Source organism: Ixodes scapularis, unplaced genomic scaffold (assembly GCF_016920785.2).
Source record: "Ixodes scapularis isolate PalLabHiFi unplaced genomic scaffold, ASM1692078v2 PGA_scaffold4__175_contigs__length_147842914, whole genome shotgun sequence".
In the NCBI taxonomy this organism is placed as follows: domain Eukaryota; kingdom Metazoa; phylum Arthropoda; class Arachnida; order Ixodida; family Ixodidae; genus Ixodes; species Ixodes scapularis.
The window spans coordinates 30,570,143-30,642,231 of NW_024609879.1; the positions used below are offsets into that span (position 1 = coordinate 30,570,143).

A 72,089-nucleotide genomic window follows, 5' to 3' on the forward strand; every position below is an offset into this window, starting at 1 on the left:
CTCCGAACTTCTGAGATAAGGTGCTTGTTTCCGGGAGGGTTATAAGCCCCACGGATTATCGCCGAGGAACAAAATGGCTGCTGGTTTGTCGGCGAGTGGTATTACAAAGGTTGGCATCACCCTAGCAAAGCGCACATGAAGGCTCCCGAAAATGCTCAATCCGAAACTAACTTGACCGGAACCGGAACCAGATTGTGTTTAATACCACCCGCTCAGAGCGCTAGCTGTCACTGCTCTATCTGGGCCGCTGGGGCCTATGTCAGTGTCCGCTCTTTACCTTCTGTATATTACTCTATGGCGCGTCCGCTGGGGAGACGGGGGTGCCTTCCCTGTACCTTTTTCCACTGTATCTGTTTTGGCTGCGAAATGGCCGATTGAAACCAAAACGGTTGTTACGTGCAGTTCCGCGAGTGACCGCTGCAGGATGAATGGCGGCGTTGTGATCGTCTTTAGGCGCTTCAGCTGGGCTCTATAAAACGCATAGTTATGAAACGAAAATATAGATGGCGCCTCGAACGACGCTTGGCGGATTGAAGTGAGTGAGGGGGGGGAGGGGGGGGTACACCCCTCCGCGGGAGTTCCACAACCGAGGTAATCTAATAACGTTGCCTTCTAGAAAGGGAGCGAAGGTCAGCCGGGCGGCGGTAGCGTAGTACAATAAAGAAAAAAAAAAAGCGGCGGAAGCGTAGTTTGTTGACGCTCTGGTTTCCTGAGCATGAGCCTGGTCGTTGGTTCGAATCTCGGAAAACGTAATTCGTTTTCTTACATTTTTTTTCAGTCTATATATTTTTCTCAACTTTTTGGATTAGTTTTTATTGTTTTAAATATTTTTCTCATCTTTTTGTATTACTTTTTATAATTTTAAATATTTTTCTCACCTTTTTGTATTCGTTTTTATTTTTAAATTTTTTCTCACCTTTTTGTATTATTTTTTGTATTATTATTTTAAATATTTTTCTCACCTCTTTGTATTAGTCTTTATTTGAAATATGTTTTCTCGTTTTTTTGTATTACTTTTTAATATTTTAATTATTTTTCTCTCACCTTTGTGAATTCGCTTTTATTATTTTAAAAATTTTCTGACCTTTTTGTATTAGTTGTTATTATTTTAAATAGTTTCTATGTTTATGCAGTCGTCGGCACCGTTCTTCAGGGTAAAAATCACGAAGAAGGTGAAAATAAAAAAGTGCGAACCCACATTTAAAATGACGCAATTCAGAAACCCTGGCCCTCTTGTTTCGCCGGGATGATTCGCTCCCTCCGTGCTAATAGCTGGGTCAGTGTAGTAGGCAAACAGCGCAAGTCCTTTCAACGAAGAAATAAAATTATTAATAATGGGTACATTTAGAGCAAAATGGGAAAATGTGAGTGGTAAAACTGCCACAGTGATGAAGCCAAAGTTTGTCATGAAAGCGGTCCCATCTTCACCCAGTATTGAAACAAAAATACCGCCATTTTAAGGCAGTAATTTAGTTGAGCTCATAGCGCACTACGTGTTAAGCACATCTCTTAATTTTCTGACTTCCGGAAAGTAGTATTTAATTTGTTCTGGTAGATCAGCGCTATCCCTCGCGTGCCGCCGGGTCTTACTTATACAGGTTGCGCTCCGCAGTTTTACTTATTGTTAGGCGTAAACACTTTTTTATTCCTGAGATTCAAGTACAGCGCGGATAATTAAACTAGCTTTCAGAAATTCTATCGTTCGGGATTGTAGCATTTATTTTTCTTAGTGTCAAGGGGTCACAATCACAAACCCAGCAGTGTGAACATCCACAACGCCTTGGTGTTTCTCGCTTTTTTGACTAAAGGAAAAAACTTTTTTATATTCGCGTTCCTCTAGTACGGCATGTCGTATTACATAAGCTATTAAAGAGAGAGATATCGTTTGGTTATGTGAAAATTTAAAATATTTCTCTTAGATGATCGTAACTATTACATTAAACTGTCGATTCCTGCCTGAAATATCAAATTTTCACACTAGATTAAAATCACCAATAAAATTATCTCTCAGGAGAGTTATATACCTCTCGTAGCGTCATAAGCAATAAACACATCTCTCACTGTTCTAGTTTCTGGAAAGTAATGTTTATTATTGGGGTTTTTGTAACTCAAAGCGTGTGCTCAATCATGCCACGTCTTTTTTCTTTTTTAATTCGATGCTCCGCTATACCGTTTTTATTTTTTATCAGAGCCAAACACGTGCGTGTAACGCCGGACCTTAAGTCTAGTACATGAAATTAAACTAACTTCCTGAAACAAGTATCGTTCGGCGTTGTAAAAGTTAATGTTCGTGGCGTAGGGGTTCATATTCTCAAATCCGGGACTGCAAATTTTCCTCACTGCATTTCTTTTTTCGCGTTTTCGCGATAAAACACGTCAGCCTTGCCATGGTGGAATCAAATACGCGAGCGTCGGCAGTTATTTACGAAGGATTGATCAACGCAAACATTTTCACTCACTATTCATAAATTGCTGCAGTTCGTCGGAATCTCAATGAATTGACTGCATAGTGAAAAAGGCAAAAAAAAATAAAACGATGCCGGTCAGTAAACGTAAGTTCCCGGGGCTCGCCAGCCTGCGAAAAGCAAAGCGGCGATGTCGGCAAGTCACTGAACTTCCATGTAAATACTGCCCATCAAAGACAGCAAAATACCGATGCCGGCCAGTCACTGAACTTCCATGTAAATACTGCCCATCAAAGACAGTAAAGTGCCGATGCCGGCCAGTTACTGAACTTCCATGTAAATACTGCCCATCAAAGACAGCAAAATACCGATGCCGGCCAGTCACTGAACTTCCATGTAAATACTGCCCATCAAAGACAGTAAAGTGCCGATGCCGGCCAGTTACTAAACTTCCATGTAAATACTGCCCATCAAAGACAGCAAAATACCGATGCCGGCCTGTTACTTAACTTCCATGTAAATACTGCCCATCAAAGACAGTAAAGTGCCGATGCCGGCCAGTTACTGAACTTCCATGTAAATACTGCCCATCAAAGACAGCAAAATACCGATGCCGGCCAGTCACTGAACTTTCATGTAAATACTGCTCATCAAAGACAGTAAAGTGCCGATGCCGGCCAGTTACTGAACTTCCATGTAAATACTGGCCATCAAAGACAGCAAAATACCGATGCCGGCCAGTCACTGAACTTCCATGTAAATACTGCCCATCAAAGACAGAAAAATACCGATGCCGGCCAGTTACTGAACTTCCATGTAAATACTGCCCATCAAAGACATCAAAATACCGATGCCGGCCAGTTACTGAACTTCCATGTAAATACTGGCCATCAAAGAGAGCAAAATACCGATGCCGGCCAGTTACTGGAACATCCATGGAAAGACTAGCCAGCATCTAAGACAGCAAAAACCCGATGCCGGCCAGTCACTGTAACTTCTACGGCTGGACTGGCCAGTGAGCAAGACGAAACCCCGACGCCGGCCGGGGACGGTAGCTCCCCGGTGCCCATGGCCGGGCGCTGCCATCCTGTTACCATGGGCGGGCCGGCGTAGTCCCGATACCGGCCGACGCGGAGTGCTACCTGCATCTACATGCTGACTGGCACCATATAGTACCATATACAGAAGTATCAGACATCCTATACTGTTATATATGACAGCCACTGGCACCATATATGACTTTATCGGGCAATATATTTCGTCATATATGGTGTCACCTAAACATATCTGCCCTGATTTCAGCCCTTGTATGGCAATATATGACCTTATATGTCTACTTATATGCCCATATACGGCCCTATATCAAATATATCTGGGTCATATATGACATTTCTGTAAGGGCAGCCAAAGCTACGTGTGGCCGGAGCCAATCACACGCCGGCAATCGGTCACGCGATCTCGCCTGCACATTTGTATCCCTCCGCTGCGTCGCTGGTCGTCCGCGCCGCCCGCGCTCGCCGAGTATTTCATCTGCTACGGGTGTATCAACGATATCGCCTGCTACAAATTTAAAAAGTGCCCTTTCACGTTCTGGAATTTAGTCACAGGGGATACCAGTACGTAGGCTGGCCGCTGGCGCGGGTGTCCCAGCTTTCCACCATTTCCGCACAGTGTCGAGATGTAAGTACCAGTGTTGCGGAGTTGCCACACCGGAGTTGGAATGATTCCGGAATCATTCCGCATTTTCGCGACCCCGGAATGGAATGGGAATGGAATGGCGGTAACGATGAGGGGAATGGAATGGGAATGGAATTAGATACCTTTTGCCCGGAATTGAATGGGAATGGAATGGGCCCGGTTCTTTATTATTATTATTATTATGTTTTCTTTTTTTAGGGGGGGGGGGGGTCAGTTGCTCAGAAAAAAATGTGCGGGAAACTGCTAGCAATACAAAAAACAAGCGTCAGAGCAAAGAACAAAGGGGGGAGGGGGGGGGGGTGGCGGTGGTGCCTTTCACGGACGCGCAGACGGCGGGCTTTACTGGTGTTACACGAGAGCGAAACAAGAAACCAAGCACCAAGCGAAGAAAGCGGCAAAGAAAGAAGCCGCCATGCGCGGCTCCTCATCGTGCTTCTTGTATTAATTTTTTTTTTTGCGACGGCATGAAGAATGCACGCGCGCGCACAGACTGAGATCTGGGAGCGGGGGGCGACTCATAACTCGCAGAGCTTTGATAACTCGTTGACTCGCACGCCGCCGCAGAAAGATGATCAGTTATTGTTTTCTTGTAGTTCGAGGCGCGTTGTTTAGCAGGTGGCCAACCTTGGTGCCTTCCACGTTCATTCGCGCGCACTCCTTTGAAGTGCGAAAAAAGCGAGAATCACTTCTCACTTCTCCTCTTGCGCTTTGCTCTGACGCTTGTTTTTTATACTGCATATTTACGTGAAGTCTACCTTTTACTTGGTGTTTGTTCCAGTGCTTGTTTTTTGTTTTATATGTTTTACATTCAAGTAGGTTGGGGTTACAAACAAGCTAGAGCTAGCGGATGCCCGCTCATTTCCTTTGACTTTAGTCTCTGCATGCTTTGTTTCACCTGCGATTGACCGCTGCGGACGCTTCGCTCCAGGCTATCCAGCACCGTGAGCTTAGTAAAATTAGTTCTTTTTAGGCATTTAGCGTTTTTCTTTTTGTTTTTTTTGCAATTGTCTATGCGTTTGACATTGTCAGCTTTATGCTGCTTATGCTGAAACATTGCGAAACGTAACTGTCAAAAAGTCTCAATTTTTACGTTTAGGAATTAGAGGAATGGAATGGAACGATTCAGCCATTCCAGGAGTGGGAATGGGCCCAGTGTCCCCAATCCTAGGAGTTGAAAGGAATTGAATTATCGAAGTCTCTAATTCCCGGAATGGAATTGGAATGGAATGGGGGTGCCCATTCCGTAACACTGGTAAGTACACATTGCAAGGTGCCCGATGACCCGGCCGTTGATGTTTCGTTGTATTTTCTGGATATACCAGGGCTCGAGACGCGGTCCTTTCCACCAGCTTCTCGGCGTGCAATGTGATAGGCAGGTAAAGGGGTGCTTTGATTTCGCCGCGTATCAGTGAATTGTAGTGGGCCGGACGTTGTTCTTGTTTACAACGCATTCGCGGTACGACGCGAACGGAGTCTCCTGCCGAATTTGAAGTAGGGATTCATCACGACCTCTCGCGCCTGACGCCCAAACGTACCTTGGCGAAAGGACGTTTTGAAGCGACTCGGTGAGGAAAGCAGCGAAGCACGTGATTCGATCACCACGGTAACGAAATCACGCAGAAAAACAACCGAGCGCTGCAGCCGTGTTGCCAGCGGAGGTACGTGTTTTCACCAAATCACATGCATTTACCTATATTAAGAAAATCATAAACTTCAGTCATTTGATTCCTTTAGTTGCAAATCATTTTCAGCAGTACACATCTGGAATATTGTGCAACGTCTACGCACAAAACAGTTATGTAAAAAAAAAAAAAACTTTGTCGGGCTACTTTGTTGTGCGTAGGAATGCTCTTCTCGAAGTTTCGAACCGTCGCGCAGCCTTTGGCTGCGCTCGGACGGAAGCTGAAACGAAGTATAGTGATCGTGTTAGTGTGCCGTTGCATTGATGTTTGTATGTGCCATGTGTTTGCATGCGCTCAATGTATGTTCAGCTGATGCTTGTAGTATGTGTGTTTACATGTATGATAATAGAGGTTTTCGAAGATCCCGAAACGCTATGGTAGCGTGAGAAAATAAAATTAATTTTTTTCTAGAACATGAATTGAGCAGTACTTAGCGCCACCTAGCCTAGCTACTTGCGATGACTCTCTTGACCCTGCTATCTGGCGGCAAGCGATTTAACCTCATTTTACGCTACGCGGCTACGCCATAATTTCTTGTTACCGTGCAGAAATGAGCCAAGAGGCTGCTTCGGATTTGCTGTTCTTGGGAGTGGCTTTTGGTTTTGCGGGCGAATGGTTTACCACTCATCCGTGACGTGCGGCTGTCGAAGGCATTGTGGCTCGACGACTAGCAAAGGTAAGACAAAGTTCGCGAAGTATCTGGGTGCCGGTTGTCTCCGTTTAACATCGCAGTGCTGACGATGAGAAGACTAAGTGACTGCATGCTTTCCAAACGTAAATCTCGTTCCCTGCAGGGAGAAGCCAACTTCGGAAATATATAGAGTTCGCGGAAAGCTCGTGTTACGTTTTAGGGGCGAAGCTCCTTAGGGTCTTGCCTTGTCCACCCATCCGTCCGGCGTCCGTGCTCACATCGATTGCACTGCCTCCGGCATCGGCCCACATAAAAAGAAAGAAAAAAAAAACAAAAAAACGTACGCCCGCACGGCGGTTCGATTTGGGGACCGCTTCCTTACGAGCCAGACGTCTTAACCACTACGCTACACTCCAACGTTGCATTTAGCCGCTCAACGTCCATGCAGGAGAGGGTGCTGCGGTCAAATGCTCAACTACGTATATAACCACGATATATAGTCTGAAACACGCTTTGTTAAATTGTGGTAATCAAAATTTGTGAATGTTGTTTTTTTGTGTGCTTTTTTTCGTTGCTGCCACTGTGCCTTGTAGGCGGTCAAGGACTTGTCAAGCTGTGCCATACAGCGTTTTTCCTTGATCGCCACCATCAACGTTCGATGGAAATAAAGTCATTATTACTATTATTATTATTATACCGCACACTCTCTTCTGCAATAGACGGTTCACTTAAGAGGTAAAGATGCGTTCCCACGGCTTCTAGCGGATCCAAGCTGATCCGCTAGAAGAACCTCTGGCTCTGCATTTTACCGACCATAAAGCAGTAATAATGATGTCCAAATGCAACCCGGAACTCAGCACTACCTATGAGCAATAAAAGAGAAATCAGCAGCATCAGCACTACCTATGAACAATGAAATCAGTACCATCAGCACCACCAGAACTTCTCCCCAATCAACATCATTCACCACGTGGAGATCCGGCCTCTTTCTATTTGCTGCTCCTCTCGCCTCGATCAATAGACTTAGTGTTCTCGTTAAGCCATTTTGAGCTCGATTTGGTCTATTTGTGGCCGCCATAATGAGAAGCAGGCGGCGGAGGAACTTTGCTACCCTTCTTTCAGGGACGAAAGTTTCTCCCTTTCTGAAGGAAGATATGTGTCAAGAGCGTTTCTCCCTTTAGGGAGGACTATACTGACCCCTTTTTCTAAGAGTGCACTTACCTCCATCGACGCACAAGTCGCACCCAGGTAGCGCGGCACTCCGCCTCGTACGTCTTCGAAGGGAAGGCGTAGAACTTCGTGCCGTGCGCGCAGCCGACCACGCATCGATTGTTGTGGCTTTCTTGATCCGGAATATATATCTTGGAAATTACAGCGCTAACCCGCTACAACGCACAACCAATGCAGCGACTGGCAGAAGTTCCCAGTTACAAAGGACCCCTTTGCCGCTAGGGGCGCCCTGGTCGGGGCTTGAATTGGATCCGCACGGTTCCTATAATTGTTTTCTATTCATGCAATTCAAGGCAGATCAGCTCTAGCATATTCAATGGCTTGCACTATGATTAGTTTATTATAATTAATGTGGCACGGAACATTTAAGAGGAACATATAAAAAATCCCAGGTAACAGCTTTACTACAAAAGATTAGAAAATATATTTTTTTTTTTATCTTCAAGTTTCAAGTTATCCAATGTGAATCCGTCACAACCAAAATCGATCGGGAGAGAGATCTCTGGGCGGGACGCTGTTAACGGGTGGACCACTGACCGAGTGATAGATCCAGGCTTTGGCAGAGTGTCTGGCCAATGAAGAGAGACAGAGACGTATGACAAAAACACAAAGAAAAAATTATTTGGCTGCAGTCAGAAAGCTAGTGGCGACACATGTACTTTCCACAAATCGCTTTTGTAATATTGTGTATAACTACTGCACAAACATGGTTCAAAAATTGGTTCACGGATGCTGATATTACCACTTATAAATTTACTACGATTAACCGAATCGAAATATGCTAATTCAAAACAAAAAACGAAAGCTAGACGTTTACAATTCTGTGTAAGGCCGAATTAAAGCGCAGCTTTTGAAGAGGAGGAGGGAAGGGTACGGATGGGAGGGTAGGGAGGGGAATTTACCGGGAAATTGTGGGAAATTTTCCCCTATAGATCCTCTCGCTAAAGTTAGTGAAGAAATTGCCCCCCCCCCCCCCCCCAAAATTTGTCGGAAAAATTTCTCCGTTAAGTTTTGCGGGAAAATTTCTCCTCAAAATTTGGCGGAAAATTTCCCGGCTAAATTTAGCAAAACCATTGTCTGCTATATTTGGCGGAAAAATTTCCCCATTAAATCTGGCGGGAAAATTTCCCCACAAAATTTGGCGAAAAACTTCCCCACTTATTAAGCGGAAAAATTCCCAGCTAATTTACCGGAAACATTTTCCCGTTCTATTTAGCGGAAAAATTCTTCGCTAGATTTGGCGGGAACATTTCGACGCTATATTGGCGGGGACATTTTTCCGCTAAATTCAGCAGAAAAAAATCCCCGCTATAGTTAGTGAATAAATTTCCCCGTTAAATTTGGCAAAAAAAATTTTAAATTTGGCGGGAAAATTGTTTTGCTAAATTTGGTGGGATAATTTTATCTCTAAATTTAGCGGTATAATTTTCTCGCTATATTTAGGCGCCGTGTGACATCACGAGGGTGACGTCACACGTGACGTCACCTGTGACATCATTATGGGAAACGTCCCATAGTGCTACGTGCGGTTACGCCGATGGCGACGCCGACGCCGCTCAAGCCGGAAACTTGCGCCTAAGGCCTGGTTCACACTTACAGCTAATCCGCTGCCGCCGAAGCGGAATCGGCCGTGGCAATGCACACTGGCAGCTACGCCCGGCGGCCGAATTCTTGCAGATTCGCCCGCCGATTCGCAAGTGTGAACCAGGCCTAAGAGCTGCGCTCTAAAATTACGCCGAGCGCGAAAAGTCTCGTCTGGCGAAGCGAGTCGATGGTTGACGACGTCTCCCTGCGCGGTCCGTTCAAGGGGTATAAGTTCCGGCGGTAGGCTGGCTCACTGTGGGCGGGGCCCCCTGGTATAACCCCTACTTCTTGAGATGGCACGCACACACACGGTAGAACTCCGTCGTGTAATTGGGGTGGGGCAGTCAATAGTGGTCTCGTTGCCCCGCTCGACGACGCGATGCGTCCGTTGGCCTCTGAGTCTCTTCTCGCACCGCCCTTTGTTCTTCACACTCTAAGCCAGGCTCGCACACCAAACGTAATTATCCCCCCCCAGACGGTCATTGCCCTGCGGGTCTGTCCTTGCCGTTTTATGTGGCACAACCCTGTAAGGTTTAAAAACCTCTTCGCAAATAGTTTGTGCCTTTTTTGTCTTTGGGCAGGGTCAAACGATAACATGCCTCGCAGTATTTGCGACTGTGGATGTCCAGGACACGGCCGTCTGGCGTCTATGATTTCGGATGTAACCCGAGCCTCGGTCAGGGGAGTTCAGAACCGAGGGATATACTCGTACCCTCACCGAGCCTGGACGGGCGAGGTGGGGGGTAGGGGACCACCGGGCGAGGTGCCGAAAGACACCTCCCGCACGCGTCGGGGAATTCGAAGACGGTGGAAAACTCAGGGAAACTAGACGGCAGCTCACGTCGTTAGACACGCCTTCCCTGACCTTCGTGCACTACCCTTGCCGTTTTACGTGACAGTATCATGACATCAATTCGAGTGACTACATACATCTTCCTGGAAGAAGGCCCCAGAACTACCAATCGGTATGAAGTCAAGCCCTACAAACTTAATCATAATGTTCCTAAGAGCAACCGAGTAGTAGAAAAGCTCGAATGACCACTTTTGGTGAGATTTATAACACAGAGAAGATCGAAATTTTTTTTTATCGATTTTATTTAAAGAGGTGCCAATTCGTTTTAGATGGTATGAGTGGTATGATCTTGTGGACGCTCATGTTCAAACTGAAACGCACTCAAATAATACCTTTAATCTGCTGAAGATTACACGTTGGAGAGCGGCAATACGAAAAGGAAATCTTATGTGATATATATGGGCACGCCCATGCCCCTTGTTTTACTCAGAATTCGTTCTGTGAAGTGAAAACCCTTCTACAAAACTGAAACTTTTTGATGCCATTTTTGTGTACAGCGACGGTTGTTATCAAATTGAGAGCACGATTTTCTAAGATTGCTGTATTTATTACTTAATTCAATCATTTCATCCTTGAAGGCGTCATTTTCGGCCCGCGTGCGGCCAAAATGGCCACCAGTTTCTTGGAGTGCCGCGTGTCCTCCGTGTCCTGGCTGTTGTTGTCGTGGACCGTGTTGTAGGCCACGCTGGTCTAGATGGCTGATGCGTCGGTTTCTTAACGCATTGGTGTTTGACGCAGTGCTGCAACATCAAAACATGTAGTCTTGAAATCGTAACTCGAGCGAATTTATTTTGACTTGCTTCGCGTTCCCCTGAACTCTCGCTGCTGTTAAACTCAACACAGGTGGGATATTATTTAGGCTGATGACTAATGTCACGGAAGTAAGGTTGCAGCTTGGGAATGAGATCACCAATTGTTACCGGCACCCACCGAGTCACCTAAGGTGAGGCACAAAAGACGCCATTGTCTTTTATGAAGCGGACGGCGAGAGAGCCGGCATCGTTGTACTCCGATTCACTTAGGGACGACCGCAGCCGATGCTACATTTCTACGGAACCAACCAAAAAGCGACAAAAGTGCTTCGTAATGGCGATCGCCGTCTTAAGGCCGATTCACATAGGGCGTATTCACGCCGTATTTACGCGCGCTTCAGCGGTCGTAATTCCGACGTCGAGAGGGCGTAAAGGCCGGACGATGTATGGTGTAGTTTCGACACATTTACGGACGTATTGCCCGACGGAATCCCGACGTATAGCGGGAAGAGCGCGTCCTTGTCGCCTCCTGAAGGTTGGCGTAAATATGCCCGTATTCGGTGATCCGACCGAGACAGATCTCGGCTTATCGGATGCGTATAATGATCCCTGCAACTCTGGTAGTTCAGCGTTCTAGTAAATAATGTGTTTGCTTATACGGTGATCTCTCCCATATATAGCTATTGAGTAAGAAAATGTCGAGAAGTTTTTCAAAAGCTAATGCAGTACCTTGGCTTTAATAATGGCCACCTGACTTATCTGTATGAATTTCTGGAGAAGCATCGACCGATAAAAGAAAATGACGTTTGTTTGTTTGATTGCGTAAGGAAAGCGAAGATACTACAAACTTTTTTCTTAAAGGGATGCTGAACCGAAATCTGGATTCCACAAAACACGGCGGCAAAACTTGCAATGGGATGCTACAAACACCAAAACATCACTCTACAGCAATATCTCCAAGGAATGACTGTATTTTTTTTTAAAGGAGGCGCCTTTACAGATATGTTCACGTCTTGTTTTTCCGAGAAGAAAAGGGAACGACCTCGCGCCTTCTCTGCCTCAATGCCTTGAAGGGGAGAAACGAAGAGAGGAGGAAACGAGATATCTTAACGTCACGCGCCTCGTCGGCCTCGTTCAATTTTGATCTTTTTTTTTTTCCAAAAATGCGGCCGTCGATTCGAGATATCACCTTAGGAGTAGTGGTGTAGGAATTGTAGCGTCCCGCCTACATATCCTGCATTGTTTTTTTGAAATCCAAATTTCGGTTCACCATCCCTTTAACGTAATTTCTCGTCTACATTCTAGTTACTTCATACGAGCAGCTTACAAGGCTTGGAATAAACAAGTACTTCTCCGAAAGTCATACAGTGGCTTACCCTGATTAATTCAGACTGCAATAATTTGCGTAAAGTCTTTCCTTTCGTATAAATGACGGATATTATTTTAAGTGAGTTAGTAATATATCAATAAACCTAACAGTTACGATGGATCATACGATATGAAGAGAGAGTTATAATATACTCACCACGTGGCTAACTGATTTTGTTTCATCCCGGCAAGACTACCCTAACTAAAACCTGGAAAGCTTCTCGTATATTTTCTTTAAAGTTGACTTTTGGTATAGAGCAGAGGACAAAATATCAGTGCTATATTCATATTTAGCGAGTGACCTACACTGAATAGAACTGTTATTATATGAAATGACTTTTGTGCGAATGCTGCACAATACAAACTACAGAAAAAGTAAGCCTTACATGTCCCTTTGCACACTCCATTCCATCCGTAAGAGAGGCATACAGGCACTGCCCATTGTAATCCGCAGGGCAACACCACACGCTGCACTCGGCGGAATTCTCAGATTGCTGCGGACAAATGAAGTTGTCAGTTAATCAAGGGCGTACCAACCGGAGGGGGGGGGGGGAGGGGGCAAGGGGGGAGGGTTGCTTGCCCGCCCCAGTTCTCAGAGAGGGGGGGGGGGGCGAGGCATGTGTTTTGCCCCCCCCCCCCCTGAAACAGCCGCACTGGGCAGGGCAAACACTGTCCGTTGGCGCCCAAGAGATACCACGGGCACCACTTCCGACCGGGGGGGGGGGGCGGGGGGGCGGGGGGGGGGGGGGAGGGTGTGGTTTGCCCCCCCTACTCAAAGACAAGTCGGTACGCCACTGCAGTTATTTATGGAAAAGCGTTACGATTGTGCCGTCTGGTAGTTTTATTGGGCACCAATCGCGACACAACGCGAAATAATCAATAAATAAAATTATGTAACTTTGTTTCTGCGAAAATGTAGAAAAAGGTTGAGCTTCTGAATACTGATGCAGCGGTTGACGTCCCGTGCAAAGCCTGCTGCATTGACTAGGTTGGTTTCCTATGCTAGCAATACCGTCATGCAATTTTCTCACAGGGTGTGCCTTAAGCCATGTGAAATCCCAATTTTAAGAGTGTCAATTTTGTTAGTGTTGAAGCGGTTAGGGGTATCCGGAATTGAAAAAACATAATTCTTATGCTGCCCCTGAAGTACAAGGAGAGCCAGTGTCATCGCGAACACGTTGTTGGCAGGCTTCTAATCGCATCTGCTCATCCAGTCAAGCACAGAGAATGCAGCTTCCTGAACTCCTTCTTTATAACACCTTGTGCCAGTTGTGGTCAACATCTAGCCTAGATTCTTTCAACTGCTCCTTTATTTATTGAAAAAAAAAACAATAACAACATAACATGTTCCAATTGCTGTGGAAGAGATAGACTTAGCTGGCTGAGACATGTTTCGTTCGCTTTTTCGGACGCCAAAGGGTGCAGTTGTAACCATGACGTAGCTGCACTACAAAACTTCGCATCCCCTTAAGCCAAGGAACAATATCTATAACTTATCAAAGGCTGGAAAAATAAAAGCTCACATGATTGTTCCCATTTTCCAAGGTCACTCAAAAGTTTTACAAGTCTTTTGGCTTCACAAGGAGAAAAAAAACAAAAAAACGAAGCATCTTTTGTTTTAAACTATTCATTCTAAATGTTCTTCGTTGCATGCTTGGTCGTGAATATTAAACGCAATATAATGATTGAGTTAATTCCTAGTTTTAAAATTGTATTGGTTAAAATATTTCAGTGCTTGTACGGAATTATGGCAGGGGCTAAACATTACTGAGAATAACTTTTCGAGACTCGAACCAAGAACCGTCATTCAGTTTCGTTCAGCCTTAAGAGCGTTACGAACGATTCCAAGCCAAGGGGGAGTTCAAGGACTGCAGACGTGCAGCGCCACGGCGTTCGCCGTGTTTCTCTACTTTCTTATTCGCCGGCTTATCCAATAAACCGCGAAAAGTGCGCCATGACGTGGCGCTTTTAGTCTATGTGTAAGCCGTCCGTCTTCTAAATTTCTCTCCGACTTAAAGTGGAACGAAATATAGATTTAATTCTGCCATCCTCAGTGTACAAAAATTGCACTCGGCTGTTCCGAATGTCACTTCTTAGTGGATTAACCAGTCTCAGGGACGACCCAACAACATCATCATCCGGTAACAAAAGCTAATCTCCAGCGCAATTTCAAACGTCGTGCGCTTAGTAGTTTATGACATGTTTTGTATTGTATCTGTCAATACAGTGTGCCTATCCAGATTTAGCACGAGAAGATTTTATAGTCTCGGGACATTTGGTGAGTTCTCCCGTAGTATACTATTCTTACGTAAAAACATTTATGTTTCGTACACAACATAGATTTCGTTCAGTTGTACCACACGATGAAGAATTAGTTCCACTAATAACATCGGTGGACATCGTCGTCTTCCGGTATGCGTGGACACTCTCGGTTGCACTTGTGCCACTAAATTCTAACCAAGAGTGCCATCCGTATCCTAGAGTTATGATGACTGATGTAAGCAGTGGGAACTTACGGAATAGATTCTCATTCCAGTGAAGCCTGGGTAGGTTAATTCACACAATTTTAGCTTCGTGAGTTTTGCACCGGGAAGTTCTGTCATGTTTATCGTGTAGCGCTTCGGTGACAACAGAGCAAAGCAGGCCTCACGTAGAGTCCTGAAAACAGAAAGAGTAAATATTATTGCCCTTAGATGTGCATGCACAAAATTCCTCCGCTGTCGAGAAATACTGCGTTGCCTGCTCCAGGCTCGAGCGGAGGATCTAAGAATAGCTGCTTATAAATCAAGACATTATCTCGAAGGCGCACCAAAGGATAATGTGCGACTTCGCAAAGTGCATAAAAGGAAACCGGAAGACTTCCCCTCCGTGTCGTCATGGGAGACGCCAGGATGATTCTGCAGTTTGTCTCCCGGTCACGTGGGTCACTGGAAGGATCATCGCTTACCTGGCTTAGCATGCGACGTTTTTCAACAACGAGACTTAACAAGGGTATAACGTTTGAAAGAAGAAATTAATAGCATCGAAGGCACACTTTTAGCGGGCATATTTCAAGTATTAAATCTATACTTCGTTTCAGCTTAAGCCGAAACGCAATCGACGCTACAAGGTAATGGGATGAATAAATCGGGGTGAAAAACGCAAGTCACTATGTCTTCTGTGTTTGTGGTAGTTTCGGCGGTGATAGGACACGTACAGAATCATTACGAACACCATAGTACTGCACTTATGACGCCGTTTCATTGACTCGAACGCTTATAGCGTCGGTTGTATTTAAAATGCAGTATCTTGAGTAGAGTATTTGAGATAGGCACAAGTCTGGTTTACAGTTGAGTGCAGTCCAGCGCGGCACGGCGAACTACCCCATTTTTGCGGATGCTCGTCTACGGGGCAACCGCGTCGTCTCGAGCAGCGTATTATTGCGAGAGCATTCACTGCCCCATGGAGCGAAGCCTGCGGCGTCTTTAGCCGTTGTCTGTCGCAGCGAAAAACGGCACCTAAATGCCGATTAACTACGCGAACCGGCATTTAAAGTGCCGTTTCCTGGTTGGTACCAACCATGCAATCGGTCGGTGTGGGCAGTCCGTGTCGTGTGGCGATGCTTTGAAGCCGCGATTTGGGGCAGTGGTTATAAGTTCGAAAGGAAGCGAATGATGGAGATACCGAGCGCAAACCTGCATTTGTCTCCTCCAAAATATCAAACAAATGTTGACAAAAAAAAATCACAAAGCGTCCGCCGAGGCTAGCCACTTGACAGGTTCGCCAGAGTCGTGCCAAGGGAATTCAATGAATCCAACGGGTTACTTCGATAGAAGCGAGGTACTTGATATTCTACAGCTGCCTCTTTATGACTGACGGCCGGTGTGCTATCATCATAGATAGCCTTTCACGTTGACTCAAGAAACTGACACCAAAGGCAACGTACGATGACTATAAATTACGCAATGTGCAGGTTTGCAATTGTAGGTAGCTTTACGGAGCCCTGGCATACAGACATTACAGGGTACAGTTCCAATTTTATCGCGTACCGCTACTGTCGTTTACAAGCAAAGACAACCCAGTTGAACAGTTCTAAGTAGCAAAATAGTTTTGAAGTGAGCCTGGGGATGAAAGAAGACGACAACGATTAGAACTGGGGGGGAAGAAAGAAGAAGTAAGATAGAATAAACAAGTCTGATAAGCTTCCCCAGTGTGGTAATAATTTGTAGACCCCTACAAATTTGGCGCAGCCGACAGGATCAGCAAAATGTGGGTAACCTTCAACATAGATCCAGGCTCTACAAAAAGCACAAAAGAAGAGTCTGTGGCAAGGATTTCCCAACTGGTTAAGCCGTATGACGTACACTCTCTCCGAGTGTTCCTCGGTCTGGCCGGGCACTTCAGAGCATTTATTAAAAACTACGCTCTGAAGACAAAATGCCTCACTAGGCTCACGCAGAAGGATGTGATCTTTGATTGGACGGAAGAGTGTGAGAGAGCGTACCGAGATATGGTTCAAGCTATCTCCTCGGACCCTATCCTATTATTACCAGATTTCACACTCCAATTCGAACTAAACACGGACGCCTCTCATTATGGGACAGGGGCCGTGCTTTATCGACGAGACGCAAAGCAGCCCGCTCACAAGCAGCTTCGGGTTGTGGGCTACCAGAGCTATACGTTCAACAAATCAGAGTTGAATTACACGACCACAGAAAAAGAGGCAATGGCAGTTCTGAAGGCTGTCCATTATTTTCGGTCGTACCTGGAAGGGGCTCCGTTTAAGTTGTTCACAGACCACCAAGCCCTGACTCACCTTCTTAAAATGACACAGCCAAAAGGCCGACTTGCGAGGTGGGTCAATGAGCTCCAGCAGTTCCAGTTTGACATTATACACCGCCCTGGTCTACTGCTGACGGACGCCGATGCTCTTTCACGCCTTCTTATTCCTCTAAGTGGCGGAAGTCAGGGAACTGTAAACCGAGCAAAGCTGTGGGAGGGAACCGAACATATATTCTTTGAAGAGGGAAAGTTCCAAGTACCTCCTTCAATGATTCCTACAGTTCTACAAGAGTATCATGATAGCCCAGAATCCGGTGGACACGATGGCTTTTGGCGAACCTACAAAAAACTCACCAAGAGATTCACCTGGCCAAACATGAAGCAGGACACAAACAAATACATTCAGTCTCGTCACGAATGTCAACTTCACAAGGCAAAGTTCAAGCAAGCTACTGACGTAATGACAACTCCGGAGTACTCCAAGGAACCATTTGGGGTTGTCCACTTGGACTTCGCAGAGTTGAAAAAGAAAAGCGAAGGAGTAAAACAGACGCAAGCGTTTCTTATTTGTATTGATGAATGCACAAGCATGGTAGCCACTCGAGCTGGAAGAGAAGATGCGAACAGCGTCATAGCTTTGCTCAACCGAGAAATGTTCAAGAACGTCAAGGTAATAAAATCCGATAATGGACCAGCCTTCAGAAGCAAGAAGCTCGAACATTGGGCAAGACGGCGAGGTATTTGACTGAAGTTTTCTGCACCGTATCATCCTGCAGCCAACGGCCTTGCGGAACGAGCGATTCGGGACATTAAGCAATACATGAAAATGTACCCAGATTTTCCAGGAGGCTGGAAGTGCTGTCTCGAAGCAGCTGTGTCTCACCACAACAGATCGTACACGAAGGGCGTGGGATGTAGCCCGATCTTTGCGGCCACTGGGAAAGTTCCCTTTCTATCGGCCGATCATAAGCTGGGGTTAACAGAGAAATTGCGACTCACAGAAATACCCAAAACAGACGCCGCAAAACAGAAGTACAGGGGCACCATGAAACAAAACTTTGATAAAAGACACAACGCCGCAATACCAAACCTAAAGGTTGATGACCTTGTTCTCGTCAGAAAAGGAATCCCGGGGTCAAGCGCCAGTTTTTCGGGGCCTTACCGCGTTGTGAAAACGGCTGCCCAGCAGGGCATACTGAAGACGATTTGGTACTTGGACCCTAACGAGACGACGGAGACTGCCTCAATAGGAAATGTTTTTCAGTATTATCCCAGGAGGGATAACTTCTGAAGCACGGGGAAGTGAAGTGAGCCTGGGGAGGAAAGAAGACGACAACGATTAGAACTGGGGGGAGAAGAAAGAAGAAGTAAGATAGAATAAACAAGTCTGATAAGCTTCCCCAGTGAGGTAATAATTTGTAGACCCCTACAAGTTTATGTTTTTCGCCGGGTTTGCCGTTTCCGTATAATCCACGGCGCTTGTTGTTTTGATCGGGATGGCTGCCGCGGCGCACGACTAGAACACAATTTTATATAGCGGACACATTACGTCAGCCTTCATTCTATTTAAATGTTCCTTTGGAGAGTCATGGAGCTTCCGGTTTTTGCCAGCACCCTGTGCATATACGTCCGGCTCGTTAGGCCTACGAGGCTTCTAGGGATAGCGTATCCTCGGAGCAATCCACGTCCACAAACACACTCGCACAGTGGAGCGCACGAACCTTAAATATGCACACCAACAAAGGAAGGAACACGAGAACAGCACACGACAGGCGGCAGGAACGGCAGGTTCACATCGCAGAATGGAGCGTCTCACACTTTCTGTGTGAGGGGATAGCCAGCGTCGTAGGTCTGCGCTAGTCGACGACGCGAATAGAGCAGGCTCTAATTCATCGTGAGCTACGCCGACGCGTGCTGGACGACAGAGAACGCACAGAGAAACTGAACGCTCTGTTATAATGCGACGTCGAGCGTCTAGCGAACGCGGCGTAGCTCAGCGCACACGGGTGCTGATTGGTCGCAGATATTGAGTTCCTGCTTGCCGGCCAATGAACGGCGCACGTTCTGCCTCGTTCGCTGTTGTAAGCGTTGGAGTATAACAGAGCCTTGATGGAGAGGAGGAGACGAGAGCACCCGGGGACGCCATAATGCCGAGCTCTGCTGACAATGATTCGAAGTAGACATAGAGCTAGTTGCCTTCGTCCGCACTCCACTCGTCGAACGCGTTCGAATGTGAGAGGAAAGCACTAGACTCCGGCGTTCCGCGTTGTAACGCGTTCGAATGCCTAAGCCGGACGCCGGACGCCGGCGTTCCGCGCTCTAACGCGTTCGGCAAACGCATTGTAGACAAACGCAGCTAGCTTTAGGTGTATTCGCTAATCATTCCGACCAGAGATTGTCGTTCTGACGTCTCCACGCGCTCTCGGCTCTTCCTATTTCTGAATTTCTCGCGCATAGACCCCCAATCCCAACTATCGTCGGTCAACGCTATAGGCCTCCTGTGTTGCCTAGGGGGCGCTGCGAACAGGGGCTCGTTAGGACTTGTTTCGGGTAGTGCAAACTTCAACGTCTCAAACTGTCACACATGTAGAAGCGTGCCTGGTCTTGTGCAAAACGCACGATCACGAGGAGAATACAAAGAAGCAACAAGAATTCGAACGCGGTCGGAGCATAGGTCAAAGCTACGACGCTAAGAGCATGAGCCAAAAGACGCCGTTTCACGCGTTCAAAAGTAAAACAAAAGGAAAAAAAAGTAAAAGAATAGCGTCGGGACGTCAGATGTTCTGACGTCATCACCCACAGATTAGAGACGCGTTCCCTAGCTGTGGTGGCGTGAATCTGACGCTTTCGACTGTCTTGCGGCGTTGGATCTAGCCGATATCGGACGTCCAAAGGTGAGATTTTGCTCTTCAGTACTCGACAAAAAAGAAGAACAAAAAAAAAAAAACAGCAGGTTACCTTTTACCACGGTGTAAGATACACTCTTTAGGTGAGGACACGGCGGGGCTGAACGCGCGGCGCGACGAATCAGATAGTGTTCGTTCGACGGGCATCCGAAACGCTGCATTATTCCGCGCCCACCGTGCCTGCAACTGACAGTGTCGCCGGCGGCCAAACGGCGAAACTGCTGCGCGTGTGGAGCATGAGGCGGCACGAGTCGTTTTTGTCGTGCCCAGGGGTCGACAAGTCATCTGCCGGCGCCACTTGAAACCATAGTGAGAGAGAGAAAGAGAGAGAGTGAAAACCGAACTTTATCTGCACTGCGCGAGGAGCGCGGTGTTTTTACCTGGAGGGTATTATTTTACACCGTGCCCTTTACTATCCAAAATGAGGACGCCACAGTTTGTTCAAAGCTTCAGAGCAGGAGGCCTATAGGCCTGCTTTTCTCGTACTAGGGCTGCTCTAGCTTTCACGAGACACGACGACAAAAGAAGCCCCTTCTCTAGCGTCCGCGAGACGCGAACATTTACTGCTAACGTTAAGGGCCTCCTAGCGTTCCATGAGGCCTAATCGTTTCATGAGGCACAGTCCATAAACAAAAACAAGCGTATGTCATCGTCGCTCGCGTCTACCCACAGGCACTTACAGAGCGTTTGAAGGGACGCAACGCGAAAGCACGACAGCAACGCGACCTACAAACATCCGACTCTGCTCGCCAGGAGCGCTTCTCAAAACTTGAAAGCTACGCGCCTATCGGGTGCGTACGCTCGTCGACGTTACGGCAGGGAACACGGCCCTTAAAGCTTGCGGCGTTGCGTACGAATGGAGCACGCGCTGTTCGAGGCACGCAACACTAACGCAAATGCGCAGCACTTGCGTTTGCTCCATACGTAGTACTAAAACTCAATATTGGTGTCCACTGCATTCGCTCAAAGCCCAACAGAAACCACTGAGAAAAAAACGTCAATATCGCCACGATTTTGGAACGCAACTTGAGTTAGAAGCGAGCACCAAATTCATAAGGACAAGCCATCGGTGCCGAAGACATGTGTCTTCAAAGCTCGTTGGTCGCCAAGCCCCTTCGATCGATCAAGCGCAGACATTGAACACTTCGACGGCGGCAGGACCACGAGAATCTTACGTCGTCACACATAAAAGCTCCAAATAAATCTCGTGCGAGAGGCATACGAATAGACCTACAGCTTGGCAACAGCAGAGCTCATAAACTTCGCCAAGTTGTACCAGAATCTTCAAAGGCCAAGTAGTTAAATTCCTGCCTAATTATACTCGGAAAATTATACGACTGTAAGTTAAATAACAATCTTAAAATTGCTATAGTCCTGCAGGCTTGGCAACCTTCATACCAATTATTAGAAACATGTTAGAGGTGTCAGCTTAGTGCAAACGAGCAGGATTACGCCACAGTTAAAGAGTGAAGATGGACGCCCCACTTGAGTTAAAAACCGGATAAGAGAAGGAGCACCCTTCTCTTATCCGGTTTTTAGGTAGTGACGGAATGAAACTTTTTAAACTCATTGTATAACGAAGTTGCAGTATGGTGATGCCTGCATGTCAATTCGACGAGATTACGAATGGGCTTCACTTTGTTTCAGCTAATGTCCAGACCCCTTCAACGCTAGGCGCTAATCGGACCAACGAAGCACAGTGACGGGCGCGAGTCACTAAGCCATTTATGTTTATGATTGGTTCAGCATTGATAGAACACGTATAGAAGCATGACGAATACTATGATGGTGTCTTTTTGACGCTGCCCGATTGGTCGCATTCGCTCGTAGCGTCTGCTGCGTCCAGACTTAAAAGGACACTGAAGTGAAAAAAATAACTTTTTTAATGGTCTTTGTTGTACAATCTTTTACTAATTTATTTTTTAGCAATATTTACGTTATTATACGCAGCTTAATTGCAAAATGTAGAGGTATCAGTCCGCTAAGCCCCGCCCCATGCTTGGTGCTTACGTCTCTCATTGGCTGGTGACATCATTGGCATGTGAACTGTTGATCGTAAAATTGTCTCTCTGAGTAAACGTAAATCGACAATACTTAAATGTTTATGAAAGAAATTATCTAGATAATGTCACTATTGCCTTCAAAGATGTTCCGATACTGCCTTTCTGCTTCAATTTCATAGTATACCAAGCATGGCTGCCGGCGTCTACGGAGTGATAAAACGAGTGCTGCTCTTCGAGCTCGTCTATTTTAATCAGGATATTGAACCGAACCCGAACCGCGAGCGGAAAACCGGAAAAAACGTTATTTTCGCTAAAACCGGACTTGAATCGGAACGAAATAGTATTTTTCGCTCCGGAGCGGAGCCGATATGTATTCCATGCGGTTTTTGGTTCATACGCGAAGTGAGGTCGCGTGAAAAGCGCGTGGCGAAAAACGCAGTGACCAAAAGAAAAAGTAAAAAAACAAAAAAACAAAAAAAAAAACTTATTTTTCCGCGAACCGGGGAAAGCCGTGCGCTTGTTAAGAGACTACATGTCCGATGTGTTATTTCTCTGATCAGGAAGCTAGGATGGAAGAAACCAATGCTTGATTGTCCCACGCGGTGGATATCAAGGCTACTTGAGATGCTCACCAGGCTACTTGAACTAGGAGGCTTCGCTGGAGGGTTGCTCTCAAAAGAAGGAAGCTCCAGGTCGACTGAAGACGTGTGGGAGGAAGTCGAAATGCTCGCAGTATCGCTTCGCCCGACAGAAGTGGCGACGAAGCCATTTCAGGAGGAACAGCTCACTTTAGGAGATTTCTACTGCGCATGGCTGAGATATTCCATGGAAACTTCCAAGAAATCGTCGCCGTTTGCAAAGGCCTTGGTCCAGTCAATGAACAAGAAGGAGCGACAACTTCTTGACAGGGATGTCTTCTGTGCAGCACTCTACATAGATCCCCACTACCGCCTTCTTCTCACTCCTGAACAAAAGCACCGGGCCACGCTGCATTTGACAAAGACTTGGAAGCGGATGACAGTTCTGCAATGCTAGCAAGATTCTACCTTGTTTTCTGAAACTGTAGCGGCTGCAGAAGATCCGTAAGACGCCCTAAAAGCGCGTTTCAAGGAAAAAGAGGTTAGGTCTGGCGTGCACGTTCGAGGTACCACTAGCCCTCTTGATACAGCATGCCTCCTGGAAATGCTAGACTAGGCCCTTACAAAAATGATCAATGAGTTTCAATTGACATTCTACTGTGTTCCTATTGAGTCAATTGAAACTCAATATAAACTCAATGTCTAATGAGTTTGATCATTAGAAACTCAAATTTGATTCTATTGAATTTACTTATTAGGAATGCAATTGAGACTGATCATAAGAAACTCAATATCGATTCTATTGACTTTACTCACTAGGAATGCAATTGAGTTTGATCATTAGAAACTCAATATCAATTCTAATGATTTTACTCATTAGGAATGCCATAGAGTTTTATCATAAGACAGTCGATATCGATTCTATTCAATTTACTCATTAGGAATGCAATTGAGTTTGGTCATTAAGAACTTAATATCGATTCAATTGAATTTACTCATTAGGAAGGCAATTGAGTTTCGTCATAAGAAACTCAATATGGATTTTATAAAATTTACTCATTAGGAATGCAATTGAGTTTGGTCATAAGAAACTCAATATCGATCCTATTGAATTTGCTCATTAGGAATGCAATTGAGTTTGGTAATAAGAAACTCAATATCGATTCTATCGAATTTACTCATTATGAATGAAATTGAGTTTGGTCATTACGATCTGAATATATATTCTTTTGAAATGGCTCATTAAGAATGAAATTGGGTTTGCACATTAGAAATGAAATATGTATTCTTTCGAATTTACTCATTAGGAATGCAATTGAGTTTGGTCATAATAAACTCAATATCGATCCTATCGAATTTACTCACTAGGAATGCAATTGAGTTTGGTCGTTTGTGGATTGCTGCACCCGTGTGCACCGAACGATCATTGCTTGTACCAATGTTGTTTTATTAAGGGATAGAGTCCAATGATTTCGAAACACTGTTTATCATTTATGAGACTTCCAAGGACGAAATAGCAAACTGGGAACCTTAGTAGATGCTGAGGTGGTCACCGGCCAAATGAATACCTTTCTTATGTAGGGTATATAAGGCGGTGGGGTAGTCAAGGGGAGTACGATTAGTGGCTTGTGAGCGCTTAGTTACGATGTTTGTGTTCGTTTCCTCTATGTGCTTTGTTTCCTTCATGATGCATGCTTCAAAGAATTATACAAAAAAAATTCTCAACCAGAGCAATTTTTTTTAAACGCAGTTGCAATAAATTCTATTGAAGCACGTTGCGAAAATTCAATTGAAAGTCAATTGCAATATTTTTATTAAAACTCAATAGCAAAACTTCTATTGAAACACTATTGCCAAAATTCCATTGAAATGCAATTGCTAAAAATTCAATTAAGACTCAGTGGCCAATACCCTGGGACAGATCAATAACGACTCAATAGAAAAAGTCAATTAACTTTCAATTGAGACTGAATGCGGTCTATTGAGTGAGTCCTTTACACTTTCAATTGAAAGTCAATTCATTTTTTTGTAAGGGTTTCAAGGGACGCTAACGTGTTGCAGTTTCGGGAGGAGAGACGGGAGCGCCATATGCATCCAGAACTTTGCGGATTGGCGCAAGTAGCCCTGGGAGTGCCTGCGACCCAGGTCACCGTGGAGCGAGCCTTTTCTATAGTGAAGTTCATTTTATCGTCTCAGAAGTGCCGTCTTTCCCAATATATGCTTGACGGCGTCCTGCTTCTTCGGTCAGCTGCCTGGCATTGAACTGCGCTTTGACACAGGTCCCGAGGCGCCCCAGCACTAGCTCGTTCGTTCCACACAGGAATGTGAGACTTTGCTTTTTTATATGTAGCACATTTATAAACTATGCATAGTTCATCTTTTGCGGTCGTCAATTGTTTTTGTAGCATATGAGTACGAACCGATTTGAACCGGCTTGAACCTTTATTTTTTCACTCCGGAGTTGAACCGGACCTGAATCGTTCGTCCCGAACCGGAACGAAAACCGGAACGAAAAACATTTCGGTTCGACACCTTGATCTTAATGAGTGCAAGTCTTTTTGTGTTCTCCGAGGTATTCAGACAATGATCTCCTTAAGCGATCTAGTTAGCAGCAAACAACTGTCGGAAGTACACGCCTTCGGACGCGCTGCTGGTGCTGTGCGGGTGCTTAGGTTTATAGCGGGCGGTAGCGGGATATTTAGCGGGAGTTTAACTATGTTTGTTTGATCTGGCTTGTCCTTTGAGGGTGTTGATGATGAAATAAAGTATTGGTTCCCTTAAAAGCGGCACCGCTGCTCTGTGAATTCTGCGACCGTTATGATTGCAACCATAGTTTCAATACCGGGAAGATACCTACACAGGTAGGAATTTGCGAGTGATTTGGCTGGAGGCAATCGGGCGTTCGGCTCGCATCAAGTTTGCCCAGGTTTGTTGCCGTTACTTTGCTTCGGAAGGAAATTAGCTTTACGTTTTGCAGTGCGCCTGGCCTGCCAATGCGAATAGTTTAATGCGGCATTTAGTTTGTGCGTCATGACGCTCACCCACCTTGCTCGCGGGTACCATGCGAAAAGCTGAAAAAACTAGATATTTAATTTGTTAATTTTTTTTACGTCACATCAACTTACGTTGACAGACACTTGTTTGGCGTTCTAGCGTCCCTGATACGCGACCACAAGAAAGCCGCCTCCTGTAGTGTCTGCGACACGCGACCGTTTATTGTTGATCTGAAGCGGCGTCCCAGCGTCTCATCGTGGACTATCCGCGGGTGTAAACTAGCCTCTGTCAGCGTCCCTCGGCATCTGTGCACAGGCTCTAAAAGGACGTTTGAAAGGGCGGAACGCGACGCACAACGGAAACGCGACCTAAAAATATTCGATTTTGCTCGCAAGTTGAAACTCGAGAGCTACGGGTTCATTGGATCAGTGCTCGTGAATGATGGAACGCTAGAACGCCGCTTTCATGGTCGCGCCTTGCAAGCGTGGCCGATGTTTTTAGACGGGGACGGAATAGGAAACGGACGACGACGTGCAGCTTTCTTGACCGCGTCTCACAGGGAACTGCTGACAACGATAGACGGTGATGGAAAAACAGACGACGCAAGTGGCTGCCGTCTCACAGGGAACTGCAGACAACGATAGACGGTGATGGAATAGCAGACGATGCAAGTGGCTGCCGCGCATGTGCTCGCACGACTAGCAAGCGGTGTCCATACTAGACGTACCGGATGTCACGAAACGAAGAAGATAGACTTAGCGTGCTCAGCCGAGTGCCAAGCCAGTCCAGTAGCAACGGGCGGGGCTACTGCTCTGTGGGCGGGGCTTAGAGCGTGCTGTGGCTTGTAGCTAAATTGAGTCCAATGGCGCAAATATTGCTAAAATGGTTTTGGTGAAAACATTTCCAAAAAATATTAAGCCTTCTAAATTTTTGTTTATACTTTTGTGATCTTTTAAGGTGAAACAAAGTGAAGTTCTGTGGCCGACTCTCTTGGACTGCTCAGGAACACTTCGTGATAAAAACAAAATTAACTGCAGAATATTAAGGCGTCGTAATAAAAGCGGGGCTGTTTTTGCCGTGCTTGGCTGCAGGATACGTTAAAATCGGATAACATTAGAACATTCTTAGCTCTTGGTTGTTACTGAGCAAGCACCGATTGCTTGCTTCTTTTTTGATAGCCCGACACTGATCTTTTGGAAAGCGTTCTAAAGAGGAGCTTTTCCTCGCGAGTCTTTGCGAAAACAACTGGAACACTTTCAGCAAGCATATGTTTTCTATAATAGGATGAATGAGTGAATGGGTTGTATTGGCTGTATCTTTTTGTAATGGGCGGTGGTTTGCGCTACCTTGCCTAGACAGGTAAATTAGGTGTCCGGTTAAATAATGTTATACCCCATCCATTTTATGTACATATCAGGCTTCTCTGAACCTTCACCAATCTTGAAACCTAATTTTTGTTAATCAGTTAATTTGTTCCCCGGTCCTTCCTTCATCACCTGCAGAACCAAGCGCTCCCTCAGCATATATGTGTCTATATCAGTGTTGTACCAAACACTGAACAAATATATTTAAGATAAAATACTAAATGCCCATTTGAAAATGTATTTAGAGTTGTATTCAAGTTACTTTAAGTACAAACTATCTTGAGTGGAGTACAAATAGTTAAAAAAATAATTGAATTGCATTTGAAGATACTTGTCAAGATTTGCAAGCTGGTTATATATAAGAGTAAATAGTCAGTAAGGGGTGCTCTATTTTTATTAGTTCTCTGAACATTCTATTTTGTTGTGATCTTTACGACCTTCAAGAAGCGTCTTAGCTGCTGCAATTGAAGTTTACTCTAAAATAATTCGGGATATGCAGGATAATGAGACCCGAAATATTTTCGGACGGTCTCTAGTATGACGCATGCCGCATTCCATATTCACTTCGTATTAATGCCCGCCGCAATTTGGGGGACTTGACATGTAGTACGGCATTGCATATCCATAACATCCGAACTGGACGTTTAAGAGGCAGCCAGACGTCTTGATGAGTACGCGAATGAACGACATACGTGCACGCTCATGAGAAACATCGACTCCAAGACAGCAGCCTATTTCGCTGATTAAAAACCAAGAGCGAATACTTTGTCTCCCTAGCTAGAACGAGCAGAAAGTAAATAAATAACAAGTTCAAGATGGAAACACAAGAAAATCTTAAAAACAAAAAACAAAAAAAAACTTCCTAAACCCGATTCCCCTGATGCCAGTGCACCAGTTCAAACCAGTCGTGACGCATTGAGGTTAAGATGGTCAAGATTCCAGAATCAAATGCCATGATGAAAAGGCAATTAAATGCAAAGGTGGAAGCGAGCTGGGCAAGAATGAACGTCATCCGGATTCGCGCATTGTTTTTGAGCTGTGTTTGGAGATTTGCGAAAATAATCCCCTTCTCCGGCGATTATTTTCGTCATCAAATTCCACTTGCTGATAAATGACTTGTTCCCCTTCTCCGGGGATTATTTTCGTCATCAAATTCCACTTGTTGATATGCTCGTATGAAGACGTGTTCGCGAATTTCCACAATGAAACCACTTGAACCGGCGATTTCCGAAAAAGGTTCATTGTAATCGGAGCGTGCGTTGTTGACACAATCCTCCTCTGATAAAACCACTATAGCTCCAGCGGGCCAAAAGGTGGGGTCCGAGCAAGACCCGGATGACGTCACCATGCAGCACTTTGGCAAAAAAAAAAAAAAGGTTTGAAGAAAGGAAGAGAAGAAGTGCACAAGAGGACACAGAGGCGGGCGTAATTGGGGTTATTCGTTTGGTCTTTGTTGTCCTTTGAACACTGCGTTTTGCTCGTGCCCTGCTTTCTATTTGTGTTCGGTCACTTTTCTCGAAGTTTGAAATCGGTTCAGAAAATTGCAAGATGTATTTGAGATGCTGAGTACAAGGTAAAGAGCAATGCAATTATTATATTGTAGCAAATATGCATATAGCTAGAAGATTTACTTATGAAGTTAATCTTCTAGCAAGATACATAAAAGCGCTTCGTGTTGTCTCTCTTACTCTGTCCCTGTCTTGGGGCGCATTTTGTCAAACGATAGCAAATACTCTCGATGTAATGTATTTAAAAGCTACCAAAATACCAGCAAAAGTATTTGAAATACAGTGTTTTGAGTCGAGTATTTAAGGCGGGAACAAGTCAATACTCTATCTCTTAAAATGTAGCCCTATATTTACTTGTCGCCACCACCATTTACGTTCTGCCGCTGACAGTGAAGAGCCTCCTCATGAATAATCAGTTACTATGTTACGATACGTTACCCAGTAGTAGCGTGCAGTATATTGCTGAATATGAAAACTAAGCAGCAAAGCGTAATATGAAATTATTATTTATTTGTTTAGGAAAGGATTCATATTTAGGACGGAGGGACTGTTTTATAGTGTCTCTCGCGTATGTTTAATCTGAACAAAACGAGGACCCGCATGTTTAATATGGCTGCTTAAAAACAGGGTTTTGCGTGCTGCATTTTGTAACTCGCATCAATATTTCAACTTATGCTTAACCAAAGGTTATTATTTTATCACATAAACTGGACATTGACGTATTTCTACATTTAACTTTTACTTACAATTTTTTTGCGAGAAGTCATACATGTTCAATCTCATAATTACCCTAGGTACGTTTTGAATTAAATAAATGCACCTGATATTAAACTATTCAGTCCAAGGTTAATGGCTTTACAAATTTATTTACTAAGACGACATATATATTAAGTATAATTTTCTATGCGTCTAACTACCTCTTGGCCTTTGAAGCGGTAAACACAAGCCAACGAACTAGCTAGAAAACCTAAAGTCAAGAAATGTTTACGTTGTTGTACCAGATATTTAAAAAAAAATCATTAAAAATGCCGACTCACCCCCCCCCCCCCGCAAAAAAGAAAGAAGCGCAAAGATTTTATACTTTTTCTAAAAATAACCAAAAGACCGATGCACCACTGAAAAATAACAAATGCACAGGAAGTAGTCTCTTTTTTGACAGCCGCATGATAGTAAGCCTGAATATACGAAAACTTCCATGAGAACACTTCAACAAACGCTGCATTTATACTCGTAATAAGTGATCTTGCACTTCGAAGTTTGAAAAAAGAAATGAGTTAAACTGAATAGTGTTAATAAATAAAAGAATAGCTTCCAGCCCACCTAAAATATTTTTAATTGGAAACGAAAATTCGGGAAACAAGCCACACTTATGAGCAATCCGTAAGGCATTCATATAACTTCGTATCTCAAGGGTCTTGAAATATAAATCACAGTAAAGCCAAGTTAATTCAATATGCGCTAGAAATGGGTGTGTGTTACATTACGCTGGCAGGTAGGGCACACACAGCATCAAACTGATAAAATTTAAAATGTTTACCTGACAAATCCACGCATTTGGTCCAAGGAACAGGAGGACCACTGTCCCATCCGCTTGCCGTGCGCAACAGGAGCCATCGTGAATCCATCGTATGGGTTGCATACACGATGCTCGTTTCCAGGAGTGCTATATACTGCTTGGTTCCCATCATGCACCATGCCAAGTCTATTGAGAAAGTTATAAAAAATTGCTAGGCAATTGTTTTGCGTACATGAAACGTTTTAGCATCACAAAGGTTTAACGATACTTCGAGTTTCCAGACGCCAGCGTTCACGGCGCTCTTCATCAGATTGTTTAACGGGTACCATTTGTACGCTTGATTGTTTTTCCTAGAATGAAGTTACACTACTGCTCTTGGGGCTGATAAACCTGGCGATCCTCCATAGCCTTCTATGCTCTCGAGCTCCTCTCCTCTCCCTCAATGCGCACAGGTGGTCGAGCTCCGCCTCGTCTACCCTTCTGGTAACATGACCTGCCCGTTAACCAATCAGAGTCGAGCATCTCACCCCTCGTCTCCAACCCGTCAATCAATCAGTGGTGATTCTCGCGGCCTTGCTTTTATCTATTCATGCTTTACAAAATGCCAATCCCCTTTTCAAAGAACGTTTTAAGTTAAAAATAAATTTAGGATATCTGCTATCGACATGCTCCTGAAATGATATCATGATAGAGGCACCATTTTTATATTCATGCAGCTTCATAATGTTATAGTTGCTTTCTAATACGGGGTGTTTGATTTTTATTCGGACAAATTAACAAAATCATGAAACGCCAACTAACGCACTTTGTGCAGTGGCGCTAAACGGCCAAGGCGACATAATATAAGGAGATAAGCGTCACTTAGAGTAAAATAAGTAACTAAATGTTATTATCTTTTTAATTTGTTGAAATAAACATACGGTCTTAAATAGAAACTGGGTGTTTAAAACTACTAAATTAGTATTTAAAAAAAACACTTAGAGTAGGTGGTAGGCGCGGGGTACGTTAAAGTTACCCCTTGTGCAACAGGCTGAAGTGTGGTGGCGGCAGAAACACGGATAAGAAACGGAAAAACTGCTGGAGTGCGTCGAATTTGAAAGTTCATTCAGAAATTCGGAAGATCAAAGCATGCGTCTTTAGCCTGCTGTTAAAATTTGCCGATCTAGATTTTAATTACGGAAACTGAATACAAGTCACAGATATTACCAACGATCGGAAATGGAAGCACAGTTTGTGATCCAGTCATGCGACAAAGCCTTTACAAAATAGAAATGTAACATGTACCCTTGTAAGTCCTGACTCAAGAGGAGGATGCGCTGCGGGCCAATAAAATGCGAGTACTCACGAGTGCCCGAGTTCGTGCGTCAAAATAGGGACCATGCTGTGTGTATGAGGCACGTCTTCTGATTGGGCAACACGCAGATGAATCGTACACAGTCCCCCGAGGTAGGCGACGCCTGCAGATAACGTGGTTGACATATTAACTTTTGAGTAATAAGCACACTCTCTTATATCACGAATGTGACAGACAAAGAGCTTGAACACGGAGAAGTATTCTTTTACTTCGACAATAATAAACATAAAGCGTAAAAGAAAAAAAACGCGCCCATCGCCGAGACATGGGCCTCAGATATCAAATTGAGTAACTTTTCGAGTCAATTTTTTAGGAATATACGTAAAGACATAATGAATTCCTTGTAAGTATTTGCGGAGTCACTGAAAGTGATTGTTAAGGAATCATAAATTATTTAGCTACTCACTAGCTCATATATAGTCCTGTAGCTCTCAAGTTTCAAGCACCGCCCCCCTGGCGAGCAAAATCATATATATTTAGGTCGCATTTCCGTTGTGCACCACGTTGCGTCCTTTCAAACACTCCGTTGGTGCTCATGGATAGATGCCGAGGGACGCCGAAAGACGCTAGCTTACTTTTGTGGATCGTGCATGATGGGAGGTTAGGACAACGATTCCCGTAAGCTAATCATGGCGTTTTACACCTCAAACTCTGGTGCAGACAGTTAGTTGACAATGATGGTATTGTGGGTTTGACCACTTGGGTCTCTTGTGAATGCGTATGTCATTTTGTATTTCAAAATTATATCAACAAATGAGATCTCTGCGTAGAGGGTGGCTGCGAGTGACTGTGACGGTATATATAGGATGCTTAAGAAATAAGCCAGTTAGTTGAATTTCGGAAGTTCCCTTTTGTGTCTGTTCCTTCGACTGAAGGGTTTTCCTTTTCTGCATCACAGAGTCAGCCCACTCAGTCTTTCCCGTCAGCATGAAATTATGGTGACTGGAGCGCGATTTCAACTGCTGTGTTTAGCGTCCTTTGCTGGCCATACATCAAAAGTGGTCGGGACGTAGCAACAAATGACGTAACAGAAGCCGAAGTGTCAAGCTGTTGCATGTCGCGATCCTGGCGGTTGGCTGTGGACATGTTAACGAGAAGCTGCGAGTAACACAACCGAACGCGAGTGTCGCTGTCGTCACGGCTTCCCAACTTCTGGCTGCCGAAGCGTCCGTGGACTGACTCTCTGAAGAGTTCGAAATTCAGCAGAATAGGTGTCTGCCACATACACCACAGCTGTTGGGACGCCGCCAGGATCGCCACAGGCGACAGCAGGACACTTCTATGACGTCATCAGGCGGAAACCGAGGGACCACTTCTAGAGCGCAGCTCTTAGGCGCCCGTTTCCGGCTTGAGCGGCGTCGCCGTCGCCGCCGGCATAACCAAGGTCAACCCAAGGTCACGTGACACCAAGGTCACCCCAAGGTCACGTGACCCCAGGTCATGACCCCCCAAGGTCACGTGACATGGGGGAAGGTCACGTGACCCCCAAGGTCACGTGACCCCTCCCAAGGTGACCCCCATGTCACGTGACCCCCCAAGGTCACGTGACCCCCCAAGGTCACGTGACCCCCCGAGCTCACGTGACTTCCCCAAGGTCACGTGACCCCCGAGGTCACGTGACTCCCCGAGGTCAGGTGACTCCCCTGAGGTCACCTGACCCAACGTCACGTGACCCCCCAAGGTCACGTGACTCCAGATGACGTCATCGTCACTGATGACGTCACCGGCATCCGCATCGTCATTGTCACTGATGACTTCATCAGTGACGCCACTGATGACGTCATCGTCATAATCACTGATGACGTCATAAGTGACGTCACTGATGACGTCACCGGAATTCGCATCGTCATCGTCACCGATGATGTCATCAGTAACGTCACTGATTACGTCACCGACATCCGCATCGTCATCGTCATCATCACTGATGACGTCATCAGTGACGTCACTGATGTCGTAACCGGCATCCGCGTCGTCATGGTCATCATCACAAATGACGTCACAGATGACGTCACCGACATTCGCATCGTTATCATCACTGTTGGTGTCATCAGTGACGTCACTAATGAAGTCATCGGTATCCGCATCGTCATCGTCACTGATGACGTCATCAGTGATGTCACTGATGACATCATCGCCATTGTCATCTTCACGTGACCCCCAGGTCACGTGACCCCCCAAGGTCACGTGACTCCTCAAAAGCTGCGCTCTAATTCGGCGTTACAGGGAGTTGTAAACGGCTTTCACTTTTCTCTGACACAGTAAACACACCAGTCGGAGACGCGTGCCAGGCACCTTAATCGAATGGTCACGTATCACGGAAGCTACCAGAGGCATGCACCTCTTTTGTTGTGCAGTCTTGTGGACCGTTACGCCCCCTGGCCGAGAGGAACAGGTCTATTAAAATCTTTGTCTTTAAAAAGCATAAACTCACTGATAGGCAGGCCTCCTGAAGCGTAGCTATATACGGGGTATAGATTGCCATTAAGGCTACAGGCGCATTGTCTATTTACGAAGGATGAGGCACACGATAGATCTTAGAAATTGATCACACTTCACGCTATAAAGAGCATGCAGAGTTAAAAGCAAATATGTTTGAAAAAGTAATTAGACTCGAAGTCCCACGAGCGTAAATGACGCGCGAGACGCCAGATTGACTTGTGTTTTCGTGCATTAATCTCAACTTTTTATTAATAATGTCCGCAAGTCTATTTTCCTAGCAATAAGAAATGGGTTAATTATTACGATTAACAGAAAATCAGTGATCGTGGAGGCGGCACGGTGGTGCAGGCTCGAGCGCCGATCGGATAGTTATGTGAATGTAAGATTATCCGTTTGGACATTGCGGAAAATTTGCATTTTGGGCTTTGTCCATTAAATCGGACGAGTATCTCACGGAACACCAAAAAACTACGGTGATTCTCACCGACCAGTTTGGTTTCCCTGTCTTTTTTCTAATCAAACTCGTTCTTTTATTCTGAACTAGAAACCGGTTCTACCTTCGTTACATACGTTACTTCACGAAGCATGCATGCTCCCGAAAGGGTCCTGACTGAAGTATATTTGAAGATTGATCTTACAATAACGGCGTTATCGGCAGAGGCAGAGTATGCGCACACAGACAGTAACCAATTCGTTAGTTCTTTTTAATTTGTTTTCTTATCTAGATGGCTGCTTCTATGTTTACATTTAGCAATATAGCTGTATTATAAAAGGGCAACTCCGCTTAATTCCGAAAAATTTGATTTAGATGTGATTCCATTTCACAAAGCACTACTAAACAGCTCCTACGTCTTCGGATTCACGAAATGTGGAATATTATTTGTGTAATCTTAATTGAAACATCAGCTGATACTGAAACCGAAACTTCAGTTGCTTCAGGCAACATTGGTCTTGTGTCGTCGGAGGGATGGCCACGTCACGTCGAACCACGTGGTTTTGTGACATTCGTGTGGGCGAGGTACTGGACACGCGACGCGGGTAGGTCGCTTCGCATGGTGTAGACGGTGATGCTGATGGCACGGGGGAGGGGGGGGGGGAAGGGGAGGAGGTGAAAGAGGAGAGGGAGAGCGGAGAAACAGACCGATAAGCGCGCAGGGCAGTGCAAACTGGCGCATCCGCGTTACGGTGATCACGTGGACGCCGTACAGCCGACACCGGGAGGAGAAACTCTATACGTCATCGTCCAATTTAGCCCTGAGAAGTAAAAACGAACAAAACGTGAGAATGACGTAAACATGCCTCTGACGTAGTGGCTGAACGTTGGCCGCTCCAACTCCGTCGCATTGACTGCGCTGACGATTGCGCCTCGCGTCGCAAGCTAGAGTTGGCAGATTTCGGCGACTTGGCTCGCTTGAAGGTTTCCTGGCCAGTTTATTAAATGTATAGACAGAATTAGATCGTAATATTTGACATGGGAACTTCCTATATGATACTGAAGAGGGCTACATTATTTTCTAAATATCAAAAATGAAGCGAAGTTGCCCTTTAAGTTAAAACTGAGTGTATTTTACTAACTTCGAAAATGTCTGTAGCACTTTCTTATTTCCAGCAACTTGATTACCGGGTGAGCGTTTGAAAGCAGCTAGAGCTGCATTTCTGAAGCGGCAAATTGGAGTAATTTCTTAAGGTGTTTCAAAGTATTGGAGAAATATCAGTTACCGTGCCAGTCTATACGAAAATGTCTGTGTTCAAGCGCATGCAGAAATGATTACAGCCTTTTTCTTTTTGGAATCAACAAAGGCGGTGAATGTCTATTCGTACCCAGGACGCTGTTGGAAAGCGTGCCACTTTCATAATCTGCAAGATCCAACCTAGAGAGAAGATCAGAAATGGAAATTAAACTCGGTTAATTAATACTTTCTCATATTAAAACACGTTACTTTCCTGGGCGTGGATAGTGCTACCCTCGAAAATACGTTTATTGCCCCCCGCAAATAAGATTGCTGCATTGAATCAGAAAGTCAGAATACTGAAGCCTGCGTCTTTTAGCCTGTCAGTGACTACACCATTCGGAAGAACAAGGAACAAGCAACATGCTCTTAAATGTATGAATAAGCGCCAGATGCCGGGGGTAAACGATTCATTCGATGACCAGCATAAATGGCGCTTAGAGGTAGCATCTTTATTATTTTTAATTTATTATGTTAGTACGAGTAAAATATATAGCAATTTTAATTATTTTATTCTTAATCTGCCAACTGCCCAGAGTAAACGCCTAGAACGGGAATACCGTTAATCGTGTTTGAGACTACTCGCATCACTGGTTGTGTTTTAAACATCGGTTAGGGATGACATGTTGGCTTATAATTGCTAACTGTTATATTGGTGTGTCAAGACACTGGGGCCTCTTTACGAAAAAAAATAAATAAAGCATAGCTTTTCTGCCTTGGACGTCACGTTTTTTTCCGAATTTCCACACGGCCTTCTTGTTATAGTGGGCGAGAGTGTAGAGAGGAAATTCAGCTCAATAATATTCCAGCCATCAGAAGATAATCTTACTCTGTCGATTCGCAAGTGACTTGCGGTTAATTGTCTTTTTAATTTCTAATGCGATTGGAGTATTAGAATAAAATTCAGGCTCAACGCACAAAGGATTTTAGACTCCATCGTTATAAAGCGACATGTTTACATAAACATAATATTCTTAAAATGAGGGTTTGGAAGTACGCATGCTTGGGGTAACAAAGTCTGGCTTCTCAGATTAGCCACATGTAATGGGGCTGTATAATACACTACGCATTGACCATCAGTTTGAATGAGGTGCACTGAATTGTAAGACTAATACATTTCATTCTTAATTCCTCCGCAAGACTTCTTTGAATGAAACTACCTTCATGCCCTACATTGTATCAATTATTAACAATATACTTTTTATAAACTCTGTTGACACCGTTCACTGTTTTGAGCATTCATGAACTAAGTTTGAAATTATTCGGGGTTTAATTTTCCCCAAGGATTCGGCGTTTTTGTGTAAATTGATTTAAGAAACTTACACAAAAAACATTGAATCTGTAAGAAAAAATTAACTCGTAAAAAAACCCTAATTTCGAAAAAAGATATAAACTCCGAATACACGGAATCCTAAAAATAATTTATGTATGAAGTAATATATAAGAAATATTATCAATATTAGCTGTTTACATTCAAGACCCTCAGGGTATTTAAATTAACCAACAAATAAATAAGGGGACACGTTTAGGAACATTGAATCCAGGATAAATTTAGACTTCCAGTGGCATGAATGTCGTTTATCTAGGTTACACTGACTCTGACGTGGACTTCAATATTGTTAAAAAATTAAAAAAATGTCTTTAGTCATGCTTCCTCTCTAGTTATTGTTTCGCATCCCTTACGTGCGCCCCTCTTAAGGCATAACTGTGCGAAATGCAGTAAATAAAACACGTGATTAGTTGCTTGATTGATTCAGTTACGACACAATGAAAACAGAAGAGTTTGTGAAAAAACATAGCAAGACATAGCGACAAGCCCTATTTCCTCTGATATGTCAAATGAACTTTGATTTGCTTAATCACTTCAGATTAGCCCTTGCTTTAAAAAAACCATCGTGTAAATTGATTGCACTCACGATGTAATCAAGACGGTCAGGTCTGCTGCAACATTAATCTTTTTGGTTTGAACAGCCTTCGCAAGATTCTTCAGGGTCTTTTGAGAGAGCATATATCTTTTAGTGTGAGTTCTTGGCCTCAAATCATCTGCTGCCACTATTGTTTCCGTAAAAGAGTCCCCCTAGAGAAAGATATGATTTTGCATAATGGCCCTTTCAACAACGCAAAAGAGGCAGCGATTATATGAAAGATACGGATGAAAATATACATACCCCTTTTAGTATCACAACATTTACCAGGACAAATATAATTCTTGGGCTCGAAGTAGCGCCGTATCGCAGGTTTATCTTGAGAGGAAGTGGTGTAAAAATTAGAACGTATTTTATATTAGCATATAAGGCACACCTATTGAGCAGAGGCGTAGCCTAGAAAGGAAGAGGGGGTAGGGAGCTTATATGGCTTACCCCCCCCCCCCCCCCCCCGGTTCGCTTAAAACAGATATGAGTCTACACCACTGCCTCTGAGCTATGATTGTGGACCACAAAATATTTACGAAACAACCATGTCTTGGACGGATTATGCAGGAATGACTGCGTTTGAGTTTTGGGGCTTTTGTCTTTTTCGCTTACGCTGTAGCGCTACAGCTTGTATTTTTTTTTTAGTTTTGTAATGTTTAGATGCGATTCGCATAAACTTAAATTGAAATGTTTTCGTCTCTCTTTGTATGTAATCGTTCACACTAAAGAAATTCAAGTTCACGTCTTGCGAGGTAAACGAGCCATGTTTCTTTTTAAAATAAAACATAATTGGCTTCAAGCTACAGTAGCTGAGCGCGTCTCGCACTCAAATTTGTATTATATAAAAAGATGCTGCAGTTGTGCAGCCAGGATATTAAACAGAAGCTCAGCCTTTGCCCACCACAACACAGAAGCCTAATTTCTTAAATTGGTTTGTCAAACCTAATCTTGCTTTGCTCTACTACGTGTAGCCTGTTCAATGTCTAAAGGTTTATATCTTTATTCCATTATATTGAATAATCACCAAGTAACTCTGCAAAACTTTAGTTTTATCGTATATATATATATTTTTTCCCCGAAGGTAGTGAAAAAGTAAAACTACTTTCGTGTGACATGGTCAGCAAGTTGTACTTGGGTTCTAATTAGAATCGAAAGCTTGCGAATAAAACTCTGAAGAACGAGCCAAAGTGAGCATGTTTTGAAGACAGATTGTTTTGACAACGGACAGAGCGAGCTCTAAAGTACTGTGTTTAACGTCATGGCAACTTTGCAGTGCACGATGGACCACATTTAAGCTGCTCGTCACTAAAAACGGTTATATTTGAAATATCAATAACTTCTGATCACGTTTAATCGTGGCGTTCATGTGTTTGCTATTATGCTCAAAGAATACAATAATAATATTAAACATGCACAGAAAGTGACACCTGAGCAGGTTATGACGCGAATTTTTTTCCTGCGACCACTGTCAAAGCAAGCAACATTTGAGTTATCACGCGGCGTCTCGAGCAGCAAGCAATCACTCAGATTAATGATGGAAATGATGTGGTTTCCAAATGCTCTCTGGTTGTTTATCAGGTTATGATGAAAAAGCTCCACTTAACGTGATATTAACACTTGGCTATTGTGCATGAAAGCGAGCTCATAAGATTGTGTTACGCGGGAAGGTAAAACAAACGGACATTGCAACACATTTTTTTATAAAAGAAGTCTTACCATTGCAACACCTAGAGCAGCGTATTCTAAGAGGCTTTTTTCATTTGGAAAGTGCCGGCTGTGGTGTTCATCGAAAATAAACGACACCTCGACAAAGAAATTGGCGGGAATCTGTACTTGGGGTCGGATTGCTGGAAAACAGAATTTCATCAAGGTCGCACAATGAAACGAAGGTGTATAAATAACATAGCATCACATAAAGTTTTCAGAATTCTAACCAAAGACAAGTACGAATACGCTAAATATGTATGGCAATGCCTATGCTTCAATTTGAGTCGTAAGTCACGTAATAGTCAGCAGATATGTGTGTCCAAGATCGGAAAATATACTTAAAAACAGCTTTGCTACTCTTTCAGGGCATCTTTTTTTGGGGTCGGAAACCAGCACTGAATTATAGATATTTCTTCACCTGTGTTGAAGTTTTGAAGCTAAATAGGTCGAAAATAAAAAAACAATTTTATGACTGCCACGTTTTATGGACCCTTAACAGAGCTTCATAAGTACAAAGGTTCGAAGCCCAAATGACCTACGCTTTACCGAAGCGGCTGTTTTTTTTTTTTTTCGTCCCAGTCTCGTGTCGCGAATGATTCTTCCTGGCATGTCACGATGTGATTATTTGCAAGTGCGTCTAAGCCTCCTCCTATTCTCTTCATCGTGCATTCCTTTCTTTAACTCATTTGAATACCTTCATTTGTGATAGATGGTTATACAGCATTATAATAATACTTCTTCTTTTGGGGAATTATTTTAATAATGTTTAAAAATCGAAGCACAATTAGTACGAATAAGGAAACTTTCACACAGCTGAAAGGGTTCTGCAGAAAAAAAAGAGCAAAAAACAACCGAATGGTTGATGTTCCTCTGAATTTATTTTTGTGATTACAAAGCCATCAAAACTGCTGTCTAGCCAAATGTGCTTATACGGGGCAAAAAATTATACGACACGTATTTTTATCAGACGTTATACTGTGCAAGTACAATGTGAAGAATCATAGATGTTGGGTTTGTGCTGACTTGGCCGTGCGATTTACAACTTATATCGAACTTAAAATTTTTTTATTGTTAAATATAATCTAACAAAATATGCCTGCTATATGAACAATCTTGAAACTATTATAAAGCTCGTCGGCGTTGCGCCATTAAAGTATGAAATCTTTAAACAAATATAATTACTAGCGTTATTATGTGACTTACGTGGCCTTGCCAGGATACTCCGTTCTTTCGGTACTGCAAAATAAAACATTTTAGCAATACTTTTTAATGGTCAAAGTCGCCACCCTGTCCAGGGCATACAAAAGAATTAAGAACAATGAGTTGTTAGCGCTGTTGCTCTTCACCCGAAAAACAGCCGTTAGGTTTACTGTGGCACTTTCCTACGTCGATTCTGGAAAGTCCCAGAGTCGATCGCGAAGTTCTTAGTTTTGGTTTGCGTAGAAAGATCCGGGCGACTTAGACTGTATATATATCTATACCACAAACTGTTTACAAACAAATCAGGGTTTTCCCACACCAGACGTGGGCCCTGCGCGTCTGCAAAACCAGTTTCCCGTGAAGCGTCTGCACATGCACTGTGAGCCAGACATGTACAACTTACTAAAAAAAGTGATTAAGTTATGTTACTGAGTATTGACCTCAAAATTGATTTGAGTAGACTAGAGGTTACTCAAATGAGGGAAAGTAGTTCAGTAAATTACTAACTACCTTAACGAGGTAGCGAATTACTTTGTAATCACTTTTATAAGTTTATAGTAACAAGGAAGTATATTAATGCTTTTATTCGTCAGCGGAATTCTGCTAGGCATATATAACGCGGTTTGTGTTTTCGCATAAATGCTTTATTAGCTGGTTCAGCTTGTGTGTAATTAGTTGTTTTGTACTTTTTGTTTTTTGGTCAATGATACATGTACTCCCTACCTATCATTTCTACTTTGAGGTTTAGCATTGCCTGAGCATTGGTTTGCAGACAGTGCTTGCTTGTCTACAGTGTTGCCTAAAGTACATATTAAAAGTACTTGATGTTAAGTACAAAGTCAATTAGAGGTTATGTAATTCAAGTATTGTAAGTACGCCGGGTGCAATGTATGTGAAGTGAAGTACTATGAATACAACATAATTTTAAATACTGTACAAATACTTTTTAACACAATATTTCATGAGGCTCTACATACGTTATTTTTACGTCATTTTAATTGGTATACATTGCTCCAGGGATAATCAAAGGAGCGTCAGTGTTTTTCGCACATGGCGGCAAATATTGGGTAAAGTCAAGTCGCCACAGCGTAATTGTTTTACTCGCGTTGACTAGCTATTTACCACAATACACTTATAAGGCACTTATTTTTATCCGGTCATATATCCGCCATTACTTCACTCGAAGAAATGACGAGGTGACGTTTCGAAAGAAGATAGTGCGTTTTCGCATGACGATACACTCTTTTCTGTTTCCAATTTCGGGGAATTTACTTTGTAGTGGAAAATTTTACTTTCTTCAGAAATTACGAGGAAAACACTTCAGTGAAATACAAGTACATGCTCAGAGAATGTACTTCAAGTCTATTTTCTGGGTACACGTTTTCTAATTCTACTTGAAATAGTACCTTAAATACCATGTTCTTAAAATACTTCCAAGTTTTGGGATGAAATGCAACGCAAAGAGGTCACCTCTGCGTTGCCTTTTAGCACGTGATCCCGCAAGTACACCACAAACTACGGAAGCACCAGATGGACTTAGAGCGGGTGCTGCATTTTGTTGACTTCTTAGAGTGAGGCTGCAGTGTGTACACCTCCTGGAGTGGGCTGGAGTTTCTATGTTGGGGAGAAGTGGGCACTGGAACAGCCTCCCCAAAGAAATTGCCTCCATCCGTGACCTTCAGTCTTTTGTCTCCTCTCTAAACATGTTAAACCTTGAATAGTCTTGTATCCCGGGAATCTTTGTTTTTGTCAGTGTCTTGTTTTTGACGTTCATGTTTTTATTGTGCGCCATATATTTTACATCGTATGTTTGAAGGCCAAAATTGAGCAGAATGCTTTGTAGCTTCAGTTTATGCTTTTTACCTTTATTTTTTATCTTTGTCTTTTTTTGTTGCCACTTGGTTCAGCTGTACGAATCTTTGTATCGCGTTACCCTTATCTAGTGCTCAAAAAGCATTTAGAGTTAAAAAAAGCTTTCTTTAAATACGTTAAGTGTCCTTGAGCTTCAGTACAGAAAGAAATGCTAGTCTCGGGCGCTAATCCCGCATTTACTGGGCATCCCTTGCGACGTGTCTGTCCGCTTCCTGGCGCCTCAGGTTGCTGCAGTGGGGGACTCGTGGAAAGTTTAGAGTGTTTTGAACTCTCCAACCAACCCCCCCCCCCCCCTTCTTTTTGCCTAAGCCACATGCTTTCCCTCTTTGCGAAAATCAGCTGATCTTTCAACATATTACCTATGTTTGTGCAGAAACATTTGTTGACCAGCATACCTACCACTAAAACTCGAAAGTAATTTGTAATTTGAGTAGAAGTTACTCGGAAACAGTAATTAAAGTAAACTACAAATTACCGAAATAAAAATGTACCTGAAAGTTACTAAACTGCTCATAAAAGTAGTTAAACTACAGTAACTTCAGTAAAGTATTTGAACTACGTACAAGTGTGCTTTGAACACAGCAGCGGCTCAGCAGTGACGTAACGTAAGAGCCGTGCGTTTATTTACGCGTGCTCCTATATCGTCCGGGGGGCATTAGTGTGGGGGGTTTAAACATCGCAGAAACACAGACAACACAGAGTACGCTTAGAAAGATAGCAGAAAATAACACACCTAACGAGAAGAAGCCTCCGGTAGAAAATATTTTAGGAGATGATCTAACTATTGTAGTGTCCAGACAGTTTCCATCTCTAACGTTAAAGGAGAAGAATGAGGAAAAACGTCTGTTGTAGCAGGTACTCTCACACATTTTAATCCGGTGATAATCCTTTTCTTCGAGATATAACGAATAACCCCTGTATAAGCGTGTTTATCAAAGCTATTTTGATCAGAAAATCATAGTAAAATAACCTAAAACGTGAAAAGTTTCTTGGTCGTATAGAAGATTCCATCCCAGTTGTTGTTTAATGTATGAAATGCTTAAGTGAAATTTTTAGTTGCCACCTACAAAAGGAGCTGCACGATATTAGGTAGGTTCCAATTAATCAATTAAAGTCTGGGTTTGGGAGTCCAAAACCGTACACGCGTACGCGAAAACTGGCCGAACGTTTGTGTCATAGAGTGCCCCCTTTAGATATATTGGTGCTCTTTTGAAGTTACGTTTGATGAAATATGATGTACCACTAGGTATATTGGTTTATTCAGTTATGTGCTTATTTCAAGTCAAAGCGGAAGGAGAATGAACACCTAGGTACTTAAAATGATCAACCTCATTAAGCCAGTAACCGTTCAGTATCAGTCAGTATGCAATCACAAAATTCAGGAATCGATATACATGAAGTTTAGGAGCTGTGGAAGTATTAACGTATGCTACATACAATTTGGCTGGACCAAGGTAAACATAGAAATGAAGGAAGTAGATAAAAAGCCGACAGACCGCAGCTTCTTTCATTTGTTAATTATTGCCTTCCTATGTTCAGCTGGTTGCGCACGAATGTATAAAAAACTAGCTAAGCGCATTCTTGTTTTATGCTACATACAAATTGCGATCTTACATGACTCACGTATGTCTATCTAATTATATGAAATACTCGTGGTACTAGAAACGTTGTGTCTGCTGCTGAAAAAAGCGTATTCCCCCTATTGCTCTATCTCCTTAGAGCACTAAGGAAACCAACCGTTTCAGCGTGATTGCAATAGTTCGCATACGTTGTTTCAAACTTTGGTAGTGATGATAGAAACGGATTCAAGTTTTACCCAGTATGAATTCTGATATATATGAATGTAGATAGAGCCATGAAAAAAGCTGAGTTAGAAGTAACGCCCCGTCAGCCATCTTGTTGCTCCAGTTATCGGAGGCTGTATTAGAAATAATTTTTTTTGTCATCTTTAAATGTTCAAGCAGTCAGTGCGAACGCCGAACGGTGTCGGCCGAGCTTCTTGACAATCTAGACAAAGTTAAGTAGCATTTTCAAACAGAGACTATCGCCAATTTTGTTTAGTTTGCAATCAATAACAAAATAGCGGTGTTGTAGAAAATGAAAAATCATAGTATGAAGGGTTGGTACCCAAAAGATGGGCTGTTTAGCCAACCTAAGAGTATTTTCCATATTTTCCGTACCGCCCTCAGAGTGTGGAGAACGACCGATGCCGGTGTTTACATCGCTCCTCCTGTCTCTCTTATGGCGGAAAACACTATTGCTTTCGAATAACATTTTGAAGGGTTTTTTTTGGTTTTTTTAAATTAATTTTACATTAATTTTACAAGACTCCGGGGGTACATGCAAGAAGTAATAAAATATGCGGCTGGACTGGGTCTGCACCCCACCCCCACACACACACACAATTACACACATAGAAACACACATATAAAATGGTTGTATAATGAATAATTCGGTGATTTACGTCGCAAACACGCGACAGAATATATGTTGAATATCGATAATATTCCATGGAGGAGGGGAACAAGTGGGAAAGAGGACAAACACAAATCTCCCAACACAGCTACTTGACTGGTGCGCGGCTGAAAAAAATTCGCCTGGTCTTGGTATTCAACCAGGGGCCTTCATTTCCAGCGGAGCGCTCGACCAACTAAGCTAACAAGGAGTTAGACGTCAGTAGAGCAAACTGGTTTTAAGAGCTGCCACCACTCTAACTCTAAGAAGGGTGAACGGCCTGCATTTTAAGGTTATGGTGATAAAAAAGATATGCTATAGTAGTAAGCGAGCTGGACAAGAAAAAAGATAATCACAGGAGAAAGAGAACGTGTGGGAGAAAGAACAAGCACAAATCTCCAAACATTAGGTGATTGGTGCGCGACTTAAAAAATCCGCCTGGTCCTTGTATCAAACAAGGAACGTCTCCATTAAACTGGTTCTTGTTCAGCTGGCTTGCACCTTTGCTTTAATTGCATTATCATCATGTTAAAAATAAAGCAAGACAGAAATGATACAAAATAACACCGATAAAGTTCCGTAATTGAAAAAGGGGTTTTTGGTCTAATTTTTTATGTATCTCAGTAAAAATGACAATATTAAAAACAGCGATCAATTTTTTGTGGTTAGTGCGAACGTGGTGAATGTACCAGATTGAACTGTGGCGAATGTTATACGTTTTGCAGTTCCATGTTAAATTTAGTAATTGTTCGTCGTCCCTCGTCCCGAGTTTGTTTTATTCTTTTTGTTGCCAGTCAAGGTTACCAACACGCTTTTCTGTTAATGTTCCCTTTAATTGATGCCTTTTTTATATTCCAGGCTTTCGAGGCGTTTCCCATGTAGAGGGGACTGTGGTAACTGCCATAGTCGTTAGAATCCACAGCTAGGAGTACCTTGGCGCCATTTTGGGTACCATCGTGGTACTTTGAGCTGCACAGGCTCCGATCGGGACAGTTATTGGTTTGCAATGCGGCAATTTGAGCGGTAGCGAGGTGTTGAGAAATCATTTTCGACATTGTTTTGTCTTGTCGTGAGCTGTTTTATCTAGTAGAACGACGCTCTGCACTCCTTGCACCCACAACCAGACACGTCGGCAGATGCTGGCTGATATTGGCCAGATTAATTCTACACACCAGTCAGAATGCAGAGTCCTCATTCTAAGACGTATCCTATATAGTACCTCTTTAGCCCTTACGACGGGTTTATAACATCATATATTTTAATGCACTTATAAAAACGTTGTCGACGTGGGTAAATTTGTGTAACAAAATACGTGATGAATTTGCGAGCTTACGCTATGAAGACTAATTTATAGGCACATAGAAGTACCAACTGATTTCGCGTGTAATCAGGACCACCTGTTGATTAGCTCCTTTTGCAAGTCAGCTAAGCTCCCATGGTGGTGTGTATCGAGAATGTAGCGTAAAGTTCCTCAGGCTTAATCAATGGAGGGAAAAGAAAATCGGGCTGCTTTGTTCTTAGCACTGTAATATGATTGAAAAGATGGCTTTCTTTAATCATATTATCATCTTAATATATTTTCAGTAGAGCTTATAATTACAAAAAGGAGCAAATTATTTTATGCAAATTGTAGCCCGATGCTTTAGTGAAACAAATAAATGTTTGTGTACAATGAACACATTAAAGTTTGTGTACAAATTATTTTAAGCAAATTGTAGCCCGATGCTTTAGTGAAACAAATAAATGTTTGTGTACAATGAACACATGAACACATTGAACATAAAGATGTCCTGTTCTCGTCCTCGTCCTCTCTGTTTTATACTTTCAAGTTTTGTAAAACATGTACGATCGTATAAATACTTATATACATATTATATTCGCTTTATAAAATCAGTATAAGTTTTAATGTGTTTTTGAACAAGTCACATATGAAATGTTTGCTTTTTTAAATAAGTTACCTCACCGATATAATCAGTTTTGAATTCAGCAGGATCCTCGATTTCGAAGACTCTGTGTGCCATGTGTCCATCTTCAGAACGTCCCATCAGTGGTAGAGGAGCGATTCTCAGAGTATGGCCCAAGGACCCGCGCTATGATTAACAGAAAAATGGCTTATGAAAAATCCTTTCCAGCAAATGTTTATTGAACTTCTTCTTTCATATTTTATTTATTTTCCGAAGTATTATAACTATGTAAAGTGCTTCCGTTTTAAAATTAGCGATGCGCCACGATATAGGCCTATTAATCAGAATAACATCTCCTCTTCGCACTTCAAAATCTTAAAAAAGTGAGGTGATAATACTAACCTGCCGTGATAATGCCATGAGAATAGTTTTACTCTTGACGTGAATTTGGATTTCAATAAAACACTCCGCCATGAACACTCCTACTCATAATTTTGTCAATTCTTTTTATCTTAATATGCATGAGCGATATCATAGGTCATCGATCGTTTTCTTAGGCGACATGTAAGATAATTTCAGTAAACATTATGTCTAGCTTTGATAAAAAAAATGCTATATAAAGTAAACTTCTATATTCTTTTTGTAAGTGGAATAAAGTTTTTGTTGTACTTACTATTTGAAAAAGAATAGCTGTTAGGTTAATTTATGTAATATGGCCCTGTTTCTGAACATACTGCCGAAGCCCTACATGATCACCGTGTCTTATATGAACACTATGTATTTACTGATACACTCTATCATTGAAATATAACGAGCTATCTGGAACAATTCCTGCTAGGTCAAGCCACCATTCCTGAAGATTCCTCTCGCTCGTGAAGTAGACAAGAAGGCACGCCTTCTTATCAATATTGGATACGTTACATTAGTGCCTAGACTTAAACTACTCTGATGTGTTTGTTAAAAAAACATCTCGTGGCTTTTAGTGCTCCCTTGCATAATTTTTATGAGCCGCATAATAATTTCTTTTATTCAAAACGACAGCCATTATACCAAGTCACGTTCTCAACTTCGCTATTGGGCAAAAATATCGATTTGGCTCCAATTAAATTTACCTCTATTTTTGAACGAAAATCCTTTATAAACGTGTCGTAAAGTATATGCAACAATACGCTGAATTATAGAGTAGACATTTTATAATTTGAATTACAAAACGGAGAAACATCTTAGAGAGTGTTGAGTTCCATTAAAAATGGCGCCCAGAACACTGAAATATCTGTTTGCCCATTATCAGGGTTCCGTGTTTTAGGGGTTCATTTTATTTTTTTTTTTTTTGCAAAACACGGAGGGTGTTTCTCAGAAGTAATTTTTCGCTGAAATTTTTGGGTTTATTGATGTATATTTTTCATTCAGATTCCCACTTTTCATATTCGGAGTTAATTTTATTATGTCTCTATTTTAAAATCAAATAAATAAATAAATAAAGTCCAGTACCGTCACCCGTTGTTCTGAAAGAAGCTCGACGAGCTAAGAGGCACACCCCTTTTGTCAGGAGTTCAAGATTTCAAAAGGGACGGAAGTGAAATCTTTTCAAATCCACTGACTTTGTGATCTTTTGAAGTTTATTCGTAAAACACAGGCGTTTTTATTTTTTATTGTCCTTTTTTTTGTTGCGACCTCAAATTTCGGAGTTCTTCGGATAAATCCTGATTGACAAACAATTTGCTGGCGTTTCTATTTTTTTTTTTTTTTTGGGGGGGGGGGGGGTTATCCGGAAACACGCGACCCTACCCATATTCTACGTAGATAACGTTTTGGCTTTTTTCATTGGGCATTTGTAAGTTATCGACTTCACGGTGAGAACGTCTTGTGTTGTTTTAAGCTTCTAATAAACCCTGCTTAAATAGCTGTTTTAAATCTAAACACTGAGCTACAAATCTGCAGGGCATCGTGTTCTACTTCAGTTAAATCACTAATGCATTAACAATATAATCTGCAGAAATTAGCATTCTGTATTACGATGCATTTCTAACACACAGTTGGAGGAAACGTTTTGTATGGGTTCAAATCCGAGGGTAGGGCCATGTAAACGTGATGACGGTATTACGTTGTCATTGTGTTAGAAAGGATTGTGGTAGGCATATAGGTGAAAATATGGTGATAAAAGATAGACTTGCTTCGCTAGTCCAGTACGTTGACAAGACAATAATAAAAATAAATGAAATCTCGCATTGTCATGACCAATAAAAAGCGAATTAAATACGAGCTGGGTAACTTCCACAGCAAAGCTAGTTAAGACCTCGTCAATACTAGGAATGGCAATCAGGCCAGCGATATGTTTAGTCTAATTCACTCAATATCACTTTATCTACTTGGTCAGCCTGCGAAGTTGATGAATCCGAAAGTGATAAAATGAAATATAGAAAATCTTTATTTCCAGAAATTTACTCTGGCGGGCTTTCAGACAAAAAGCTACCATAAGGTAACTTTACTGGGTCTGGGGCCGCTATAGCAAAACAAGAATACCAATCTGTCTGAAAAGCGTTATACATTGAAAAGCCTGGTTATACAGCATATAGGGTTTCTCTTAACAGATAGGCATGCACTTAAGTAACAATAAAAAGAGTAAAGAAGTGAGAGCGAGGAACGTTCGGCACCAAGCATATTATGCGAAAGCAAAGAAAAGAAAAAATGTCAGGCAGAGACACCCGCGTTAGTTAAAACACATGTACAATTCAGCTCTGGTCAGATAGTATATATCTATGTTTCCTGTTTTCGAACTAAAAAATTTTGAACTAAAAAAGACGTCACCAGTGAAAGAAATCGCTTGTACAAAAGCATGATACCTTTGAGTATACATAGATCTGAAAAGAAAGCTAGGATAAACTGAAAATGTGCCAAGAGGCTGGAATGAACTTGCTCCCAGAAAACCAAACGCGAATCAACCTGTGTCATTATTAGCCTTAAACTTGTTTCCTCTTATTGTAGATACCTTATGAATCACGAAGTATAGGCATGGATCCGATAAGTGAGATCTCCTTACCACTTCCACAGCGCCGTTTTTCTCTGTGACAGATACCGCTGCCATCTGAATTTGATCATGGTAAAGGTTCTTTTCCACTTCTCTCCCATCCACCTGAAAGACAGAGATAGAGAATAAAAGACTGAAATACCAGAGGAAAAGATCGATGAACCGTCACGATCATTGCTTTCTAGTATTTGTTTCTGTTATTTTATGAATGAAGTTTGCTATTATTATTATTGGAGTTCGCTATTATTATGCAGCCGTCATGAGCCTATTTTGTGAAAACGTTTGGACACTTTTAAATATAAATAAATTATTGATTACACGAAAGACGACGCAGATGAATAGAAGTAGGTATCGAAGGTGAAAATTCTGTTGGAAAAGACTTTAAGGTTAGTAATATGAGTAAGCGACCGGTATTGAAAATAAAATTTCACATCAGCCAAAATAAAATATATATAAGAGATACTTATATCTTGATGCTCAATCTTAAGAAATACATAAGGATGCAACACGCATAAGCATAAAACAGTTAAAAATTAAATGTAGAGCTGTTTTCAAGGCCGTGCTATATTTCTCATACGCTACAAAGCCTATATCTTATTCGCTTCCTGCGTCTGCGAATTTTGAAATTTAAGTATGACGTGCATGTTTTTTGCTCTGAAGTACAATATCAAGGCAACGCCTTTTGGCATGGCATCATATACCGGATCTCGTTCACATTTTAGTAGATGCATATTTAAGTACCACAAGTGAACTAGAAACTTGAACAAAGAAAACAACGACGGGGGTTCTTAAAGTAACAAAAAATACTTACAATGGTATCCACTTGTTTGTCGCCATTAAGGCTCGATACTACGAAATTTTCAGCGAGTACGGAGCTTTTTTTAAACGAAGGGTGAGTTTTTCATTGATGTGAAGAAGTTTTCCTCCATTCAATCCTCTTGCTTCCAGAATCCGAGGATAAACAACATACTCCGCAGAAGGCCCTGCGTTCGAGATCATAACGTAAGGTTCTTGCAGCAGTTGATGTGCATAGCAGCAATATTTACGCCTAATGTTTTTCTTAATTGCAGAAATCTTAAAAGCTGCAATTTTAAACACGCCTGCCTCTCGCGCTTCTCAGGTAATATATTTGACGCCGGGTAGAACGCGTCACACTAAAGTCGATGTTATGAAAATGGCATCACGTGCACCCGTACTAAAGGAAGTCACGTGCATATTTTACGTAGTAAAATGCCCAACTTTTTTGTAAAAATCAAGGTTTTTCTATAATTTGTTTCATATAGAAAGGGGCTCAACAACTCTAACACAATTTAACGGAATAAAATGATCCCCTTGCATGCTACTGCACTATATCCTACCATGAAAGTGAACCTATGGTGTGGATTGGTTATAGAAAAAAATATTGAGCGGCACAATTCCCTCAAGAGAAAGTTACCACTAAACATCAAAATGCACCAAACAAATCAATAGGGAGTTAAGACTTTTTAAGTTTAAATGAAAGCAACGTTCTTTCTGCCTAATAGGGCATTAGATTGGACAAGAAAAGGTAAAGCAAAGACTGAGCAATTTTTTTTCAACCTTTTTTAATCCTATGTTTTAATGTTCTGCAATTCCACCAACGTACTCGCCTTCTAAACTTGATCGAGAATTACGTCGTCTTTATTTCTAAATATGAATTGTAAAAGGCTGGAGTCCTCTATGAGACAGAACAATATGTAAAGTATTTGTAACTACTGATAAAAGATCATTTTCTGTTGCTCTTAAAAAAAACATATATACAGGATAGCCCCCACCTTTTTTATAAATTCCAAGACTCTAGCATGCAAAGCTTATTTTGAAATACTCATTATTCTCGATGCATTGCCAAAACGTAAAGACTTCGAGGTCAACAAGATAAGTCAATGCCTTTCCCGATATCAGTATAAAAACAGATGTTCAAAGTGAAAAGAGACTGCAAATTACGAACAATTATTTGAATAACGATATATAAGGAACATTTCAATTTGCTTTTTTCACGTCCCGTTTAATCCCGTATGTTCTTTTTGTTTTTCTTGTACCATGGTTCAGTAAGGAGAAAGTGCTGGACCGCATAACTCTAATGATAACGCTTTGTTTGTCTACAAAAAAAAACTGAATAAAAATGGCCCTGGATAAGGAACATATAACGAGCAACAATTTAATTCGGGAATTAACAACTCTGTGACACACAGACAGTGAATATCAAAAACACTTCTACCCCAGCAGGTCTGAACATTTTCCAGATTGTGGTGTATGGGACTCAGACAAGATATCATATTGATTGCTTAAGAGAAGCTGTACTTGTTTGTGTCATACTGCTGTGGAAAATAAAGAACAGGAATCTGCAGCAACAGATTAATAACACGTTTTCTCTAAAAATTGCTAATTGTGCGTTAACCCTATTAATAATGTTAGGGTAAAAATACTTTAAATAAATAAAGTGATTTTAAGTAACACATAGGGTAAGAGATAGGCCGAGATATACTCTCACGATCCATATTGGTGTGAACACCGCTTCGCTTAGCTCTCGGTAGCATCAGTGCCCCTGTCGATTTCTTCGTAAACTATAAAGCCCCTTTGCGGATGATACATACCGTATTCATCGACAGTTGCACCACTATGCACTTCCAGATCGTCTGCTTGCGAAAAACAGTCGGCGGAACCGCAAAACTGTTGACTAATTACCATGAACATTGTTCGCTAGTAATATGAGCTAGCAAATATAGCTTGTATAAATATTGTGGAGGGTAACTTTTTTATTAGAAAGTTTAGTAGATCCCATGACTTGGATAAATACCCGACACTCGGTTGACGCCTTTGCGCATGCATAATATTGAGTTTTTGAGGTATCGGGCCAATCGACTAAAACTGCTTGTTATTTACTTATTTACCAAACACAACTGCGCACTTCCTAACCGTAACGGGCCCCAGAAGTGAAAAATATATAGCCGTGTTACGGCTCCCGCACCCGCCCGCACCCGCCCACACCCGCATTCTTGTTTGGTTTGTACCGCCCTTAACGTGAGCTGAGTGGGTTTTATGATTATTCACATTACGTGTGAACTCGACTAGAAACTTTTCATGAGCAGAGGAAAAGGCTTCTGCCTAAAATATGCGCTATTTCTAACAATCAAATTGGCATTTATAAAAAAAAAAACATATAAAGATGCATTATTTTACTTCACAATGAAACAATTCCGGGAAGAAGATGTAAGAGAATAAGTGCCGCATGGAAATTGTCGACCGGTCTTTCCTTATAGTTTACTGTCCACAACCGAAAGCATCACAAATTTATAATTCTCAACGCAGCCGTGCATGTCGAAGGTTTTGCAAGATGATTGTTATATCTAGTGTCATATACCTTGCCACAAAAAATATTTGAAATCTACATTGACATTTCGTATATTGTACATTTAGTTGGTGTAACTCCCCAATGATGCTCTTTGAGCGATTTAGATAGCTTAATAAAAATATTTCGCACTCAGGTTTCTTCTAAAGGATTGAGGTGCCGACTAAGGAACTTTGAGATGCAATTTCGGTAACTTATCTCCATTCCTCTCACGAACATCCTTGTAAAGACTCGCATCTGCATTGTTTACTTACAATATCTGCATTAGACTCAAATGGTTGTCGTGGTGCGGCATGGCCGATTCGCCGAATCTCTTTCCGTGAGCGCGTGAGGCTTTCTTCTCGCGCCTCTTGTCGCGTCGCTTCTTTGCCGTCTATTTATGTAGCTGATCGATAAAACGTTTCTGATAATTTCAAATACCTTTAGGCGAAACAGCGCTACACAAACACTGCCATAGTAATATTGAATATCTGACTGACACGATTAGTGGACTTTCAATCTGCACAGGCATAGACCATATTTATAAATGACCCATGCCTAACTCACCTGCCCGAAAGCCCTCCACCACAATGCCACAGACAACCACTAAAGCTAGAAGTGCAGACATATCTTCTCAGTGCTCACTCGAGCCCAAACCTTCTTTTAAAGGCGTGCACAAGCCTTTGCTCTATAAAGTTTTGCGTAGTGACGTCAGCTTTTAATTGTTCATAAAGAGGTTCTCGTGTGGAGCATTGAACACGACCAACGCGCATGATGGTGCCGTTCGTAACTCAGACGGATACAGATGTTTGCTGTGACATTTACGAAAGCTCAAGAGCGGCTTGTTTACTGAGAGGTCGTCCTAAACTTTCGTGATAGTTATTTATTGATCTTTTTGCGCGGCAGGATGTCTTGCGGTTTTATTTGCGTCATTTCTTATTTTACGTTGCTAGCTTCAACACTAAAAAATACTGTATTCAGACACTTCGTAAGAAAGGCCGTGGTGACTTTATAGATCAAGTGTCAAGCACGGGAAACTTCAAACAACCGAAACGAACGCCAAAGTTAATTTTTTTAAGCTGCGGGTTTCTTTAATACGTTAGTCTGGCACGTGTTGTAAAACTTTCTCCTTGCCTTTTTTATGAAATGTACACGTATATTGACGCCGTTTCGTTGACACTTGCGGAAAACTTTCTGATTTCATGTTGTGCACAACCACGGCTAGAGAGGCTAAATAAGTGAGACCTCAGAGTAGCCTCACTTCAGCCATCTTAGTGTTTAAAATCATTATGGCGAGCTCTCTTAGACTTTACCTAAAGTCACAAGAAATGGGCTTGGTTCATGTACTAAAAATTTAAACAGTTCGCGAAAAAGAAAAAAGGGCATCGGCTGAGCGTTTGGACACTGCATCTAATACCCAGGAAGTTGCAATTTCGAATCATAACGACTTTCAGTTGCACGCTTTCTGCACTAAGCACCAATATGGAAGCATTCAAAAGAAAATGAATTGAAGTTCTCATAAGTTAAGCGTAGCTTTCTAACTACGGTCACCGCCAACAAAAAAATAATTTTATTAAAAAAGGAAACTTCAAAATAATGTTTCTTTTCACTTCCAATGTTTTTATTTTCTTCCTGGTCATGTCCGATTATGCGCAAGTCTAAAACAAATAACCATGGGTATACACAAGTTTTGTTTTGTGATACACATAAAATTGCGACTGTTTCTTAGCTTATGCAGCATAACTATATATTCACGCGTATCAACATTTTGTTCCAATTGTGTTGGCGGGATGGCAGATTGCTATGCTGAGCCGCTTTCATGTATTTTCCTATTGAAGTTTACCATATTATTTCGTAACGTTATGCGATTTTCTCAAAATACAGCAGGTAAATACAGAAAAAAAGTTATTAGAGTAATAAACCAAACGAACTTTCTAACAAATCATAACTTTAACACTCCCTTCTTTCAGTCACGTGTGTGTAATTTCGCCTCGACTATGAGAGGCTGCTTGGAGATGACCATATATATTATAATATAAGGGGCAAAGAGGCTAATTCGCAAAGACATCCTCTTTGGGTTTAAAGAAATTAACACAGATCTCGACTTAATTTGATGACTGATGATTGGGGCAAGCCAACAAGATGACTTTCCTTAACACTGATGTGTCACCAGGCCGCCCGACTTTCCTAAAAAAAAGCCTCATGATCAGGTAATTTTAACGAGCGGCTCCATCCACTGTTTTGCACTAAATTTGACTGCAGCCAACACTACAATTAGATGGATCAAATCAGGCAGTACCAAAAATTGAGTTATTACAATAAACGCTAGAGGCTCGGCTGGCGCCAGTGTCTACGGGGCTCACGGCTGCATATTGAAGGACACAGCAAATATTCTACTTTTCCAGTATTTCCATGCATTCCCATTGGAAAACGTACGTGATATTTTTCTCTTGGTCAGGGAATAATAGAAATCAGCGTAATTTCTTTACTCGTAACGGGTACTAGGTAGCTTTATTTCCTGATGCAAGCGTAATTCTTCAGTTATTGTTATTTTTTTTTCATTACTGAACGATGTTTAAGTTCGCAAAAATTGAGATCCAAGTATATGTTCTACAGCAGGATATGTCAATACAAGCTATCAATTCAAGCAAAATAACAATTAAAAGGTGCTTAGAATTCGTTACCAGTCCAGTACGTTTGTTACCCACAGCTTGTTACTAATCCAGTATACGTTCTTCGTTCCAGAACCCCATGCTTCGTTCTTGTGTGTTTTGCTTGGTTGATTTGCCCTATATTAGCATCTCTCTGGTGTTTTATGAAGGTGTTTCACTCTGTGTGCTTCGTAGCACTGACTATATGCGTAAATAAGTGCCCTATCATAACAGTCCGTAATGTCAACATGTATTATAGATGTGTATTGGGCTATTTTAGCGCGGTGTTCGACGCCATGAATTACAAAGAAAAAATCTATGACACATAATTTTGTAGATCCGATTGTAAAACGTTTTTACCATTTTATTATGTTACAACACTAATCAATATTTGATCTTATTATCAAGCTCGAACAGAAAATGTATTTGCGTTTTCCCATAGGAATGCATTAGAAGAAGTCCAATTAAGACTGGTTGCTATCTGCTTCAAAATTGAAAAGCACACGAGCGCCACCAGATACTTTAGCGTTCATTGTATTAACTCTATCGGGCCGACAGTGCATCGTCACGGCGTTCGTTGTCTTCGCGCGTACCCTACCAGCGACTAAACCAAACACGCACTGTGAATGCGGCCTCATCCTCCTCTAATATTGCACGCGATAGGTTTAGCCGTAGATAGCAAACGCGAGACAGCGAGCAACTTGATGATCCACTATTAGTGCCTCTTGATTGGCTACATGTCATTGGTTCGCCGCGGTCGGACTTAATGTGAAACGGTGTATAGATAACTGATTTGTATTCCATAATAAAGCGGGAATTTGAAACAGTTGGGTCATTGACAAGCGAAAAAACCGCGCCGAAAAACGCAGGAACACAGACGAAGGGAAACAGGAGAAGGCGCCTTGTCCTACTTCCCTTCGTCTGTGTCCCTGTCTTTTTCTTCGCTGTTTTTTCGTTTGTATTCATACGGCGCATTTGCGATTATCATTGGCACCGTATTCAAATGTCTGCCAATGTGGAGTGTGCAGCGTGCAAAAGCATAAAAACAAAAATATATAGCATCAGACAATGAGTGCATTTCGGCTAAAAAAGTATTGATAATTTCATAATTTTGTAGTTTTACATCATGGTAAAACCACGACACCACAGACAAAAACAATTGACGATGTAGGTGTTGATGAAAGTGAGGGTAAAAAAACGCCACCCTACAAGCGAATGCAGCCCAATGTCTCCTGAGCTTTCGATGAATACTCACACAAACTATACGTAGAAAAAACTACCAAACCAGACGCGACAAAGAATCTCCGCTCGCCGCATTGCCTTTTAGCCATAGGAACCCCAAAATTGTGTATGGGGTCTTCTAAATAGTAAGGTCAAATGATATCTTAGACTGACGTTAAAGAAAATCTGAACACTACTCTGTCTTCTAAGAGGTATTCGTGACATCATTAGTGAAAGATTGCCCTCAGCCAAGAACAAAAACTTTATTTGGTATAGTTGGCCATGTTGAAGTTAAATTTCGCTGAAAATTTATCCGCAATGCACGCAGCTCAATGAAAGAAGCAGCATCCCTATATGCAAACTGAAACCGCAGTCAGACTTGCACGTCAAGGGACTTCAATACTAACCCTTTTAAAGAATCGGCGAATCAACTCGCGATTTCGCGCTTATCGCCTTGCGCTATTTCGGCGATCTTTCGAAGTAACTTGTCTAACGACTGTTATAACGTCCGTCTGTCAGAGGTATATTTATTTCGTTAAGAGCCTCTTCAGTCCGCCGGCGCGTATGGATGTCTTTAAGAGTCCCTACGTTTATGTGACTAGTGGTGTATCGACTACAAAAAGGAATGCTATTACATTTTACAAACTCTTAAGCATCACTTAGTGTCATTTCGAGTTAATCACAAGCTTTCTCAACACGATCACTGTACCAATAGTCTGCCTTCATTTCGTAATTAACAAAAGCCATTAAACCCAAAAAATTTCTCGCTTTAATACGCTACGAGTTACACTGTAAGAAAGTACAGTCGCCATCACTTTCTGAGAAAAGGAACGATTAAAACAATATTTTTTGTTCTGTTTGAGAAACCAGTATTAATTCCCATATCCGGTGACAGCTTAAGAGTTTAGGTGGAGCTCCTCCAACCTCTTTCAACCCTAGCAGAGCGAAGGCTGAAGTGGAGTTCGCCTCGTCTCCAGCGTTCGCTTCGCTAAAGTGGAAAGACGTGGGAGGAACTTCCCTTAACTTTTAATTTGTCATCAAGCTTAGTTTTGTTTTCTTAAGAAAGTCCACAATCCCTACTATGACATTGTCTACAATTCGCTTTGTAGCTGTGAAGCCTTAAGTGGTAAATCCGAAGAAAATTATCGAAGTATATCTAAGATTATCAGGGGAATCACCTACCCTAATATGCTATATCGCCAGAAAAAAAGATCACTTTTCTGTAGGGAGGACTTTACTTTCGTTCTTAATTTTTTTAATTATCTTCACTTTATTTTATCAGTTTGCAGAAAAAAGAAAATCAGATGTTATTTGAAAGTTCTCTGCCTTCCGCACAGCCACAAATAAAACAGCGAAGAATTCGACCTTTTTTAACTTTTTGTGCTTTTTACACAATATCGCGAAGATATTTTTTGTAACTGTGCGAGTCAAAAGTTCATCGAACGCCCTTTCCGTTAATATTTGCACCCCGAGAAAAATATTAAATGTCGAAAAAGCGGCAGCAGCGGGCTCCCGCTAAGGACTGCGTCAGACGGGCAACTTTCCAGCAATTTTGGTGTTGCTCGTTAGTTTTTCTCCAGCTTTCCCCAGATCCTGGCGCTGCGACACAAATTGCTTGGAAAGCATGAGGATCGAAACGAACGAGCGACTCGGACAACTCGAAGACATTTGAAGCGGCAGCAGTCAATCCGGGATGCATTATTTTCAAGTGACACCCCTGTGGCGGTGGTGATGACAACTAAAGACAGTTTTTCTGCGAAACGGATCGTTTTTACGAATACATCGTACCAGGAGGATGAGTGGGTGTTCTCAACTATGTATAAAGATATGTAATAAAAAAGTATAAAGCGCGCAAATGAGTGTCTAAATAGTTCTAGATAATTATAATATAATGATGATGATTAAAACTAATAGCGATAAGGTTGCAGCTTACATTATTTGTGGTCACCAAGGATGAGTGTAATTTAGCCTCTCGCACCGTCCATGACTACATATGCCGGTGCATGCTGGTGTGGCGACGTTAAGTTAATAATGATCATAACTATAAAGAGTTTATTTTCCTCGTACGTTGATGGCGGTGATCAAGGAAAAATTCTGAATTGCACAGCTTGACAAGTCCTTGACTGCCTGCAAGTGACAGAAGCAGCAGCCCAAGGAAAAAAAAAACATTCACAAAATTTGATCACCACAATTTAACAAAGCGTGTTTCAAACATAATGTATTTTATCATCGGTTATAACAAAAAAGTGACCTATTTTCAGACATACGTTTTGAGACCCCAAAAGTTTAGTTCCTACCCAAATTCATTTGAGGAAAAAATTAGTCGACTTTTTTCAAGGAAAATTGTACTGAATTCAAATATGTTATCTTCAAGTAAGTATTTTTAGATAGTATGTTGAAGCAATTGTTTGCTATAGTTCGATCTTGCAGTGACCACCTCCCAACAAGCCTCACGACGGGTAGAATACGCGTGAATATTTTCAGAGAGCTGAACATCGTCTTTGAAAACGTTTTTACCCATAATTTGTCTTGTTTGAGACTAGTGACAAGTCTATCGCCAAATAGAGCATGTATATTGATAACGCTAAACTTCTTATATAGACTAGTGTTCTAAAAGTAGATTGGAACGCCTTCTATAGCCCTTAACGCTTAATGTATTTCCAACAAGTGTATTTTTGCAAGATTCGTCGACGTCATTGTACCCCAAACTATATTAAAATAGTTCATGTGGGAGTAAGATAACGAATTGTGTAATACAAATTTCACTTTTGCTGGTAGCATGAACCGGTGCCGGTTTATCACACCTACTACCTGTGACCGCTTAGAAATAAAGTAGTTGACGTGACTATCTCATGACAGATTCTCAGATGCTGCTAGAAATTGTCCCGTCTGAATCAAGTCCAACAAAACACTATTTCCACTCCCAAAGGAAACAATACAAGAAACCAGGCTGTGTTTCTGAGGTTCTCTACTTCCGTCTACGTCTAAATGAAGTAGCATTTTTACGTTCCTTCCATGGAGGCATGGAAGCTTGTACTGTCATCTCATACAGGCCAAAATAACTCTCACTGTTCTATATAAACATGTATTGAGTTGACCCGGCAAATAGCTTTCCAAGGCGCTTTCTTTACTCTCAGGTGTAAGTGCCAGGTGCCAGGTGGTTCATTGCAAGCCGGGAACGTTTTACGACATACTGTTAGGGAAAGGTTATGTGTGGAGTGGGACTCCTTTTTGAAAAGGGGCTATGTGAAATTAATGTGATGCTGGAGTGGTTATCGCTTCTTTGATTTTGAATTTCAGCGGTGATGTGAACCGATGGATGCCATAAAATCAACACCACCTTTTTAAATTGTGTTTATTTATTTATTGAATTACTTTTTAAGAATTATTTATTTATTCATTTATTTTTATTTTGCCCTTAAAGGGCCGGTGCAACGATTTTCAAGCATCGGCTAATTAAATACAACAATTAATTTGTCGAATTGAATAAATAACAGAAAAACATTGTCTTGCGTAAGCAAGCCATTATTAAAACAAGAAGAAAAAAGTGCGAGTCACTCTTGCACTATCACACACTATTGCGAGTGACGTGACGGGGGTACCGCGCGGTTTCCAGAGGCAAAACAAAGGTCAGCTAGAACGTTAGGAGCAGAGCAGGTCTATGCGACCTGGTTTTGGCGTTGTGTGGTTGGCACATTCAATGCACATTGAACGATGCCAGAATCTAAGCTACCTTTAGGTACGTGGATGACTTCCTGATCCCGTGCAGCATAGACATCAAGAATGAAGCAAACGAGTTCAGAAGCACATTAATGGGAAACTTCCAACAACGTTGCCCCGACTTGATCTTCATTCACAAACTACCCTTTGACAAATTCATTAAGTCCCTAGACCTCGCACTTGAGTTTAAAAACTGACATGTGTGCTGGAGGCACGAACCCCGCTAGAGCGAAGGTTTTCATCCATTTACATCTGGCCACTTGGACGCCATCAAATAAAGTGTTGCGAACACGGCTCTCGTATCCCCAGTAAACAATCCATGCCACCAGCAAGATTACGCGTTTTTCAAGGAGATCACCCGCTGCGGGACTCTTGGTATCCAGTTGTTCTCCTAGGAGCAGCGTGTGAAACCATACACAGGAAATTATTTCGAAAATCACCAAGTACTGCGTGACAAAAGCAGACACCACGAAAGATTATTGCGATAGTCCCTTTCATTCACGGTGTCACCCACCGAAAAAAAAATCGCCGCACCACAGAGTGTCCAGGTCTTGTGCTCGGCGCCAAACAAGGCGAACTCTATGTGTGTAGGGTAAATCAGGCCAGAAACAACCAGACAACCTGCAACACTTCGCACAAGACGCAATATGGCCCGTGCAAAACTGATGTTATGTACCAGATTAAAATGGCATGCGGTAAATGCTACATCGGTCAAAGTAACCGCTGCATTAACAACCGAGTAAGCGAGCACGCTGCGTCGATGGTGGGCGCAGCGGCTGGGCATCTTTCAGCTAATTGCCGCACGTGCGGCAGAAGTACAAGGTTTAATTATATTTTCATTCCTAAAAGACAAAAATGTATTCGCACGCGAGATTCTAGAGGACATGGTCATTGAGGAAAGCGCCGATAGATATGTGGACATGCCTTCCATCACGATCAGCAAAAAAGAAAACAACAGTATTTACAATGTGGCACGTCCCCCTGAGGAGAAATAAGAGGGATGAGGTATTGGTGCAGTTAGGTGCGCTGGGGTAACAGGGAAATGTCTAATGTGTTATTATTTAATATATTATTTTTTGTGGAGAATAAAAGAAAAAAAACGAATTTATGTTAAGGTGATGAAGAAGTATAAAGTCACAGCTCTTTTCAGCGGTGTGTATGTCTGCGTAATTCTTTCCTCTGTCTTTTTTTCGATAACACCCTCTTCGACCTTTTTTGCATCAATGTACCAACTAGCTCGACTTCAGCCCGTTATTGATTTCCAGGTTTTGTCTTCAACTCACCGCCCTCTCTCTACGATTGTCGCCTTTTGGCGCTTCGGTTACCCGCAACCGATGCAGAAAAAGGAAGGCTCGCCGCAGAGACCATGGGGGGGGGGGGGGGGGTGTAGCAGCGGTGAGGGAATAGTGTTGCTGACTTCCGTTAGATGATTCTACGATAACTTGAGTATTAACCTCTATTATGTTGCAGTTACAATGAATTGAGAAATAAGAGGAAAAGAGTGGTTGTGGTTTTGACCTGCCACACTACAGGGATGACCAAAATATTAAACAGGCGTTACCACCTCTCTCATATATATGGACGATACAGTGCTAATGGCTGATAGCTGTACATATCTCCTAGAATTGATGTATATATGTGTCACCGAAGGAAAAAGGCTAGGTCTTGAATTTGGTAAGAACAACTCAGCAGACCTGAATTTTTATGACAAGAAGTTAATAAGCAAGAATACGTGGTTAAGAGATAAATGAGTAAATATATATAAGCACCCAAAGGTATGGGTTCATGGCAGTGAAGATCATTTCAGTCAGCATAAAAAAATGAAAGAGGTTTGCAACCCCTTGTTACGCCGAATTGGAGCGCAGCTTTTGAGAAGGAGGAGGGAAGGGTACTGAGGGGAGGGTATACCCCTCCTCCCTCCTCCTCACCTCCTCATTCTCCCCGCTACTTTTCCTCCCATCCTTCCTCCACTTCTTCCTCCTCCTCCTCCTCTGGTCGTCCTCCCCTCAACCTTCAAGCTCCTCCCCTACTCATTCCTCCTCCTCCCCTCCCTCCTCTCTTCTTCCTCATCCTTCCTCCTCCCCTCTTTCCTTCCCCTCTTTCCCCTTCTCCACCCCCTCATCCTCATTTGTCATCTCCTACTCTTCCCTCCTCCTCTTCCCTCCCCTCCTCCCCCTCGTCCTCCGCGCCAGCCCCTCGTCCTCCCCCTCCTCCTCCCTCCTCCTCCTGTGCTATAAAGTGCGCCGCGCAGGACCCTCGGATTATGGGACAGCACCCATTATGGGGTGCTGTCCCAAATGCACCGCGGGACCTTCGTGACGTCACACATGACGTCACGAAGGTCCCGCGGTGCATTATGGGACATTTCCCATAATGCACCGCCGACACTGCTCAAGCCCGAAAAGGGCGCCTAAGAGCTTCGCGCTAAAAAAATGTAACTGGTATGGGCAACAAAAATGAACCTACTGTAATGAAGTATAGAGCTTTGCAGAATTATAGCAGCTATAAAGTAGTGAGGAAAATTTGAAAGGGAGTTATACATACTGCGCCGAATCGAACGTTTGTGTGTACAAGAAGTTGATATCCAAGCAAAGTTAGAACTAAAACAACACGGCGTCGGTAGACTGACGTTATGAGTGCATGCGAAAACACCGAACCAAAAGGTACGGGGGGTAATGGATAGTAATCTTTTGAAAGAAGGGAAGCTGGTAGTAAGATAGCAACTGAAACGATATTAAGAAAGTTCGAATTCGAAGTAATGTTTATTAAACATAAATTACAAGAAATCCGAAAAGAAATGTCTTCCGGCAACGTAAGCCAAGAGCGACATGAGAACGTTAGTTCCTCGTTGGGAGTCCCCAGCCGGATGCGTCCAGTCTATGAGGCTCGAGGGTCTTTCGTCTTCCTGAAGAGCACTTAGTCTTCCTGAAGAGCGTTGCACTTCCGCAGGTATGGTCTAGTTGGGACGGTCCCATCTTCTTTGCACCTCTGACACCTTGGGTCAGGAGGAGTGGCAAAGGGCTCCAATATTTTGAATTGAGCTAAGCCTACGATGTACTTGAACATGGGCGTGACCGCTACACAGAATCGGACATGCGGAGAAGTATCATCTACTTGCGCGTTAAGGTTCTTCGGGAATCCGGTATTCGTCTCCTTCTTGACCTTCGGAGCTTGCAACAGTATTAGTTGCTGTCCCTTAGACGCCCTACAGATCTCTTTTACAGGGTCGTATTTGCAGGGTGACGCCCGCTTTGATTTGCGGGACAGCACGAAGCCATGGGACGGAGACGTGAGGATACGCATCCCTCACTGAGCCGGCTCATGAACCGTCGAGTTGCCCGTGTTGTCTTCGTGCACGGGAACCCCCCATATTATGCTAACCCTCATACTAAATTTCATGTAAGATACTACTGGCAACTCCTGCGGAGCGCGGACGACATGTGATCACAGCGCCCCTGGCGAGCCCGGAGTCCCCGCTAGCAGACCAATTCTCCACAAGGCATTGGTTTTGCCTATCTCCGTGCATGGTGATCAATGAAAAAAAAAATTGGCACGGGTATTCGCTGCTTTGAATGTTAAAAAAAAGGTGCCACCTCGTGAGTAAAGGACCTTTTCTTCTCGTGGAAAAGATGCTACAGCTTCTAGGGTGCATTTTTCGGCTCTTCTGAAGAAAACGCTCGGTCAAAACTTTCGTTTCTGGCAAAATAGCAATTTACCTTCGCCCTGTGTTTTGAAAAAGCGCAACGTAAAAAAAAAAAAGAAATCAGAACATAGCTACGTTTAAACTTTACTTTTCTTATGAATCAATTCGTTTTGTTGTTGCAATTCTAATTTCTCATGAATGACTGTTTCGTCGAATAGGCAAGCTTGCTAACTTCGATCGTCCCCGGATCAAGAAGCAAAACGCAATTTCGAACCGCGTTCGTTACTGCGATGTCAGTATGCTCTGGAAGAAGTTGATTGTGCACATGCAAATCTGACGCTATTTGGAAACCTAATATAAGCGGAGATAGAAAAAAAAAAAAAAAAAAAAAGCAGCCGTTGAACGTCCTGCATTTTCTTCTATTTTTGGAAGTCTACTTTATTTTTATTTTTTTTGTTTAAGGTTCCGCTGTGCCGCCGCGGTCTTTATTCCTCCTGTGTTTATGTTTTTTGTTTGCTTTCTCCTTTCTGGTGTTTACTTGACGTTCATCGCGTATTTTGCTTTGCATTGTTTGGCTTAGTTTTTACTTTTTTACTTTCCTTCGTCGCTTACTACCACCGGTTCGTCTGCTACGCTATGCCCGGACATCTAGAGGGCCGTCTGCAACTTTGTTGTTGTTGTTTTTCTTTGTTTTTCCACTGTCGTCTGTGATAACCTCCTATGTTCGGCTTTGATTGAGTTTCTCATCCAAAATCTTCTTTTGTAATTTTTGATGCTTAATAAATATAATAAAAAGTGTAAGGTCGTTATAGATTTCTATGCCGATTTTATTTGAGCACGAAGTCGCGTCTGCTATGGGTCATCGTTGGTTTGATCAACCGGCCGCCTTCAGGCATACAGCAGCGCATACTTGGAAATGGCAGACATGCTATGGGCTGCATACCACTGCAAAAACAAGTTGTGATGTGGTGGTAATCCTTCTTCCGCTTCCCGAAGACCGATCAAACGTGAGTCATTAAGTCACTTCAAACTAAACTGGAAGAGCTATCACGATTCCCCCGGTGGCAGTTCCCCCGTCCCAAATGCCCCGTGCCATTTCCCCCGAGTGTCAAAATCCCCGTTGTCAAATTCCCCGTCTTGCCTCCCCCGAGCGCCAGCACCCCCGTATCCAATTCCCCCATGTTGCAACTTTTGTGTGCCTCTCTATCCAGTGGCAATCAGTTGATCGAACGACGTTTCATCGACATATCGTTTCATCAAAAGTTTGTTACACCAACTGCTCGGATTAGCTTCCTTTTGTAATAAGTCGCCTGTGTCTGTCGCCGCGAGGCGGTGTGGACGGGTGGTCCGCCTGGATTAACATGGGTCCCTGTGATGCACGTGCGACGAAGCTAGTTTTAGAGCGCAGCTCTTAGGGGCCCGTTTCCGGCTTGAGCGGCGTCGCCGTCGGCGTCGGCGTCGCCGTCGCCGTCGCCGTCGGCGTCGGCGTAACCGCGCGGTGCATCATGGGAAATGTCCCATAATGCACCGCGCGAGCCCACCACCAAGGTCACGTGACCTCGTGGGGGGTCACGTGACCCCCCGAAGTCACGTGGCCCCCTCCTCGAGGTCACGTGACCCCCGCCGATGTCGCGTGACCCCCCGATGACGTCATCGTCACTGATGACGTCACCGGCATCCACATCGTCATCGTCATCATCACTGATGACGTCACCGGCATCCACATCGTCATCGTCATCATCACTGATGACGTCACCGGCATCCACATCGTCATCGTCATCACTGATGACGTCACCGGCATCCGCATCGTCATCGTCATCATCACTGATGACGTCACCGGCATCCACATCGTCATCGTCATCATCACTGATGACGTCACCGGCATCCACATCGTCATCGTCATCATCACTGATGACGTCACCGGCATCCGCATCGTCATCGTCATCATCACTGATGACGTCACCGGCATCCACATCGTCATCGTCATCATCACTGATGACGTCACCGGCATCCACATCGTCATCGTCATCATCACTGATGACGTCACCGGCATCCACATCGTCATCGTCATCATCACTGATGACGTCACCGACATCCGCATTGTCATCGTCATCATCACTGATGACGTCATCAGTGACGTCACTGATGTCGTCACCGGCATCCGCATCGTCATCGTCATCATCACTGATGACGTCATCAGCGACGTCACTGATGACGTCACCGACATTCGCATCGTCATCGTCATCATCAATGGTGAAGTCATCAGTGACGTCACTAATGACGTCATCGGTACCCGCATCGTCATCGTCACTGATGACGTCATCAGTGACGTCAGTGATGACATCATCGGCATTGGGGGTCACGTGACCCCCAAGGTAACGTGACCCCCCCCTGGTTAGTTTAACCCCCCCCCAGTGCCCTTCCCTCCTCCTCCTCAAGAGCTGCGCTCTAATTCGGCGTTACAGGGAGTTGTAAGCGGCTTTCATTTTTTTTTACACGAAACATGGTGCCGATGAAACGAGTGTCACTGAAACGATACGGACGCCCGTTGATCACCTCCGATGTTCTTTGAAACCAACGCACACTGTTATTCCGTGATCCTGTGTCAGTTCAGTGATTGACAATATTGCAAATTATGGGAGATTTATTAACATGTTAATGTATACAGTTTTGTTGAAGCAATGTCCACTACTTAGATACCGCAATATCGCTGCACCAGCCTCAGGAACTCTTGAATGTTGAGCTCTCCATTGGACAGACGCTGCTCGAGCTTCCTGATGGCTTCGTCCTTCATCTCCCACTTCTTTTGTCGCTTTCGGGCTTGGCCGCCGTTGGATACCTGGAGGAGGGTGACTCTGCTAGTGGCCTCGTCCCGCTTGATGTGCTCCACGAAAGTGTAGACATTGGGGTGCGCTTTCCCGATGGCGTTGTTAATTTTTCTGTAAATAAAAAGCACAAGGATTACAACTCCTGGTAAATAAGCATTCTGATTTTTTATAGCAAATTTATACCATACTGAAAAATGAACTGACCGGTGCCAGGCCTCCTCTAGGTTGTTTGTCCGGGCTCCGCTGTTTTGGTGGTGGTTCCACTGCTGGGTGTCGTAGTTTCCTAAGAGCCAAGTATCCTCGAAGTACAGGATAAATTGTGGGACTCCAAGGGCTGGTGGTGCAGTTGCCTTCAAACCCCGCCAAGCAATACGTACGAACGCTGGCGGGACAAAGGCCAAATTGATTGTCTGGCGTACAGACATCGTTACCGAAGAATCTTCCTGGTAAGCCTTGGCAAGTCCGAGTTCTTGAACCTTCCTCCAGATTGCTTGAGCGAAGTTAAAATGGCAACCCTGGTGCAGGATTCCAGGAAAAACGAAAAGAAAAGCCTGGATAAGGGCCAGTTCAAAGTCCGTACGGACAACGCTGAGTGACAGAGGTGCACGAAGAGCGTCCAACGCCGTCTTGAAGTTCGTGAAGGCCGACACATATACTTTTCGAGACTTCCCAGGTAGAAGAAAGTAGGCGATATTGAAGCTCAAACCCTCTTTGACGGCGCTTATTGTGACTAGTTGATAAAACAATGACGGGCAGGAGAAAAACGTGAAATCGATGAACACTTCAACCATTTCCGAAAAATGAAAAAGCAGCTCCTGCGTGCAAAAGCAAAGAACACGGCCTGCACGTATGCTGACGTCGAACAGCAGGAAGTCTCGCTTGTCGAGTGTCTCCGTATGTAGTCTTCCAAGGTTAATCTCGGCCATGTCCCTTGGTAGGCTCGGTTGCTGCTTTCTCTTCTCCCTGTACATGGTGCTCCTCACGCTCTCAAAAGTCGGCAGCTCAGCCATCACCGTGTCGTCAACCTAGAACAAATTGGTCCCGTCACAAACAAGGTTCAATCGCGGACACCATGAACACGTATACGCGTGTAATAAAACATAGTATGTAAAGACGAGACAATGTTTTTGCTTACTTGACCCACAAGGCTAAAGATCTCTCTGCTGTACACTTGCGGTGCTGGCAAATGCGGCTCCAACCTAACCCTTTGCTTCAGTGCATTCTTCAGTCGCGCTTCCCGAAGTTGGCTGCTATCAGGTGGATGGTTGTGCTCTGAAACACATAGACGGGATGATAATAAAACGCCGCAGCAGATTTTAGCCTCATTCATTCAGTGCCCTTCAAGCTGAACAGCAATACGAGAGTTTGCGAAAGTAAAAAAGGAAAGTCATTAGCTCACCTTGTGTTGTCTTGACGAATTTTCCGTGCTTCGTGAGAACTGCTGCTTTGCAGTTATTTGTCCAGTATTTAGCACATCTCCAGGCAGTTTTCTCATCTTGGTTCTTCCGCTGAAAGCAATACTTAAATCCGACTAGTACTAAGGCCTCCTTCCTTTTTTCCGTTTTTAAATATTCGACCTCCATCTCCTGCTTCTCAACCTCGTCTGGGAAGCCTCCAATGTTGAAAGTTCCTTAAATAGAACTCACCTGTTAGCGTTCGAGGTTTCTTTGTTCTTGTTGACCCTCGGTATGCAGTTTTTCTTTCGTCCCGTAACGAGAATCGGGGGCAGAGGACGGGGGGAACTGATAAGGGGATGGGGGCACGGGGTTTTTGGAACCCGGGGGAAATGAAGTCGGGGGAGAAAAACGCGGGCAATTTGCAGCGGGGATATCGACACGGGGGAATCGGGATTGGGTGATTTCGTGCACCACCCCAACAGGTGATTATGAACACTCCACGGTGACCGCTGAGAACTTCACGGACAACATACCAAATGCACTACTGAACACCCAGTCCTATGCTTGTCGGTTGCGCAGAGGGAGTCGTGTACGTGATTCAGTTTTCATGCGGTAAAGAGTACATCGGGCAAAAAGGCAGATGCCTAAATGATAGGATATGAGAGCGCAATTTGAATGTTAATAACCACCGTGACGGTCATCTTTCAGTTCATTGTCACGATTGTGGGTGCAGCCCCTTGTTTAACATGTGCGCGATTCTAGCCAGACACAAGGATAGGACGGTCAGGGAAATAATAGAAGCAGACTTGATAAAACAGTCTGGAGCACAATGTGTCAGCGTTGCCTCCATTGACCTGTTAGACAAAGAGATAGCGTTTTCGCGAGCGACGGTGAGGCCTGGGTTTGGCTGAGCTGAAGCGGTTCGAGTGTATATATGTCCCCCCCCCCCCCTTTTTTTTCTTAAATAATCAGTTGAAGTAGAGCTCCGTGTTGTCGAGTCTCCCTTTTGTCCTCGTCCGAAGCGCTATCATGACGTCAAAATTTCCATGGTTCCTTAGAAAATGAAAAGCTCTGGCGATATACTCAGAGACCCAAGCTAAATTAAAACAATTTTTTGTGGGTATTCATGCTCCAGGCACTTCTTTGTATCTCCTTTAAACTCCACCTAAAGATATCACCGACAGGCTCATCCTTTTTTTTGTTGTTGAACCAAAAACGTTTTTCGGTTTGTGGGCGTGAGAACGATGCATCGTCTGACTGAGAAATGATAGTCAGGCTGAAACCACCGCGTACTCCTACGAATCTGCTGATCTTCAAGACAACGGCAATCAAAATGGTCCACTGCGCTCTTTCCACTCGAGCTTATCCCCCTCTCGGAACTTGAACTTCAAGTCATATACCACAACGTTCGTAATAATGATATCAGGGATCATTGCTGCATGAGGTTCAGAATAACGTTCCAACCGAATTGAACCTCAACCTTCGTCTCCATCATCTGACCAAGGTGGTACATAAAAAATACTGCGTACTCGGACAATCTCGTCTCGAGGATTTTTTTTTTTTTTTGTGTTCACGAGACGAATAAACATGTTTTTTATATGACACGTTTTATAGCTCTTAAAATTCTCTGCGACGATTTTGCGTCGCTTGTACTAGTAAAATAGCTTATAAAATAATGTTTTCCTTGAAATTGACACCGAATCTTTTGAAGTTTATGAACGCTCCACTGCAATTTCGCAGCTTCTTGATAGTTTCGTCCAGCTCTGTTTCCGTGACGTGATACCAGACCTGAATGTCGGTCAAGGTAACTTGTGAACCCTTGTTCATCTGGAGTTACACTTGTGCATCTTTACTTTGAGATTCCAGAAACCTGTCATCTCGGTCGAAAGTGGACAGGACCCTCAATATTACTTCTACGGTGTACCATTTCTTTCAATCTTGATCGGACACTTGGAAGACTCTTTTATTTCTGCACATCTGGGCGATGCAACATTTTGTTCCTCATATTATGCCATTTTAAACTGGAAATAGTATTTTTAATCGGCGTGACCGGAAACAACTATCGCTTCCGCCAACGGCTCAAATAGATCCCAGAGGAACCAACCAACACCAACGCTGCCCACTTTATGACGCCGCCGCGTCTGTGTCTCTTGGTATGACAACGATTCGATCAAGAGGGACATAACTTCGTTTGAGGGAGCGGTGAACAAACCGCGTCCTCTTTGGAGAATAACATGACGGACTAGTGCTGTAGTCGTCATTAAGAGAGATGCGAGACTGCTCCGAATTTTCGTACTTTCTTTTATACTTCACTTGCGTCCTTTTGCGATCTTTCGGTAGTAAAGCGGGTTATAATTTGGATGACGCGCGTAATTCCCGTACTCAAATGGTTCACCGGAACCATGACTTTGGGCAGGCCTGCAAATATGCTGCGAACAAAAAGTTGCATGATTGAAAATAAAATATCAAGCAAAATCTATGAACTTGAAGAAATATAAAAACAGCTACCAATTAATTCATGTCAACAATCGTTTTGGAAGCGGAATTTAGAAACGTAATTACGATCTTTGTGTGCAATTGTCAAATTAACGATTGCACGCATCGTAAATTTCAAAATAAACGATCCATGGAGGTTTATATCTCTAAAAATATCCTGCAGTTTGAACGAAGAAATAACGTAGAATCGAAGGAATTAAGAAACGTTTTATTACACAAACATCCCCAGCATTCCGGGACATGCTCCCCTTGCGCCCGCTCTTGACTGTTCTTAATAAAACGCAGTAAAATGTTTATTTCAGCGAAACTATTGCATAAATTCTTAAACTTCCCGGGATATCTATAGAGGGCACTAATACACTATTATCTAGTCCCTAGTTTAACGTCAGGTTGGCATACTTTTTTAATTTCTGGGCTTGACTTTTTTTTTCGTTGAGTTCTAGGGCCGTTTCGACATAATTCGAATTTCTTACTGAAATGACGAATCGCAATCTTCCCGAGAAATATATTAGCTGCCGACTCATCGCATATGCCGCAGTTAAAATGTTGGTATTTTAATGAACACTTTTTGTTCCTCGTGACTTTCCGTATTGGGCCTGCATTTCGTCCTGTAATGTTAGCACATCGCCGTGCACCAAACAGCTTGCGGCCAAGCTACATTTACATAGGCTATTCGCAAAAAAAGATTTGTACGATACATTTGTGGGCAGCGTATAGACCTATTGCTAAATCACCCAAGCACCAAGGCGAATGCAGGGAATGGTGTTCCACGCGCCGCAGGCGCACGCCTTCCCTGTAGGAAATATTCAAGGCAAACAGAAAAAAAAAAAGCGTTGATGAACGCGCGTTTAAGAAGCCAGTTGTTTTAGGCTTTCGCTTTAAAACAACTACTGCTGTAGACGCCAGCACGTGCGGCTTGTGGAAAACCATTCCCTGCATTCTCCTTGATTCTTGGGTAATTTAGGAATAGGTCTGTTGACTAAGAATGTGAAGGTTATAATATGACTATAGAAAAATTTGATGTTTACCATCAAAATGTGTCCCTGGATTTCCAAATATAAGCAACTGTTATATAGGGTCAGAAACAGGGACTCAAACTGCAACCGAAATCGAAATCAAAAGCCGCTTAGGAACATTTTTCCAGTAACGGTAAACGTAACTAAACCGTTATTTGAAAGTCGTTAAAACTATAACCGTAACAGTAATGCTAGTTTAGCGAAATTGCTAGCAAATTCGTTCTTCTTCTACCAAAATCTGGCAGTTACGCTGGTGGAGAGAGGTCGAAGTGTTACGCAGTACACTTTGTTTGACAAATTACCCAAGCACCACGGGGGATGCTCGGAACATGGATAC

General features: G+C 43.0%; 1 protein-coding gene and 1 pseudogene across 1 annotated transcript; both read right to left on the reverse strand.

Annotated features, from left to right (window-relative positions):
* Window positions 1-10,664: 10,664 nt before the first annotated feature.
* On the reverse strand, window positions 10,665-53,408 carry LOC121837581 (annotated as a pseudogene).
* A 13,249-nt stretch (window positions 53,409-66,657) lies between these two features.
* Window positions 66,658-67,634, reverse strand: LOC121837728. Its single transcript, XM_042293524.1, has 2 exons — window positions 67,048-67,634; window positions 66,658-66,954 (listed from the first exon to the last, which is right to left on the reverse strand). Exons 1-2 carry the CDS (start codon window positions 67,632-67,634, stop codon window positions 66,708-66,710), a joined length of 834 nt encoding a protein of 277 aa, XP_042149458.1. The 3' UTR covers window positions 66,658-66,707.
* Between the last annotated feature and the right edge of the window lie 4,455 nt (window positions 67,635-72,089).

Excerpts from the sequence above, each read along its gene's own strand:
- LOC121837728 (XM_042293524.1), bottom strand. The coding sequence starts at position 67,634 with ATGGTTGAAGTGTTCATCGATTTCACGTTTTTCTCCTGCCCGTCATTG. Across the intron at positions 66,955-67,047 it reads CTAGAGGAGGCCTGGCACCG|AAAAATTAACAACGCCATCG; the intron begins GTCAGTTCATTT and ends TTTTATTTACAG.